At 44.7% G+C, this 72,089-nt stretch overlaps 1 protein-coding gene across 1 annotated transcript; it reads left to right on the forward strand.

The window, feature by feature from the left end:
* Positions 1–14,979: 14,979 nt before the first annotated feature.
* WDR18 (WD repeat domain 18) lies at positions 14,980–43,819 on the forward strand. The gene is made up of 10 exons (XM_077475655.1): positions 14,980–15,223; positions 15,307–15,417; positions 21,163–21,296; positions 23,595–23,736; positions 26,958–27,101; positions 27,181–27,239; positions 38,883–39,007; positions 40,396–40,562; positions 42,398–42,466; positions 42,559–43,819. Exons 1-10 carry the CDS (start codon positions 15,014–15,016, stop codon positions 42,682–42,684), a joined length of 1,287 nt encoding a protein of 428 aa, XP_077331781.1. The 5' UTR covers positions 14,980–15,013; the 3' UTR covers positions 42,685–43,819.
* Positions 43,820–72,089: the final 28,270 nt, after the last annotated feature.

The following is a 72,089-nucleotide window of genomic DNA, read 5'->3' on the forward strand; positions in this document are numbered from 1 at the left end:
CCCCTCTTCCCTATCATTCTCGGCATGCCCTGGCTAAGGGCACACAACCCCCAGATTGACTGGTCCACTGGGGAATTAAAATTCCTCTCACCTTACTGTCTCCAGCACTGCTTGTCGGGAACCGACCAGGCCTCCTCCTCGTTGCTCTGCCTGGAAGTTGACGCAGAAACCCGTCGAGCTGTACCTCCTGCCTACCATGACTTCCTGGATGTGTTTAGTAAAAAGGGTGCAGAGACCTTACCTCCTCACAGGCCATATGATTGTCCTATAGAATTACTTCCAGGGGCAGAAATTCCCTTTGGGAGAATTTTCCCACTATCAGAGACTGAGTTGGTGGCTTTGAAGACTTACTTGGATGATAATCTAAGGAAGGGATTTATACGTCCCTCTACTTCACCTGCGGGTGCGGGAATCTTTTTCGTGGAGAAAAAGGACCAAACTTTGCTCCCCTGCGTTGACTACCGGGCCCTTAACAAGATAACTATTAAGAATCGTTATCCTTTACCACTTGTGCCGGAACTCTTCCAAAGACTGGGGTCTGCAGCAGTATTTTTGAAGCTGGATCTTCGGGGGGCCTACAATCTGGTCCCCATCCGTGATGGCGACGAGTGGAAGACTGCCTTCCGTACTCGCTTCGGGCATTTTGAGTACCTGGTCATGCCCTTTGGTTTATGTAACGCCCCCGCCACATTCCAGCACTTCATCAACGACATCTTCAGAGACTACCTAGACCTGTTCGTCATTACCTATCTAGACGACATCCTGATCTTCTCCTCCTCCCTGGCAGAACACTGGGAACACGTCAGGAAAGTACTATCCCGACTCCGACTTCACGGGCTATATGCCAAACCGGAGAAATGTACTTTCGAACAACAAAGCATTCAATTTCTGGGGCTGGTAATTTCCGTAGACGGCATCGAGATGGACCCTCAGAAGATCTCCGCCATCCGTGATTGGCCGGCTCCCACTGACAGAAAAGGGGTCCAGCGGTTCATCGGATTTGCGAATTTTTATAGGAAATTTATTAAAGGATTTTCTACTATTATAGCCCCCATCACGAGACTGACTAGGCAGGGCCTGAAGTTCCAATGGTCCCCAGAGGCTCAGGAAGCTTTCTCCATTCTGAAGAACTTGTTTGTGTCGGCCTCTATTCTCAAGCATCCTGACCCGACCCGGCCTTATATTCTAGAGGTCGATGCCTCTGAGATTGCGGTTGGGGCGGTTCTATCTCAGAGACATGGGCTTAGGTCCCGTCTGCACCCAGTCGCATTCTTTTCCCGCAAGCTATCCGAAGCAGAGGCGAATTACGACGTCGGAGACCGGGAGCTATTAGCCATCAAAGTGGCCCTCGAAGAATGGCGCTATCTACTGGAGGGGGCCACACACCTAATCCTTATTTACACAGATCATAAAAATCTGGAATATTTGAAGTCCGCCAAGAGGTTGAGGCCACGTCAGGCCAGATGGGCTCTTTTCTTCTCCCGGTTTTCATTCCATATAACCTAGCGCCCGGGGTCAAAGAATACCAAACCGGACGCCCTGTCCCGAATGTTCAACGAGCCCGAGACTTCTCCCCATCCAGATACCATTCTGACCTCAGGGAACTTTCTTCTCCTTCAAGCAGATCTGCTGTCTCTGATCAAGCAGGCTTCCGCTGGTGCTGCTCCACCACCTAACGTCACGCTTCTGGCCAAAGACGAACTTCTCTGGTATGAAGACAAAATTTTTGTTCCCCGGGAGACCCGGGTGCCAGTCCTCAGTTCATGCCATGATCACCCGCTGGCCGGCCATTTCGGAGCCCTTAAGACCATCGAACTGGTTCAGCGAACCTTTTGGTGGCCCCAGTTGAAGTCTGACTGTAAAAAGTACGTGGAGGCATGTGTCACCTGCATCCGGAACAAAGGCAACAAGTCCAGGGCCTGGGGTCTGATGAAACCATTACCTGTCCCAGAGAGGCCTTGGCGGATGATATTGATGGACTTTATCGTGGAGCTACCACCATCAGAAGGCTACTCCACAATCTTTGTGGTAGTGGACAGGCTAACCAAGATGGCCCACTTCTTGCCAGTGAAGGGCACCCCCTCCGCTGCGGAAACAGCCGAGGTATTTATTAAAGAAATAGTGAGGCTACATGGCGTTCCTGCAAATATTACTTCTGATCGGGGAGTGCAATTTACGTCCAAGTTCTGGAGAGCACTTTGTAGGGCCCTGAAGATCGATCTTTGTCTTTCATCTGCTTACCACCCACAGACCAATGGGCAAACGGAACGGACGAATCAGACGCTGGAGCAGTATCTGCGCTGCTTCTCGTCATTTTCTCAGGACGACTGGGCTCCTTTGCTCCCGTTAGCAGAATTTGCTTACAACAACTCCATCCACTCTGCCACAAGTCAGTCCCCGTTCTTTGCTAACTACGGCTTCCATCCCTCATTTCTGTCCAATGACCTGCCAGAAAGCCCGGTACCAGCGGTTCAGGATAGTATTGACTTTTTCAGCTCCAATAACAGACTGCTGCAGGAGACCATGACAAGAACCCAGAGATATAACAAAGAGGTTTTTGACAGGAAGAGAAGGGGGGAGCTTGAACTCAAAGTCGGGGACCAAGTTTGGCTCTCCACGTTGAACCTAAAGATGGCCTGTCCTACTAAGAAGTTGGGGCCAAGGTTTGTGGGTCCCTTCCCAATCGCGAAGAAGATAAATGACGTGGCGTTCGAGCTGAAACTGCCAGAATCATTCCGGATTCACCCCGTATTTCATGTAGCCTTGCTCAAACCAGCCGTCCCAGATCCCTTTGACAGCCGGAGGGTTGTTCCACCTGAACCTGTGATCATCGACGGTGAAGTCGAGTACGAGGTGGAATCTATCCTGGACTGTAGGCGTAGGCGTAATCAAGTTCAATTCTTGGTGAAGTGGAAGGGGTACGGACCCGAAGAAAATTCTTGGGAACCTGAATCTAACATTCACGCCAGAAGACTGATTCTCGCCTTTGAGAGGGCCCATCCGGGTAAAATGGCTCAGTTGGGCATCCGGAGGCTGCCCCTTGGGGGGGGGCAATGTCATGGTCGTCCCCGAAATCCAGCGGCCCATGGAAGACCTATTCACAGAATCCCTTCGTTGAGCTCTAATAGGTTTCCCTGGGCGCGCGTTGGCGCGAACGGACACACGCGGGTGCGAGCAGGTACGAATGGGCGCACGCGGGTGCGCGAGGTTGCGAACGTGCGCACGCGGGTGCGCGGAGTCACGAACGGCTGCACGGTTTCACGTGGGCGCGCGCGGGCACGCCGTGTGACCGTTCTTGGCGCCCAGAGGGCTTCTTAAGGAATCCGTTCTAGTGCCCCGGTGCTGTCCAGTCTACAGCGTTCCTGTGACTTACCTCTGCTGACCTGATTGTTCCTGCTCTGTTCTACCCGGCCTGTTCCTGATTACTCCTGCTTGCTGCCAGCCTTGACCCTCGGACTGTCTGACCACGCTTCTGCCTTCTCCTTTGTACTTCTGCTGCCTGCCCGTTGACGACCCGGCCTGTGTTTGACCCTGCTGTTCTGCCAGTTGATCCAGTCTGCCATCTGAGGCCGCTGCTGCCTGTTGCCTGCCTGCCAGCTGCTCCAGTCTGCCATCTGTGACCGCTGCTGTCTGCTGCCTGCCTGCCAGCCGCTCCAGTCTGCCATCTGTGACCGCTGCTGCCTGTTGCCTGCCTGCCAGCCGCTCCAGTACGATCACCTGTACCCGCTGCCAGCCGCTGACTGCTCACCAGCTGTTCCAGAACCACCTGCTTGCACCCGCCTCTGTCTGACGCCAGCTCCAGGGCCAAACCTACCATCACCTGCTTGGAACTTGTGCCCTCTGACCTCTAGAGTCCCTGTTCCCACTCTCAGGGAATTTCGAGCCAGAGGCTTACGAGAGGCCGCTCCCTGCACTCCGGGCTCCTTCCACCAGATACGTGACACAGGCACTTGTGCCCCTCTGTGCTCCCGAGGCCCTGTCATCACTACCAGGGTCTCCCGAGTCAGAGGTCTACGAGAAGCCGCTCCCTGCATTCCGGGCTCTGCCTTAAGGTACGTGACAGTATCGGGCAGCCATGTCTGAGCCCACGCAGGGAGATTCTGCTATGGATGATTTATGCCGTCATCTTGCTGGACTTACTCAGGCTGTTAAATCCCTACAAAAGGGCTATTCCCGGTTGGAAGAGCGTGTCCAGGTCTTATCTACTACAGGCCCTACCGTGCCGGGAACTTCTTTTGCACCATCAGTGGTTATGATGCCCCCTGAGCCTAAGGTCCCAACTCCGGAGAGGTTTTCGGGAAATCGCAGCAAGTATAGAGCTTTCCGCAATGCCTGTGAACTATTTTTTGCACTTCAACCCAGAACTTTCTCCCTTGAATCCACTAAGGTGGGTTTTGTCATCTCCCTCTTATTGGGTGAGCCCCAGGTATGGGCCCACCGCCTCTTGGAGCAAAAGGATACATGCCTTAACAACCTGAATACTTTCTTCCAAGCAATGGGTTTGCTCTATGAGGATCCACAACAAGTGGCCACTGCGGAAGCTGCGTTATATTCTCTTCAGCAAGGCCGTAGAGCGGCAGAGGACTATGCGTCCGAATTCCGGCGCTGGAGTTCCGATACTACCTGGAACGATGCCGCTCTACGTTATCAGTTTCGCATGGGACTCTCCGAACCTTTAAAAGATGAATTGGCCCGGGTTGGTATCCCAGCAACACTTGAAGCCCTTATTAATCTGTCCATCCAGATTGACAGACGTCTGAAAGAACGGAGAGCAGAACGCACTGCCGGGCCTTCCCGACCAGTCTGGATGTTACCCCGTGTTCCCAACCCTCCTGCACATCCCGCTGCTGACACTCCTGAACCCATGCAACTGGGTTTACTTAGACCAACTCTCACTACCGAAGAACGACAACGCCGGCAGCTCAACAATCTGTGTCTTTACTGTGGGGAGCCCGGCCACTACGTGAGATCCTGTCCTGCCAAACTCCGTAAGCACTCTTCTCTGTCTACTCCTGTTTTACCTGCTGTGCCTAGTAATGCTACTCCCCTGGCTGTTCCCGTTTCTCTTCAGCTTCCAGGAGGGAACATTCAAGTCACCGCGATAATTGATTCCGGAGCATGTAGTGGGTTCATGGACTTGTCGTTTGCCCGAAAATTCCAAGTGCCCTTATGGCCCAGGGCGAAGGGATTGACTGTACACCTTGCCGATGGATCGGCTATCAAATCTGGGCCGGTGACACAAGAGACGCTTCCTTTGACTGCCACTATTTCCGGTAACCATCAGGAACAACTCTGCCTGGACGTTATTGAATCTCCCCTTTTCCCTATTATACTGGGCATGCCCTGGCTTCGGGCACACAACCCGCAAATTGACTGGTCCACCGGAAACATTAACTTTTCCTCTCCCTATTGCCGTCAGCACTGTCTCCAAGAAGCAATTAAGGTCTCGCCCCATTTAATATGTTTGGAAATCGATGTCGAGACTCGCCAGTGTGTTCCTGAGGCCTACCATAGTTTCTTGGACGTGTTCAGCAAGAAGGGGGCGGAGACACTTCCCCCTCATAGACCTTATGATTGCCCGATTGAGGTCCTCCCTGGAGCCGAAATCCCTTTCGGGAGGATTTTTCCTTTAACTGAAGTGGAATTGGAAACTCTCAGGACTTACATTGATGACAATCTGAAAAAGGGGTTCATACGCCCTTCTACTTCCCCAGCAGGGGCAGGAATCTTTTTTGTAGAAAAGAAGGACCATTCTCTGCGCCCTTGTGTCGACTATCGGGACTTAAATAAAGTTACAGTCAAAAACCGGTACCCATTGCCTTTGGTGCCCGAATTATTTCAGCGCCTCGGATCAGCCACTATCTTCACAAAACTGGATCTTTGCGGAGCCTATAATTTGGTCCGTATCCGAAGCGGGGACGAATGGAAGACTGCCTTCCGCACCCGCTTCGGACACTTTGAATATCTCGTAATGCCCTTTGGGCTATGCAACGCTCCTGCGACTTTCCAGCATTTTGTGAATGATATTTTCAGAGACTATCTCGACCTGTTTGTCATAGTATACCTGGACGACATTTTGATCTTCTCCCCCCTCTCTGCCCGTTCACAGGGAACACGCTAAAAAAGTTCTTACTCGGCTTCGTCAACCCGGCTTGTACGCAAAACCTGAGAAGTGCGAGTTCGAACGTCGCAGCATTAAGTTTCTGGGGCTGATCATTTCGGTGGATGGAATCAAGATGGATCCGCAAAAAGTTTCCGCCATCCTGGACTGGCCAGCTCCTACTGATAAGAGAGGAGTTCAACGTTTTGTGGGGTTTGCAAATTTTTATCGCAAGTTCATCAAGGGTTTCTCTACGATCATCGCCCCGATCACAAGATTAACCAGACAGGGTATCAAGTTTCAGTGGACTCCGGAGGCTCAGGCTGCGTTCACCTCCCTTAAAGAACAGTTTGTGTCAGCATCTGTCTTGAAGCACCCTAATTCTGCGCTACCCTACATCCTCGAGGTGGATGCGTCCGAAATTGCAGTGGGGGCAGTTCTCTCTCAGAGACAGGGCCCCAAGGCCTTATTGCATCTGGTGGCGTTCTTCTTGCGCAAGTTGTCTGAAGCGGAGAGAAATTATGACGTCGGGGACAGGGAGCTACTCGCTATCAAAGCTGCACTTGAGGAATGGCGCTATCTGCTGGAGGGAGCAGCTCATCCCATTCTGGTATACACTGATCACAAGAACTTAGAGTACTTGCAGACTGCTAAGAGGCTGAAGCCGCGTCAGGCCAGATGGGCACTTTTCTTTACAAGATTTTCCTTTCATATTACTTATAGGCCCGGATCAAAAAACACCAAACCCGACGCGCTGTCCCGGATGTTCAGCGAACCCGAAGTCCTTCAATCAACAGATACCATCCTTGCACCCGGAAACTTCCTTATGCTCCAGGAAGATCTTTTGTCCCAACTCAAGCAGGCTTCATCATCGGCTTCGCACCCATCAAACACCACCCTACACTCCAGCAATGATTTGTTATGGCACGAAAATAAGATCTACGTGCCCCAACAACTACGGGTTGCTGTTCTCAAATCTTGCCACGACCACAAGTTGGCCTGCCACTTTGGGGTACACAAGACCGCCGAACTCCTCCAACGCACCTTCTGGTGGCCTCAGCTGCTAAGAGATTGCAAGCTTTACGTAGAATCATGCATCACCTGTACCCAGAACAAGGGTAGCAAGACCAAAGCCTGGGGCTTGCTGAAACCACTCCCTATTCCGGAGAGACCTTGGAGAATGATTTCCATAGACTTTATTGTGGAATTACCACCGTCAGAAGGCCATACCACTATCTTTGTGGTGGTTGACAGATTCTCCAAGATGGCTCACTTTCTGTCCATGAAGGGTACACCTTCTGCCCCTGAGACCGCAAGGATCTTCATCAAGGAAATAGTAAGGCTCCACGGTATACCTGCAAACATTGTGTCTGATCGTGGGGTGCAATTTACATCGAAGTTTTGGAGAGCTTTGTGTGAGTCCCTGAAGACTGACCTTTCGTTCTCTTCTGCCTACCATCCCCAGACCAATGGCCAGACTGAACGAACAAACCAGACCCTCGAGCAATATTTGCGATGTTATTCTTCTTTTTCGCAAGACGATTGGGTATCCCTTTTTCCACTTGCCGAGTTCGCCTACAATAACTCATTCTGCTGATCATTCTGCAACAAATCAATCTCCCTTTTTTGCGAACTATGGTTTTCACCCTCTGTTCTTATCAACCAACATTCCTGAATGTACGGTTCCGGCGGCTGAAGAAACTTTGAACTTTTTCTGCACTAATAACAAGCTGCTTCAAGAGACGATGGCAAGGACCCAGAAGCGCAACAAGGCGGTTTTTGACAAAAAGAGGAGAGGGGAGCTCGATCTAAAACCCAGGGATTTAGTTTGGCTGTCTACCCTGAATTTGAAATTGGCATGTCCATCCAGAAAACTGGGCCCAAGATTTGTGGGTCCCTTCCCAGTAACCAGCAAAATTAATAATGTGGCTTATGAACTGAAACTACCGGAATCGCTTCGTATCCATCCAGTGTTTCATGTGGCCCTTCTAAAACCCTCAATACAGGATCCCTTCACTGATCGGAACGTTGGTCCCCCTGAACCTGTGCTTATTAATGGTGAGGAGGAATTTGAGGTTGAAGCGATTTTAGATTGCAGAAAGAGACGCAACCAAGTCCAATATCTGGTGAAATGGAAGGGGTATGGGCCAGAAGAAAACTCCTGGGAACCAGAGACTGGTATCCACGCTAAGAGGCTGGTTCTGGCCTTCAAAAGATCTCACCCAGGTAAGATGTCCCAGTTGGGCATCCCGAGGCTGCCCATTGGAGGGGGGCAATGTCAGGAAGATCCTTCTTACAGGCATCCGAGCGGCGTAAGTCGCAGAAGATCTCCTGTGCGGTTTGAAGAGCGTTACCGCGGTCGGCGGTGCGCGTGTTTGACGCAATTGGCGCCAATAGCGCTATTTAAAGTGGATCTTTGCTTCACTGCCTTGCTGCCCGATCAACAGCGTTCCAGTGTATCCTGGTATCCTGTATCTGAACCTGAATCTGAATCCGTATCCTGATCCGTATTGAACCCGGCTTGTTCCCGACTCCGCTGTTTGCTGCCTGCCCCCGACTTTGGCTTTGTACCCGACTACTCTTCTGGATTCCGTTTCTGTACCTGATCTGCTCGCCTGTGCCTGACCTGGACTGTTATACCATCCTTTATCTGTCAGTTGCCTGTCTTACCGCTGCTGTACTACAGGACACCTCCCAGTCCACCACCGTATCCGGCTGTTGTTCCCTCTGTGCCCTGTTGCCTCCTACCTTTTGCTGCGGACTACTGGACTCTTCCCACTTCCCGCTGTATCCAGTTTGCACCAGCATTGGCTGCCGGACTACAGAACTCCTCCCGCTGTTCGCTGTACCCTGCGACCACTTGCATCCCATTGCCGGACTACAGTAATCCTTCTGCTGTCTGCTGAACCTCACCATTGCCTACATTCCGCTGCTGGACTACAGGACACCTCCACCATCAACCATCCAGTCAGGCACTTATGCCCCTCTGTGCTCCGGAGGCCCTGTCATCACTACCAGGGTCTCCCGAGTCAGAGGTCTACGAGAAGCCGCTCCCTGCATTCCGGGCTCTGCCTTAAGGTATGTGACAGGTGTTTAAGTGCCCAGTAAGCAAGTGGTTAAACACCCTTCCTGCCCAGACCAATTTTCAGCTTTCGGTGCTCTCACACTTTGAATGACAATTACTCAGTCATGCAACACTGTACCCAAATGAATTTTTTGTCCTTTTTTCCCACAAATAGAGCTTTCTTTTGGTGGTATTTGATCACCTCTGGGGTTTTTATTTTTTGCGCTATTAATGAAAAAAGACAGAAAATTTTGAAAAAAAACGCATATTTCTTTGTTTCTGTGACAAAATTATGCAAATTATTAATTTTTCTTCATAAATTTTGGCCACAATTTATACTGCTACATATCTTTGGTAAAAATAACCCAAATTAGTGGATATTATTTGGTCTTTGTGAAAGTTAGAGAGTCTACAAGCTGTGGTGTGAATCATACAAAATTGATCACATCTGATGTACTGGTGGCCTATCTCACTTCTTGTGACCCGAACAAGCCAGGAAAGTACAAATACCCCCCAAATGACCCCTTTTTGGAAAGTAGACATTCCAAGGTATTTAGTAAGAGGCATGGTGAGCTTTTTGATGTTGTCATTTTTTTCCCACAATTCTTTGCAAAATTAAGATTTTTCATTTTTTTTATTTTTTTCCACAAAATTGTCATTGTAATAGGTTATTTCTCTCACGTGGCACGTGTATAACACAAATGACACCCCCAGAAAAAATCTGCTACTCCAGAGTATTACGATACCACATGTGTGGGACTTTTTCACAGCCTGGCCACATAGAGAGGCCCAACATGCAGGGAGCGCCATCATGTGTTCTAAGAGCATAAATTACACATCTAACTGATACAGTCATGCATCCCTAAAAAGATCTTACAATAAAGTAAAGGAAAAAGATAGAACTGCCCTTCTCTTTTCCAACAAAACGTCAAACACTGCAGATACAGTTCGCATCGTTACTCAACACTCAAATCAACATAAAAACTTTCAGGCTATTGTTCAAAAATTCTGGCCTCTATTACAGGCTGATCCCACTATACATCAATATATAAGTGACTCTCCAGCAATTACTTTTAAGAGATCTCGATCTCTCAAGGATCGCCTAGTTAGAAGCCATTTTATTGACAGTCTATCATCCCCGAGACCAACACAATTAGGCACATATTTATGTGGTAACTGTGAAATGTGCCCATGTATTAATAATTCAGGGAAAGTTAAACTGCCTAATGGCAGCTGTTTTTTTCCTAAATTTTATGTCACGTGTTCCACCCCAGGCATTGTATATTTAGCGCAATGCCGCTGCGGAGGCTTCTACATTAGTAAGACTAAACGAGTGTTTTCAATACGCATTAAAGATCATATCAAACCCATTTTAAATAAAAAAATAGTCTCGGCCATTAGTAGACATATTGGAATCTATCACTCTTTTGATCCAAATTGGATCCGTTTCTCTGCTTTGGCACATATACCTTTGAATTCACAGGGTGGTTCTGTAGATAAATTCCTTCTGCAGACTAAAGCCAAGCGGATCTTTACCCTGAAGGCTACCCAGCACCCTGGATTTAATGAAAATATTAGCTACAGATCATTCTTATAATTATATCAGGGCACCTACTTTTCTGACCTAATGGCCTCTACAATTCCCACTGCTCTTTCCGCTGATGATTATCTGGGATGCTGTTGTGGGGGGGGCTAGGGCCTTTTTGGGGATCGGTTTTTTTTTGTTTTTCTTTTTCAAATATCTATGTTTATACTTAAGTAATCTTCAAATTCAATAATATGTTTATACAGGTTGAACTGAAATACATCTTTATATAATTAAACCTGTCTATATTGATTATATTGTATTATAATGTATGTATATCGGTCCTAATATGTATGATCAATGTTCGCAGATCATGGGTTTTTTTGTCCTGGGATCTCTGCAGACGTCCGTGATCTTGAGTTCACAATGCGGCATCCCATAAGCTTGCTTTCATCGCTTTTTGGGAATTCATTCTCAATTACACTGCACCTGCACCATTCGGGCTTGACCTTTGATCCCCTGGCCACATTTTGTTTGGAGGGCATACGGACACCCAGGGTGGTCTCGATGTTCATACCTCGGGGGTGCCCGTCATGGTCTAGGCTTCACATGTAATCCCATATTTGGGACTTGTGTTCACCTGCTACTCCGGCCCCTCTACATTCGTCTCGGCTCTCCGCTATAGCGGAGATCCGACACGATTATTCCGCCACTGTCAGCTTTCGTCAGCCAATCCTGGGCGGTCCATAATCTTCGTTAGCCCAGCGGTATTATGGGAATTGTAGTTGCTGGCTCGGCGCAGTGAATTCGGCACATGCGCTGTGCTTGTCCCATAGTGTCCGCATCGAGCCGGTGACGTCAGACGCCGGCTCGATGGATGGGGGACTTATAAGCAGCGCAATACCTTTCCTTGACAGTATGCTTGATCATACCATCGGCTGCACGATGGAGCTCTTTTTTCTCTCCAGCTCTTAGGTAATTGATACTTTGTATCTCTATATTGATACTTATATTTTATTCATTTCTTCAAACCCTTCTGATTCGATCTTAATCTCATATTTGTCCCTAGGAAAAGAAACCATTCCTGCTTTTTCCAGCCGTACCAGGCTATTTGCTTCTCTGGCCATAACTTGCCCTTATAACATGCTCAGCTGGCTTGATAGGGATAACCGGCATAACATTTCTCCTTACATTCACCATTAAAGGTATAAGGCAATTATTTTATATTATATTATACATACCGTATATACTCGAGTATAAGCCGAGATTTTCAGCCTCTTTTTTGAGGCTGAAAGTGCCCCCCTCGGCTTATACTCGAGTCATCGCCGTCTGTCTGCCCGAACAGCGTGTCGAGCAGACAGACAGCGGCCATTCTAACTTTCAAAAGCCGCGCCTCCCTGTCTGTGATAGGCGGAACACAATTTCCCAGCAGTCTGTGTTTCGCCTATCACGGACATCCGCTCATCCTCATACTACGGACGAGGATAAGAGGATGTCCGTGATAGGCGGAACACAGACTGCTGGGAAATTGTGTTCCGCCTATCACAGACAGGGAGGCGCGGCATTTGAACAGGGGAATGGGCGCCGACGAAGAGCGGTGATCCTGGGACGGGACCGGACGGAGGCTCGGCTCGGGACGGGACGGGACCGGACGGAGTCTCGGGACGGGACGGGACCGGACGGAGTCTCGGGACGGGACGGGACCGGACGGAGGCTCGGGACGGGACGGGACCGGACGGAGGCTCGGGACCGGACGGAGGCTCGGGACACAGGTAGGCTGGACACACAAGGCCACACACACACACACACACACACACACACACACACACACACACACACACACACACACGGATGGACACACAGGGATGGATGGATGGACACACACACAGGGATGGATGGATGGATGGACACACACACACACAGGGATGGATGGATGGATGGACACACACACACACAGGGATGGATGGATGGATGGACACACACACACACAGGGATGGATGGACACACACACACACAGGGATGGATGGATGGATGGACACACAGGGATGGACAGGCATATCTCACCCTCGGCTTATACACGAGTCAATAGGTTTCCCAGTTTTTTGGGGGTAAATTGGGGGCCTCGGCTTATACTCGGGTCGGCCTATACTCGAGTATATACGGTACCTCTTTGTTCTCAAGTATATTATAGATTTATGTTAAATCCTTATCCATAGTTAATATTCTCACTATATTTATATACAAAGCTTTTTGTTTAAGAGTATCGGTTGATATGATATAAATTAACCTTTTGAGGCTTCTGCCCCCCTTTCCTCATAAAAAAGAGGTTATTGTCTCAATCACCTGAGTGTAGCTTTTATGCTAGTAAATCTACTTCTTTTAATCACTCATAGTTCATTTTGTTTATCCATTTTAGTGCTGACTTACCCCCATCTGTGTCCTCCGAGAGGCCGAGGGGGCCTTGTGTTTGGCCTGTAGAGTGCAGTTTGTTCCATCTGTTTGTGGATCCCGAGTACTTTGTGTCTTGGGTGGCTGTGGGTAAGCGCCGCATATAATTGATCTACATATTTGCTTGATCGATATATATATATATATATATATATATATATATATATATATATATATAGTTTTCTATTTACTGGTATTGTAATATATTTTTTTAATAGGCATTTGTCTTTTGTATAGTCTAAATATTTCTTTCTTTTTCTTTCAATATGAAATCTGATGTTAGTTGCACGTTTCCCCTGCAATTATCCTATCAACATCCACCATTGGGATCCCTCCAGTCAATTAATTACGCGCATACAACTGTTTGTACAATTTTTGTATATCACTCTAATATTTTTAAATGTATATTAATAAATTAATATGAATTTTTAGTCTATTTTGCGTATAATATTGTTATAATTTGTACCATTAAAAAAAATCCCCCCTGCCTTATTCTTTATCTCTTTATAAATACACATCTAACTTGTTGACTACATATTACACTTTTGAAGGCCCTGGAGCACCAGGACAATGACACGTGGCACTAATGACAGATGGAACTGATACATAGCAATGATGACAGATGGCACTGATACGTGACACTGATGACAAATGGCACTGATACGTGGCAATGATGACACGTGGCACAGATGACACTAATATGTGGCACTGATGACACGTGGCACTGATGACAGATGGCACTAATACGTGGCACCGATGACGCGTGACACTGATGACAGATGGCACTGATAAGTAGCATTGATGACACGTGGCACTGACAACAGATAGCACGTGACACTGACAGGTGGCACTGATGACAGATGGCACTGGGGACAGATAGCACTAACAGGTGGCACTGGGGGCAGGTAGCACTGGGGAAGGATGGCACTTTTTTTAATTTTCCCACTTATGGCCGCTGCAGCCGTTCATCTCTCCCCTCTCACACGCTGTCTGTGAGAGGAGGGAGAGCGGCGCTGAGAGATGATCTCATATGTTTACACACGCCGATCGTGCTGTAAACGGCCGCTGACAGCGATCTGTGTTTGCCTGTCTCCGGGGGACACGGCAAACACAGAACTTCCCCAATGCGAGCCCGCGGCGGCGGCACACATTGCGGAAGTAAACACCAGGCCATCCAGGGTCGGCCTCCCGGACGAAAACGCCTGCTCTATAGCCGTCATTCGGCTATAGGGCGGGCAGGAAGAGGTTAAACAAACGCAGACATCTCATGAAGTTAAATTGCAGACCGCATAGTAGTGAACTGCCTCTGGGAAAATGTACTGCACACAATACGTGTTCGCATCTTGCCTTGGCCACATGGTGAGACTGTGCTAATGTCGCCACCTGATCCGTTTAAACCCAAATGCATATGAATTACACAGGTTCTGAGGCAAATTTAATGCAGATAAGTTACCAAGTGTGTATATTACCACCTTAATCAGCCACAGAGCCTGTGTAATCATTATGTGTTCAGTTTTATAGGGATGAGGTGGCGACCCTAGAACTGCGCCTGAATAATCGCCTGATGCAGTATCACTAGATCTGCTGTAAATAGATATGCTCTAGATTAAAGTCACCCGATTTTTCTTGGGCTTAACTGATGACCCTGTGTGAAAGGACCTTCATTGAAGCGTCAAATCCATAATGCACCCCTAAATTGTAGTCCCTGACATCCATCTCCTCGTAGTTGATATTACTGTGAGTATCTCTATACCCAAAAAGCAGAGCCGAGTTACAAGCCCAGCCCGCCGCGACCTCGCAGCACATCACTACCTCACATGCGAAGCCAAGGGGGCCGGCCGACTGCAGAGCACGTGATCTAGGAGCCCGGGCAAACATGGCGGCGCCCTTAGAGCTGGTGCTGAGCACTGATGCAGCCGGCCAAGTAGCCAATTGTTCAGTATGGGATCCTCAGACAGGCGCTGTACTGCTCACCTACCGGGGAGGGAACAGTACACCACACGCTCTGGAGCTGCTCGGCGGACAATACCTCCTTGGAGGACAGCTGGGGAAAAACTACATCAACGTGTGGGAGCTGCAGAGAAAGGCGAGTGAGACGTACCTAGGGATGTGTATGTACACTCATATGTTATGGGGGCTTCTTATCAATCCTCTTTCTACCCCTCATAGGACCAGCTGCAGCAGAAGATAGTGTGCCCGGGCCCAGTCACCTGCCTAGCTGCCTCTCCTAGTGGACTGTACTTGGTGGCGGGGATTGGGGAGAGTATCTACTTGTGGGAGGTAAGTCAAAGTAAACATTGCTGAGATGTGATCTCAATCAGTGTTCTAAAGATGAGCTTCAGACTCACACTCTTAGGACTCGTTTACACTTTTAGGGGGGCTGTAAAAACAAGCAGCAGTTTTTTTTTTTTTTTTACCACCCCCCTTAAAGGAGAAGCATGGCCAAAGTAGGGTTGCACTTATACCATGTGTTTTCAACGGCAAGTACCAGTACCAATGCTTTCGGTCAAGTACTGATACTTTGCGGTGCGATTTGCACAAGTGCAAAATGAACAGGCGCAATTTTCACTGCCATTTGAACAGGAATGCAGTACTATTTCTGTCCAAATCGCATGCAATTCGCCTCCCCCCCCCCCCCCCCCCCTCCTGTGTATGTGAACCCAGTATAGAAAGGGAAATGCCAGTTAGTGGGCGGTTTATTTAAAAATGTTATAATTCACAAAAGTCCATATCGAATCCAAATTCTACAGTGTGTCCCCGCCCCACCGATTTATAGAAAACCACGGCTGCTGGAGGTGCTCACAAGGCTGGAAGAGAAGTTCCGGGACCCCAGTGGGTATAGGCAAAAGTAATGTCAGCTTGGGGGTGGACCACCTATACATCTCCAGCCCTGTGAGCACCTCCAGCGGCCCTGGTTTTCTATCATCAGTGGGATGGGGACACTATGCGGAGTTGGATTTGAGCAGATATGGACTTTAAAGTAGAACTGCAGTTTACTCACATCATTTGTAATAAAAACATCTTTGCCACTCTGAAGCTTCCTTCCAACCACTTTACATATTATTTTATGTATACTGCGATTCTGTACTTGCCAAATACACTACAGAAATCTCCTTCTGCTAAGTCTGGCTGCATCCATTTTAACTGTGGGCAGCTGAAACTGCTGAATGTTTACTGAATTTACACCTTCAGCTCTGCAGCTCTCATTGGCCCTCCTTATGACTCATCTCTCCCCTCCTGGCAAACTCTGAGAGAGTAAGAAAGAGAGCCGCGCATGATGTCATAAGCCTAGGTTTTTTTTGCTAGATAAGAAACAGGAAGCTGTAAAAGGTATTCACTGGTATAAAAAAATGTTTTGTTATCCAAAGTTAAAACAACAAGAGCAGAAGATTTAATAGATGGAATGATGAAAAAATGACTTTAATGTGAGCTATAACCTCTAATAAACTGCCCACTAGAAGGCGCTTCCCTTTCTATACTGGATTCACAAACACACATGTGGTGGGGGAAATCGCATAGGAATCGCATTCCTGTTCATGCAATTCTTTGCAGTGCTATTTGCGCCTATTCATTTTGTATTTTGTATTGATGCAAATTGCACCACAAAGTACAAGTACTCATGGAAATACTTGGTATTGGTGCACCCCTAGGCCAAAGATTTTTTGGCCCTACTTCTGTTGTGTGTTACAGGAGTGCACCGTGGCCCAGAATTAGCTTTAGCTTGCAGTTGGCTGACATCACAGAGCCACTCCAGGCTCTAGAAAGATCCCAACCATATTGGCAGGATCCACCCCAGATGCCTGATTAACAGCTGGCTCCACCTCTCAGCATGCAGCTGAGAACCCCCTCTCCAGCCTGTTCTGAGGGAGAAGACTGGAGACTGATCTCTGCTCCCAGAAGACAAAAAACTGAGCGCTCAGCAGTCATGTGATCGCCCAGTTCTCAAGCTTAACGCCAGCAGAGTAGCACTGCAGCATCTCAGCGATGTTACAGCATAGAGGGGAGTATGTTTGTTTGTTTCTTTAGTAACCCTAAACCCCTTTAAAGGATAAGTTCATATTTATTTAAAAAAATGCACGTATTTTTGCAGGTTAATTACTTCCCAGCCTATAGCAAAATCATGGGCGAGAAGTGGTTCAGATATCCTGACTGGGCATCATATGTCAGTCTGACACACTGCAGCACCGATCTCAGTAAAGAGCCTCTGACGGAGGCTCTTTACCACGTGATCGACCTTGTTCAATCACGGCTGATCACAGTGTAAACAGGAAGAGCTGTTTATTGGCATTTCCTCACTCGCATCTGACAGGGGGTGGTCTGTGCTGCTTATCAGTGCAGCGCCCCAGCGTATGCCCGCCCAGGACCACCAGGTATGCCACCCTGGACCACCAGACAGATGTTGATTAGTGCTCAGTCAGAAGATGCCAATCAATGCCCATCAGCAATGCCTTCCAGTGCCATCAGTGATGCCCATCAGTGGCACTCATGAGTACCCGTCAGTGCCACTTCATTGGTGCAGCCTCATTGGTGGCCATCAGCGAAGGAGAAAATTTACTTATTTACAAAATTTTATAACAGAAACAAAGAAAAACTTATTTTTTTTTTTCCTCGATTTTTGGTCTTTTTTTTTTATTTTTTTATTTAGCCCAAAAAATAAAAACCTCCCAGAGGTGATCAAATACCACCAAAAGGAAAGCTCTATTTGTGGGAACAAAATGATAAAAAATTAGTTTGGGTACAGTGTAGCAGTGACAGCCCTGAAAGCTGAAAATTGACTTGGGCAGGAAGAGGAAAGTGCCCAGTATTGAAGTGATTAAAATATGCATGTTTATTTTTTTTTTTTCTTTCCAGAGCCAGCAGATCAGATTGCGGTGAGGAGGGAACATAACGCCTCCCAACCATCTGTCAAATGGCCTCTGAAAAGTGTTCTACTGCAAATCAGAAAGTGACACTTTTTTTTTTTTTTTTATACTCCTGTGGGTTGCAGGCCAGGTTATGCCTACCTCTTTGTGTACATGAGCTGCAGGGTTGGAATGATCCAGCTCATCAGATTAAAAAAAGAACTAGAATTCGGCTAGACATGAGTTTGGAGGATGCTTGAAGCTGAACTTTACCCATAAATAATGTTCTTTAGCAAGTAACCTACAATCAAGAGTACTAATTATGCTACCAAAATTAGTGTGTGCTGTAAATTTCCTCCATCATTGCCCCTGTCTGTTCTTACTGGAGGCTCTATAGCGTTATAAATAGTGCCTGCAGTCCACCCTCAAACTGCTGCTCCTTTGATGCGCTGGCAGGACGTCGGGAAAAGTCCTGCCAGCAGCTTCTTAGGAGCGGTGTGTTTACCGCTCCTCCAACGCTGCTCCCCATTGAAATGAATGGGGCAGCGCTATATTACTTTCGGCAAAACGCTGCTATTGCGGGCGGTTTTAACCCTTTCTCGGCCGCTAGCAGGGGGTAAAAGCTCTCTGCTAGCGGCCGAAAATGTGCTGTAAAACACCGCTAAAAAATAGCCGCGTTTTACCGCCAACGCTATAGGCTCTGCGGTGTGAAAGGGGTCTTACTGAATTTTAAACAGCATAGATACTTTTTTTGTTTTCTCCATAACTATACCTGCAAAAGGGGCCAGGCTGATTTAGCAGGATCGAATTTTCTGACTAAAGTTCAATTTTTAGACTCATCTTTACCTAAGTTCAGTTTCATATGAAATGGAAAACTGACAAATATCACAAGTTCAGCATTTCTTTGCTTTTAACATTTAAGTTTGGAATGAATGGAATTTCCTAAATGAAAACCACATACTGTTTTAATTTAATGTTTCCATCCTGCTTCTTCAAACATTTTATTTCTTTTTTTGTTTTGCAAAATGCAGATATGTTGTGTTTTTTATTTATTTTTATATTATCAGGTTATTTCTCACACACAGCATATGCATACAACAAATTCTGTTACTCTTCCCAAGTATGGCGATACCACATGTGTGAGACTTTTACACAGCCTGGCCACATACAGAGCACCAACATTGAAGTGGCACCTTCAGACGTTCTAGGAGCAAAAATGACACATCTCATTTCTCAACCACCTATTACAATTTTGAAGGCCCTGGAGTACCAGGACAATGGAATTGCCCACAAAACGACCCCATTTTGGAAATTGTTTTTTTTTTTTTTACACAGTTGTCCATTTATAAGATATTTCTAACACCTATCATGTATATAGCAAAAATTACACCCCAAAAGACATTCTGCTACTCTTCCCTAGTATGGCGATACCACATGTGTGAGACTTTTACACAGCCTGTTCACATACAGAGGTCGAACATTGAAGTAGTACCTTCAGGTGTTCTACGAGCGTAAATTACACATCATTTCATGTGTAAGAGTAGAAGAATGTATTTTGGGGTGTAATTTGTTGTATGCATATGCTGTGTGTGAGAAATAACCTGATAATATGACAATTTTGTACATTTTTTTTTATAAAAATCTTAATTTGCAAAGAATTTTGGGGAAAAAATGACAACTTAAAAAAACTCAACATGCTACTTACTTAATACCTTGGAATGTCTACTTTCTAAAAAGGGGTCATTTGGGGGGTATTTGTACTTTCCTGACTTGTTAGGCCCCTTTCATATGGACGATCCATTCAGGTCCGCCTGTCAGTTTTTCAGGCAGACCTGGACAGATGCTCCATAGAGCTCTATGGAGCGTCGGATGTCAGCGGTGACATGTCCACTGACATCCAAGCCGATCCGAAAAAGTGTGACGGAGGAAAAAGCTATTTTTCCATCCATCATCGGATCGGGTGACGATGGACGCTGCAGTCCGTCACCCGATCTCCCATAGGGGAGAGCGGCACTGTGACAGGTCCGTCCCTGCACAGTGTGCAGAGACGAACCTGTCATCTTCCTGCTCAGCGGAGATGGCTCCGGCGATCCCCACTGAGCACGCGGATATCCACGAGGCGGATCAGCCCTGATCCGCCCCGTGTGAAAGGACCCTTAGTGTCTCAAGAAATGAGATACACCCGATGTACTGAAGGCCTGATCAGATGTGATACAATTTCAGTGATTGGCACCATAGTTTGTAGACTCTAACTTTCACAAAGACCAAATATACATTGTGGGTTATTTTTACCAAAGATATGTAGCAGTATAAATTTTGTCCAAAATTTATGAAGACAAATTACTAATTGGCAAAATTTTATGACAGAAACAAAGAAAAGGGCATTTTTTTTTTTCCCCACAAAATTTAAGTTATTTTTTGTTTTTTTGTTTATAGCACAAAAAATAAAAAAACCCACTAGTGATTAAATACCACTAAAAGAAAGCTCTATTTGTGTGGAAAAAAGGACGCACGTTTCATATGGGTATAGTGTTGCATCACTGAGTAATCATCATTCAAACTGTGAGAGCGCTGAAAATTTGGTCTGGACAGGAAGGGGGTGTAAGTGCACCGTATTGAGGTGATTAAAGGCATTTAGGAAATTATACTCCTGTATTCTGCATTCCTGGTTTTTTGAGCCAATGAGGAGAGTGGGGACAGGGTCGAGCCACGGCTCTATGTGTCTCATGGATGCATAGAGCAGCAGCTCGGGAGCCAGCAAACTGCTTTCTCTGGGGGCACTGCTCAAGGGGGAAGGAGCCAGGAGCGCCGGAGGTGTACACGAAAAGAAGGATCGAAGCTACTCTGTGCAAAACCACTGCACAGAGCAGGCAAGCATAACATGTTTGTTTAAAAAAAAAAAAAAAAAAAAAAAAAAAAAAGCTTTAATATCGCTTTATGCCATAGACACCCAGGGGCCTAGCAGAAATGGCATACTTATTTTTTTAATTACAGGTATCCTTTAATGTTATGCATAATTTAAATGTAAATGGGAAATATATAAGTGCTTTTCAGTGAAATGTAAAGATTCACACTTTTATCTCATAAATAATTGTTATTTTTAAATAATTTTGTTAATGTTGTGTACTTTGTCACTTTTTAATTCAGACTGTTTTCTTCTTTACGTTTCCACTGTGGTATCTAGGTTTGTACAGGAAATCTTCTTGCCATTCTCAATAGTCATTACCAGGATCTGACCTGTCTCGCGTTCACAGATGACGGCAGCCATTTTGTGTCTGGTGCAAAGGATAGCCTGGTCCTGGTGTGGAACCTTTTCACGTAAGGGATTTGTAGTTTTATTCATATGCGTTTTTGAATGGTCTGCTCAACATATAGACATCATTTTGCTTTTGACTGAGTGTGAGGAATGTCAAAATAGATCTGTAGTGCAGATATATGTAATGAGGTTAGGTTCCGGATAGATGGTTAGGTGGAAAAGGGGTTGCCAAAAACAAAATTCTAACCACATGGTGATCCAAAGTCAGTTAACAACTTTGCCAATGGAAAAGCATCTAACAAAAATCTGTGTAGAAAATGACATGCAGTACAGTCCTTTAGATGGGCTACTACAAAGAACCATAGGCGATGGCCACTTGGTGATCATGTTGATGTTCAAGACTCTATCTTAACCACTTGCCACCCAAGCCAATTCTGGCATTTCTCCTACATGTAAAAATCATAATTTGTTTTGATAGAAAATTACTCAGAACCCTCAAACATAATAAATATTATAATAATCTCAGAGACCCTAGGGAATAAAATGGCGGTCGTTGCCACTTTTAATGTCACGCTATATTTGCACAGCAATTCTTCAAATGTAATTTTTGTGTTTTTTGGGGGATACCTCACGTGGTTTAAACACTGTTTACCCATGCGGGTGTGACGTATATATGCATTCACTTCTGTGTGCGGGCACAAGGGGATGGAACCCATTAAAACGTGTTTTTGGTTTTTATTTTTATTTATTTTTTTACTTATTTTTAATCACTTTTATTCCTATTACGAGGAATGGAAACATCCCTTGTAATAGGGCATGACAGGTCCTCTTTACGCAAAGATCTGAGGTCTAGAAGTCCTCGCTACTTTCCTCTATGCTAGAATGGCAGAGATGGGGAAAAAAAATGGTCTCAGGCATTCCTGCAAAAAAAAAAAATTGGCAGCGATTTACATCTGCCAGTGCTGGAAGTTAGTGTAGGAAATCCCCAACTGAAGAAAAAGATATCTGGATAATGCCTGTAGCTGCAAGCATCAATTATCCAGATATCCCCACTCAAAGTAAATAACATCATATGACATCTACCCAGGGGAAGCGCTTAAGAACTGATTACCACACATGAAGTCTCTGCCATTCATATTCAACATTGCAGCTATTCTCAGGTTAGGTAAAGACCACCTTGATCTTCCACAACACTAATGGAACAATGTTCTAAGGACTGAAGGGACAAACGTTCAACCTACTGGTAAATGCATACAGCATTATGACTATGTTTGTAGAAAGCACAACACTGTGCAAGCACCTCTTCCAGACTGTATAAAGTTGTAGGCCTCCTGTACTCTCTTGGGGGCCTAAACAGTTGGGAAGCTTAACACTCAGTGAATTTCTTCTGGTTAGATTTCCCTTCTTCCTATTCTGAAGATGCAATAGACAGTGAGACAATCTCTACAAAGTGAGGGAAATTTACCATTATAAGCAGATGTCACCAGGACAGCACCAACATTGAAAGATTTGCCTTTTAACTCTTATTTGCTAAAAACTAAAATTTTGGATCACTTTATGTTCTGTTAAGTCACAGAACAAATGCGGAGTGTGAATCTACAAAGCAGGGACAGAGATAGGAATAACAGCATATCATGGGAACTAATCCTGGAACACTATATTCAAAACCTAAAGGATAAGTTCACCCTTAAAAAAATAAATGCACACATTTTTGCAGGTAAAAAAAGTGAATTTACTAATTTTCTTCTTTTTTTTTTATTTTTTTTATTTAGGAGCTTGGAAAACATTGCACCAGTGATCATCAGATCACTGATGCCATGAGGCATACTGTCAGTGTAAGCCGTCTGCTCATACACCCCGTACGGGCAAGCAGATACACTGACGGGAAGAATCAAACTACAACAGCACCTTGGTAGATCTTGAACTACAAGCCACCAGTCGCAAAGGCTATCAGGTTCATTCATTGACGGAGTTCTGCGAATGAATGACACGACTGTGTGGCAGAGACCCACACAGCTGCGTTATTTTCAAAAAGTGACAGCTGGTATGGAGAACTTCTCCCCATACTGCTGTCACAGGGAAAGCTCAGATTGCTGAGCTGCTGCAGGCGCGGGAACATGCTACATCTTCCACCCTAAAACGGGCGGAAGATCTAACCTGTTTTTCAAAAGCTGAACTCCTCCTTTAAAAAATGGCTATACATAAACTTTATTTCTAAATTTAAATCTGTAGCCTGAAATTCTGTGGTTATCTAACTGCCAAACAAAATAATGAACACAATGATTGTTTCTAACAAGATTGTCAATAGTTCCTGGTTTATTTCAAACTAATTGAAAAATTATTAAAATTCTCTTATTCAGTGTATTGCAGGCTGAAGGGTCTCGAGGGCCTGAACCCAGACATATGTGGACCCAACACACACTGCCCATCACAGATGTACAGTGTGGTTCTGGAGGCCCTCAAGCTCGGGCGGTTACTTCGTCTTTGGACCAGACTGTTAAGGTAATTGTAGTCATATAGACTACATTTCTGACTAACTCTGGATATTAAGTTGCTGATTGAGGAAAGAACATGGACTCGCCTGTTCAGTGAGCTGCTTGCTTCCTCAACAGTCTTGATCAAGCTGTATTACTTTTACTGCATTGTAGAAATTCCACCTGGTGATCTGGGCAGTAACACACCTCCTATATTAAAATACTCCAACTCTGACAGTGCTGCTGTCCGAGGGCGTCATATTGCGGCAGGTCTGCACGAACTGTCGTAGCTATACGTTGGTCCCTTTAAGTGGGATAGCAGGAGCGCGCCGCTGGAGGCAGGGGTGCCGATGCTTGTGACCAGCGGTCGCGAAGAGCGCCGGGCAGGAGAAGCAGAACAGGGACATGTATGACCCATAGGGAGACAAGCCAGGTAGTGAGGGGAAATCCCTTCAAAGTGATCAAGCCCCAGGGTCGCCAGAACTAATGTCCCCATTAAAATATTTCCCCTCTATCCTTGTTCTGGTGTCAACCCAAAATTTGGGGATTTTCTTTCACTTTTGATAGGGTTAATATCCTGAACGGGTCATAGGAAGCAATAGTAACTACCGTATTTGCCGGTGTATAAGGTGACCCGGCATATAGACGACCCCCTAATCTTACAAAAAAAAAAACGCTTTTAAAACTGTACTTACCGTATAAGACGACCCGGCTTTCGAGGCTTCATATTTCTTCCTTCTTCCTGCATTTGCTGGAGCCAATCACGGCGAGCGATGTATTCTATTAATTAATACAAAGCCTGCTTGGATTGGCAGAGGCTGTATCATCATCAGCCCGCGCCTCTCTGACTCTCCAAGCCAATCCGAGCAGGCTACAGAGTAGCCTGCTCGGATTGGCAGACGTCGTTACTCCAATCCGAGCAGGCTTTGTATTCATTTGAATACATCGCTCACCAGGATTGGCTCAGCGGTATATACTGTATGTAGCCGAAGCTACATACAGTATTGCCGAACACCAAGCAGCCATCCGAGGGGCTGACCCGGCGTATAACACGACCCCTGCTTTTTGGCCAATTTTTTTACATGTAAAAGGTCGTCTTATACGCCGGAAAATACGGTAATAGGTGTTCTAATCCATTTCACTCTATCCAAAATAAAAGTTTAACTCTCAAACACTGTAATGTAGAAGTGAAAAAATTAAACATTTTATTGCAAATTCATGTTCATTCTCTTATTCTTTTATTTTTCATAATCTAGTTAATACCTTGGAACATTAGCTACTGATTGTTTGCAGCGCCGTTTTTAAGGCAGGGCAAAAGGGGCAGCTGCCCGGGGCCCAAAGCAGCTGCCTCATGCTTGCCAACTATCCATTTTAAATTTCCTTGTCTCTTGCTGTGTCCTGATATCTGTGTGAAGTGTTGCTACTAATGCTGCCCATCTCTGCCCTATTGTGTAAAGATGACTCACCTGCAAACCCTGTGTTTACATATAAATAACCAGCATTTATATGTAAATAGCAGCAGCTTTCATATGGAAATGGCTGCATAGACATGTAAATAAAGGCAGCATCCATATGTATAGCATGCCCCTGGAGTGAGGAGATGATGTGCTGTAACCTAGCAACGAATCAGTGAGCAGTAATCTCTAGAAACCAGTCAGTGAGAGGTAATGATACATGTTACCTCTGGCAACCAATCGCAATAGCTGCCTGATCTGCATTGGGGGGGGGGGCCCAAGAAAAGTTTTGCCCAGGGTCCAATCAATATTAAAGATGGCCCTGATTGTTTGCATTGCCAGAACATGCCTGATTTTCAGTCTAGCCAACAGACTTCACTTAAGTTGCCCATAGACATAAGTTGACCGTTATCCATTCTGACCAGTTGTTCAGATCATGTAATTTATGCTACCATCACATATTTTTCTGTAGATTTATGAGGAAAGGTTTGTGAAAAGTAGAATTTTCAGATTTTCGCATTAATGGCTCCTCAAGTCAAAATTGATCAAATTGCACTCTTTACAACGTTGTAGTAAGTGTGCAAAAAAGGAAACCTGTAGACCGCAACCTGTTGGGTTCATGTGGAAAATCTAAAATATTAATATGCAATATTTAATATTGCCTAGAATGAAACATTGTAGACTTTTTTTTAAACGTTAGCCCTCAACATAATATAAAGAATGAAACTTGGTGTTAAAGAGAATGTATATATTATTTTTTTTTCTTTTAAGTCACTGTGTTTCCTACTGGAAATGTTTACATTTCTCATTAATTTTACAGTTCTGGAATGCTAGCATGAATAATAACATTGTAATGGCTATTTCAACCACTTGACCTCCAGAAGGTTTTACTAACAATTGCGCGGTCGTGCGACGTTGTACCCTAACAATGTCCTTTTTTTTTTTTTTCCCCCCCTACAAATAGAACTTTCTTTTGGTGGTATTTGATCACCTCTGCGGATTTTATTTTTGCTATAAACAAAAAAAGCGAACATTTTTAGCTATAATAAATATCCCAGAAAAACAAATTTCTTCCTCGGTTTAATTTTGACTGTTTACAGTGATTTTACTATAATTACATAAACTAGTGGAATTTGGGCTGTTTTGTAACTAATGTGTTAGGCTCCATTCACACCTAGGCATTTGGAATTGGCACGATTCCAAATCGCGGCCAAACACGGGAAACATTTGCGATGCCATTACTCCTTAATGGCACCCAATCGCGCTGCCATTTTGCCATGCGACAAACAGTGGAAACAAAATTGGGGCACGCGTGTCACCCAAATGAAGTTCCAGAACTTTTTTGGGTGACACACGATTTTGTTTTTCTGCAACAATCTCGGAAAAATATCACTGCGATTGGAGTGCCATTAAGAAGTAATGGCATCGCAAACTCATTTGCCCACGGTTTGGAACCGCAGGGCTATTCCGTCCGTGATTCAAATCGCCTAGGTCTGAATGGAGCCTTAGACTCCATTCACACCTACGCCTTCAGCAGAAATTACACCCAAAACATGGATAGCAGATGCATGTTTTGTCCTGTGACCACACAAGGCTCACTGCCCAAAAAAGGGGCAGAAGCTACTTTGGTGTGTTTTGCCGCATGTAGGGCAGCCCTATGCAGTCACTTGACAGACGTGCCCTAAGCTTGTTGTGCAGGTGTGAATGGGCTTCACGGTTAAGAAACTAACATTTTTCACAGTCCTTCCCTTAACTAATGCATCTGCTCTAAGAAACCCTATAATTTTTATTTCAGTTGTGGGACATTGCCTCAGGGGAACTTTTGATGTCTGTCCTCTTTGATGTCAGAATCATGTCAGTAACATTTGACCCAGCCGAATATCACTTATTTTGTGGTGGTAGTGATGGCTCGATATTCCAGGTGGATCTTTGTGCATGGGTAAGTGCCCTTTCTAGAATTTTGAAGAGTGACCTAACCAGGGTTTCCAAACAGTGAAATGCCCATTTTGTTTCTGCAGCCAGTGCAGCGGGAGAAGACCTTCAATGCTGAGCAAGAAAAGGTGTTTAGAGGACACAGGTAGGAAGTCTGCTAAAACAATGAATTGCTTCACCTTTTTGTTGACTGTTTCTATCCATACTTATTCTGTCTTTATATACTATCTGCCTTTTGTGTTTGTAGTCTTGTTAAACTTCAGATTAAAGATTGCCTACTACTGTATCCTTACAGCAGTAATGATGGTTAACAGACTTCCCTATGTTGGAAATGACCCGTCAATGACCAGATCATCTAACGAAAACTGGAAATAAGTTAATGGATCACTCTGTTTACCTGGAGGTTTAAAAAAAAAAAAATCAGTTTTACTAGGATTAACATTGTGCTTTAAATGTCATATTTTAAGCATACAAAAAAAATCATCTTAAGGGCTCATCTACACTTGCTTCGAACTTCAACACACATTATAAAGCACCTACTGCTTCTTTGATGCTTCGGCGATGCTTTTTTGAAGCTTGGCACGGGATGCGCGCCGGGGAGTTTCAGATCAGAAGTGTGCCGTCAAATCGAGGGGCTTGAGAGTTCATGACCCATGGCTCCATACTCTTAGAAATTTGTCATGCGTATCTAAAAGGATGGCAGTCAATTTTTTGTTTACCATGACATCATTCATACGGTTCTTTACTTCTTCAAAACTAAGTGCGGGGATTTCCAGACCTTTGTGCGATGGTCAGTTTAGTTGCAGTAAAGAGACTTTGGGCTAATTGCCACTCTGGGCGTAATAATTGGATATCATTTTTGAAGTGAAATAAAGCAATCAGGTTGTGTGAACAGGACTGTCAAGTTACCATTTTATTTAGTAACAGGTGCTTTGATTGGCATTTAAAAGCATGTCCAATGCCACATTTTGAAGCAAGTGTAAACCAGCCCTTTATATTTTCTCTTGTTGTGGAGACACGGAGGGATTTCTGTCCTTGGATTTATTTTTATTTTTTATTTATTTTTTTACCACTAGTTTACCGTATATACTCGAGTATAGGTCGATCCGAATATAAGCCGAGGCCCCTAATTTACCACAAAAAAATGGGAAAACGTATTGACTCGTGTATAAGCCGAGGGTGAGACATGCCTGTCCATCCCTGTGTGTCCGTCCATCCCTGTGTGTCCGTCCATCCCTGTGTCCTGTGCCTTTGTCCTTCTTCTGCAGCGATCTGCATGTAAAAACATGCCAGGATCGCCGCACCTCTTCTCGTCTGTGACAGACGGCGGCCATTCCACTGTTCAAAAGCCACGCCTCCGTCTGTGATAGGCGGAACACTCAATTTCCCAGCAGTCAGTGTTCCGCCTATCACGGACATCCTCTCATCCTCGTCCGTAGTATGAGGATGAGTGGATGTCCGTGATAGGCGGACCACTGACTGCTGGAAATTGAGTGTTCTACCTATCACAGACAGGGAGGCGCGGCTTTTGAATAGTGGAATGGCCGCCGTCTGTCTGCACGACACGCTGATCGTGTAGGCAGACGGCGGTGACTCGAGTATAAGCCGAGGGGGCACTTTCAGCCCTAAAAAAGGGGCTGAAAATCTCGGCTTATACTCGAGTATATACGGTAGTTACATTTTATTTCATGATCTTGTTTGTTTTTTTTCACTGCAGAAACATTTGGGATCAAAGTATAACTAAAGCCAAACTACTTCTTCGCTTCCTTCTTCGCTTCCTTCTTCGCTTTCTTCTTCGCTTCCTTCTTCGCTTCCTTCTTCGCTTCCTTCTTCGCTTCCTTCTTCGCTTCCTTCTTCGCTTCCTTCTTTACTTTCACTTTCTTTCTCCCTCCTCTTTCTTCCCCTTTCTCCCTCCTCTTTCTTCCCCTTTCTCCCTCCTCTTTCTTCCTCCCCCATCCTATTTGTCCTGTTTACCATTGCCTTATTAAGTGAGAGTAAAATTTTATAATCCAAATTTTGGATTGTCCCCAGAAAAGTAACAGAGGGGAAATTTCAAAAATGGAAACTAGTTCTTGGGACAACCAGGGATTCCCTCACTTTGGGTGAAGGGGGGGGGGATTTCTTCCATGGGACAGAAACAAAAAAGTGATCTAACTCTACCTTATGCTATCCAAAATGGGAAAGAAAAATTTTTTGCCTTTAGTTCTACTTTAAATTGGACTTGCTGCCAACAGTAAACAAATAGGTTGGCACTTACATTAAAATAATAAGCAAAAAGAGCAAATTAAGGGGGATTTGTACAAGCGCACAGATGTTTTTAAATATGTCAAAAGTAATGTAATTCACATCGGTTACATGTGCATTCTACATACATGGTGATGGGAGTACCAAGCAGATGGGATAGCAGAGCCCAGAAAACATGGTGGAGGTGTGCACTACCAGGGTTCTGTGGAAGCAATTGGGTGGTTGTATAGCCACTGGATCCCTTCTACCTGACAGGAAAATGTTGGCTTGTAAGATTTATATGCCCCCTGGCTACTGTAGCAGTGTGCGTAAAACTTGCTGCTGCTAACATATAACAAACGAAAGACCAGGGGTTATTTACCCCCCCTCCTCCTTCTTCTTTTTTTTTTTTTTTCTCTACCTGTCCTCCACAGATGGAAAGTTTTTCCATAGGCTGTCAACATTTTGAATAGTCTTCCACAAAACCTAGGTAAAGCCAGCTCCATGTATTGCCTCAAAAGACTGGATGTGTTTCTTTATTTTGCCTTCCTATCATTCAACTGCTAGTTTAGGGTTTTTATAATGCAAGTGTTTTTTTTTTTTTTTTTTTTTTTTTTTTTACTCCCAGTTTTATCAATCATCCAGTTTTCTAAATATAATGGATGTACATGTCATTGCTTTGTAGTTATATTGTGGGAGATATTTAGTTAGATTCATTGACAGGTGCCTTGAATACTGGCTTCTATTTGACTTGCTTCAAGCAGGTTTTGCATCCCTATAGAGATTAGAGATTTTTTTTCTCACTTTTAGGAAGTGAAGAATCTGCCCACTTTTAGTTCCTCTTTAGGCACTTGCCCGACCATACTATAGCTGAATATCGGCTACAACGCAGCCAGCCAGTTCTGAGTTGGGGGGGGTCATAAGATGTCCCCTCGTGATCGTGTCTGCTGTGGTTCGGGGCAGCGTGCTCCTGTGATCCTGAGAGTAAAACTAATTGATATATTTCAAGCATTTATTTCTTTTCATTTTGATGACTATGGCTTACAGCTAGTGAAAACACAAATTCAGAACATTTTGAATATTGCATTAGATCAAGAAAAAGATGAATACAGAAATGTTGGCTTACTAAAAAGTATGTCCATGTACAGTATAGTATGCACTCAACACTTGGTCGGGGCTCCTTTTGCATGAATTACTGCATTAATGCGGTGTGGCATGGAGGCGATCAGCCTTGGCACTGCTGGGGTGTTATGGAAGCCCAGGTTGCTTTGATAGCGGCCTTCAGCTCGCCTGCATTGTTGGGTCTGGTGTCATCTTTTTCTTGGTCATGCTCCTAGGTCAAGTGAGTTTACTAGCCAATCAAGCACAGTGATACCCTGATCATTAAACCAGATATTGGTACTTTTTGGCAGTATGGACAGGTGTCAAGTCTTGCTGGAAAATGAAATCGGCATCTCCATAAAGCTGGTCAGCAGAGGGAAGCATGAAGTGCTCTGGAATTTCCTGGTAGGGGGCTGCGCCGACTTTGAACTTGATGAAGTGGACCTAGCAGATGACATAGCTCCCCAGATCATCACTGACTGTGGAAACTTCACACCGGACCTCATGCAACATGGATTCTATGCCTCTCCACTCTTCCTCCTGACTTGGGGGATCTTGATTTTCAAATGAAATGCAAAGTTTTCCACAATCCATGATGATTTTGAGAGCCATGTCATCTGCTGGTGTTGGTCTGTTTTATGAAGTCCAAAGTCAGCACAGCCCTCTACCAGGAATTTCTAGAGCACTGGGCATTAGGGCATCCCAATGTGCTTATCTCTCACTTACCCAGTTCATAGCAGCTTTAAATCTGCACCTTTTAGTTAAAAATGTAAAAACAAATGCTTTCTGAGTCCATCACTACCTGTATCGTGTGACAATCGAGGAAACCTCATATCCCTTAATGCACCGCCTTACGGCATCACAGAGGAGGGTGTGTTTTACCTCTATGGACCACACTTTCCTCATTACTATGCCACCTGTGTTTTTTTTTTTTTTTGTTTTTTTTTTTTTTGTTTTTTTTTTTCACTCTTTCCTACTTGTATCTCCTTAGATCTGTCATCTATGTAGTGCATGGGCCTGCCTAATCTTATACAATGCCTTGAAAAAGTATTCATACCCCTTGAAATTTTCCACATAAATGTATCATATGTGATAGACCAACACAAAGTGGCACACAATTGTGAAGTGGATAGAAAACGATAAATGGAAAGTGTGCATTTGTATTCAGCCCCCTTGAGTCAATACTTTATAGAACCACTTTTCGCTGCAATTCTTTTTTGGTTATGTCTCTACCAGCTTTTCACACGTAGAGTGAAATTTTTGCCCATTCTTCTTTGCAAAATAGCTCAAGCTCTTCCAGATTGGATGGAGAGCATCTGTGAACAGCAATTTTCAAGTCTTGCCACAGGTTCTCAATTGAATTTAGGTCTAATGATTGCATTGTAGCTCTGGCTGCATGTTTAGGGTCAGTGTCCTGTTGGAAGGTGAGCCCCAATCTCAAGTCTTTTGCAGACTCTAACAGGTTTTCTTCTAAGATTGCCCTGTATTTGGCTCAATCCATCTTCCCATTAAAGCAGACCTCCACCTTCAAGTGGAAGTTCCGCTCATCTGAACCCTCCCCCACTCCAGTGCCACAATTGGCACCTTTCAGGGGGGAGGGGGGTGCAGATACCTGTATAATCCAGGTATCTGCACCCACTTCCGGGAATAGTTAGCCGCAGATGATTGCTGAACTTTTCAAATATTTATTTATAAAAAAAAAAAAATGAAAACCATTTGATTTTCCTTCCACTTAACAATTATGTTCCATTTTGTGTTGATCCATCACATAAAATCCCAATGAAATACCGTATTGGCGTATAACACGCACTTTTTCTCCTTTAAAAGCAGGGGAAAATCGCGGGTGCGTGTTATACGCAGATCCCCCACAATTCTGAGCCTCTGGGCGGCTTTTTAGCCGCCTTCGGCTCTTCTTGGCTTTCAGCCATCCTCGGTGGCTTTCAGCTGTTGGCGGCCAAAGACAGCAGCAGGCCGCCGAGATACACAGGACATCCGGCTCTGTATCTTGGCGGCATTTAAAAATAAATAAAAAACTGGTGGACGAGGCTGCAGATGGACAATGATAAGGCTGCATTGATGGGCATTTAAATGTAAGTTAGGGGTGCATGTTATACGCCGATAAATGCGGTACATTTGTTTTGGCATAGTGTATGGCCAGCTTCATAGAAGTACATGGAAGGGATTGGGTGGGGTAGGAGCGCAAGTGCAGGGTGTGTGTTAATGAGGTTAGCTGCTGAAGTACTTTTTGTTTTCACATCCCAAAGTTGCTGTTGGATAGCAACAAGTAATTGAGTTTCCTATAGAACAAACTGAAGGGTGATGGTAAGGCCTGGCCTAGATTATGTAGAGCGCTTTTTTTCTAAGTGGTATACATTCCTCAGAGAACAGGCAGTTGTCTAGGTTGGGATTTTTCTGCCCACCACTACCAGACCCACCAGATAAGACTAGCTCCAGATGTGTGAAAAATAAGAAGCCTGTTGTTCAAAAACATAAGTGGCTACAATGTGGGAACTAATTTACAACAAAAAAAATTTGGTGTGATGAGCTATTCTATCCACGCACACCCTAAGTCCTAAAATATAACTTGTTTCCAAGAGTAAAGGGTTTTTTTTTGTTTTGTTTTTTGTAAACCCTTACAAGCCACTATAATGAGGCTTACCTGTAGCTACCCCGGATATCTCCTAAACCTGCTTGGTTTAGGAGATATCCCTGTATCAGCATGTGCCAACATCATCGGCACGTGCGCACTGAAGCAATGGTACGTTTGTGACGTTGCTTCAGCTAGTGTGCCATTATCGGCGGCTCCCACGTGCATGCACAGGAGTGGCGTCATTGCGGCTCCGGCCAATCACAGCATTGGAGCCTGTGATAGCCGGAAGTAACTCCGGGAGCAATGTTGCCGGCCAGAGCTGTGCACGGAGACCACTACGGGGGCTTCAATCTAAGGCGAGTATCTCATAATTAGCTAGTATGCTTTGCATACTAGCTCATTATGCCTTTGTCTTGAAGGTTGTGTGTGTGTTTTTTTTTTTTCTCCATTGTGGGTTTACAACCACTTTATTTCACATCTAATGTCATTTTTTTTTTCTTTTCCCTAACGGCAAGAGCACAGAGACCCATCTAGGAGGATCTTTTGAAAGAGGACTCGATCGCAAATAGATCTGCTACTGATGTATACTACAGAGGATAATGCTGTATATTATAATCACGCTCAAAATGAAGGGACATGATATCTATTGTGCTAGTTGGGTTAAATATTCTTTCAGAGCTGTGATTGGCTATCAAGAGACAATTGCTGTAATCTGTTTCTGTTTACTATAGACTCACTTTGCAAATCCAGGTAAAAGTAGATGTGCTACTACTCAGCTCCTATTAGTCACTCTTCTTCTAAGCCCACTCAACTTGTATAATATATCAATTGCTCTATTCTGAGCTGTATATACTACTGAGAATATTTCAACAGCATACTCCTATTACTAAGGACACTTGGGGGGGGCTAAATTGATGCTAATTTTAGCAACACTTTTCGACTGCTAGCGGGGAGCTTTTAACCCCTACTTTGCCGGAGCTTTGACAGCGCTGGTCATTGATTTCAATGGCGGGGCTGGTTTAGAGTGCTAAATAAAGCGCTCACACACCACCCCAGAATGCTGCTTGCAGGACTTTTTTTTCTCGCTACCTGCACCTGTAAAACGCCACCAGTGTGAAAGTGGCCAAAATGTAGATGTATCAAATTTTCTATTGGTCTAAATGGCAATGCTGCCAAAGCATCACCTCCCTATTTTCAAGCCTCACTAATATATCAATCCCCGATTAATACAAAAGTACTCAATTTAAATCCAAATGCCTAACATGTTTCACTTTCTAAAGTTAGGCTTCATCAGGAGTGACACTGTATAAGTGAAATAATTAAAATGTGCATCAAATATGCCACATGACTTATGACATCTCACCACTTTTTTATACTCTAATACAGGGGTCTCAAACTGGCGGCCCTCCAGCTGTTGAGAAACTACAAGTCCCGTCGTGCCTCTGCCTGTGGGAGCCATGCTTATAACTGTCAGCCTTGCAAAGCCTCATGGGACTTGTAGTTTTGCAACAGCTGGAGGGCCGCCAGTTTGGGACCCCTGGTTTAATAAATGCTCAGTGGCGCCATCATGCTGCATCATTATGGCACTCGCATGATGTCATTGATCATTGCCGCAGCTACAGCCCTGCATTCACAGTGCCCTCTTCTGTCTGTTTTACTAACTGATTATGATTTTTTAAAGAATGCTTTTATCCTATCATCATCCAGGGCCCTTTATTATCACAAGCTGACAATGCTATTCTACATTCACTATTTGTCATGTATAACGGGCAGTCTACCATACACAAAACTCATCTTTTATATTCTTTACTACAACGAAATCAATGAAGTTGTTAGTGTATGGAAACATTCAGGTGTTGTCTGGTATCATCCATATGAGTATGTATGCAAAATCATATGTAAAGGTCCTGGGAATGGATAAACATAATGCATAAATCATCTTGGCTCCCCATTTCATTTGCTTTCACACAGTACTAGTGGTGTGAGCAGATATACGTGTGGGGTAAAGTATTGATGGGCTTCTTCCCCCCCCCCCCCCCTCCCTTTTTTTTTTTTTTTTTTTTATGGTGAAGAGTAATTTTATATGCCCTCCACCTTCACAAAAGCTGTACATGGAAAAATAAATCATCTTGGCCATGCACAAATGGCAAAAAAGTAAAGCCTTGCTTCACGCCATGAGGTGCCCTTAAGCCCAACTAAAGGAAAAAAACAATCCACGTTGCCTCTGTTTCACATTATGCACTACACAGAATTTTAAATAATCTGGTTTGCTGCCATGCTTTGACTAGATATGCCTAGCAACAGGTCTTTAGCACCAAATAATTTACATGTTCTAAGACCCATCACCTAAACTTGTGGAAAGTATTGCCTATGTAAGCACGGGCAACTGGCAATCTAAATCGCTGTACCAGAGCCACAATTGTAGAAGGATTGAATTGTCGGTTTCCTGCTGTTTTAGGGTTAGTGAATTCCTTCACTGTTGGTACATATGTACAGACTTTACAGTAACCACAGCAATATGATCCCTTAATGGAGTTTAAGCCCTTTCATTATATATATATATATATATATATATACCCAATGAAGTGACTGGCCTTTAGGTGATAAACAGAGATGAAACAGATCCTCCTACATAAGCTATATTTGTTCATCTGCAGTCTTCTCTTTACGTCCATTCAAAGTTCAGAATTTATAAAGCTTGTCTGAGCTGTCAGAAAACGGGGTGGAGAATTGCACATTGCAAGAGCTCAGGGAGGAGAGCTGATTGGAGGGAAGGAACACACCCCCTTCATACAGGGACAGAGTTGAGGCTGTCTAGGAGACTTTGTTGCTGAGAAGCACAATGCCAAAAGAATCTGGTGAGGGACACTGAGCAGAGAGCAATGTATGCAGAACTGAAGCAGGGATAGCGGCACAGGAGCACTTTTACATTGGAGCACCTTTATTTTGAAGCACTTTAAGCACAATGACACTTTGCAAGACAGATATATAATTATCCATATATTTTTTTTTTTTGTGTTTAATTTTTTTTTGGACTGTATTGGGACATTTGTTTTGTGGATTTATTTATACAAAGTATTTTTTTCCATTCAAGGTATACATTGTTTGTGGCAGCATGATGGGGATTGAATAGCGCAGTGAATAGTAATTTACAGTTCTAACAATTACCTATGGTTCTTAGCTTGGGTATTTGATGAGCAGCTGGCAGTCCCAGATTAACATTCACGCTCATGAAGTGACAGCAGCGCTGTGGTTAAGTTATCACTGGTTGACTTGTATGTATGTATGTATGTATATTTTTTTTTTTATCTAAGTGATGATAACCAAGCACTTTTATCAGAATAAAGCTTTGTACACACTGGCTGACTATTGGGCAGCATTGGCTGGTTCAGTGGAAACCGGCTGACTTCTGTCGAAGGGGCATGACTGAAAAAGGTCTGCCGATCGGCAGCCCAACACCGCTTTCAGCCAATGGGTTAAACAAAAAAAAAAAACTACCAGTGTGTACCAGTCTTAAAACGGGTGTCCCATGAAATTTTTTTTTTTTTTTTTTTGTCAGCAGCTACAAATACTGCAGCTGCTGAATTTTAAAATAAGGACACTCGCCTGTCCCAGAGTGCAAGGTTGTCGGCGGCCGAAGCCGAACTGTCCCTCGGTCCTTGGATGCTGCCGCCGCCATCTTTGGTAAAGGAATCGGGGATATAAATCCTTGCGGCTTCACTTCCCGGGTCCCTACTGCGCATGCGTGAGTCACGCAGCGCAATCCGAATGGTCCCAGCAGACAGCGGGACACAACGAAGCATAAACTCCCATGGGAGTCTATGCCTGGAAGTGGCTGCAAATACCAGGTATCTGCACCCCCCCCCCCCCCCACCGAAAGGTGCCAAATGTGACACCGGAGGGGGGAGCGTTTCGAAAAGCGGAGGTTACACTCAATTTTTTTTGAACCTCCACTTTAAGTGACTTTCTATAAAGCCCCATTCACACTTGTGTGACTTGAAAGTCGCTAGACTTTGCCACGACTTGAAGCAATACCTGTGTAATCTTGAGGCCTATGGACCTCAAGTCGCATCAAATTCAGATCAAAGTGACAGGGACTACTTTGAAGTTGCACAGATGTGAACGATACCCAAAGTATTGAGCAAAGGCTGTGAATAATTGTGTACATTATTTTTTTTTGTTTGTTTGAAATCTTTGCAAATTTATTAAAAATGACAAATTTCTTTCACGTTGTCATTATGGGGTATTGTTTGTAGAATTTTGAGGAAATTAATTCATTTTGGAAAAAGGCTGTAACCTAATGTGTAAAAAGTAAATTGCTGTGAATACTTTCCAGATGCACTGTAAAAGCTATCGACTGTTTAATCTCTAAAAATATTGGAGAAACTATTATACTGCATATAAAAGCCATATTGAGATTACATTGCATTGTGATCTTCTCAAAAATGGTTAATAAGCTGGTACTTTACATCAAAATACCGATACTGTTGACTCATTTTTATAATTTTAATGTTAAAGGATGCTATCAAAGATGCACTGCATACTAGCACATTATGAAATGCTTCCCATTGAATGAAGCCCTCCAGTGGTGCACTGTCACCGCTAACTGGGCTTCCACCTTCACCCCGTCTTCCCTACGGGTTTGCAGGCTCTGGCAGCTTGAATGGAGGAGCTGTGATGGCGTCACTCCCACGCATATGTTCAGACGCCACAGCACAGCGATCTGAAGGAACAGCACGGATATGCTGTTCTTCAGAGCGCATGCGCTGGTTACCGGGTGCCAAAAGGGTGAATAACTCCTAAACGGTGCATGTTTGGAAGAAATTCATTTTACCTACAGGTAAGCTTTATTATAAGCATACCTGTAGATAAAAATCACAACAGCGGACTTTACTACCGCTTTTAAAGTATATCTTAACCCAAGAACAACACTTTTTTTTATTTTTTTCGGATTACCTGTTCAGTTAGATTTGGTGGCTGTATTGGTTTTCCTTTTTCAGGCCAAATTATTTTTTGCAAATACAGAAATCTTAATTATTTTGTAACTTCCTGCGTACTGAACTGAAATCTCAGTGGCTATCTGCTTTTCCAGCTATGCTCTGTGGACTACACCTTATCCCTATGTAATGGAGATGAGGAGAGAGAGTTGTGTTTTTTTTTTTTTTTGTTTGTTTGTCTTTTCTACTGCAAGTGGGTGTTGTCACCCTAGGACAGATAGTGGTAGTGGCAGTATAATCTGGTGAAAATTAACAGTTTACCAGTCCTTTGGTCTGAAGGCTGCATTATAGCACATTTTATGTTTTTGGGTTTAATGCTGTAATTGCATAAAAAAAAAAAAAAACTTGCTGAAACTGTAAACTCCTGCCAAGGTCAAAGCATGTTGGGTGGTTGAAATGTGAGAAACTTTCTGAAAGTATATAGTTTCCAGATTTAGTTTGCTTGCTAGATGAGTGTGTAATATTTTTGATGTTACTGTGTTTGTGATCAGCTTTTGGATGCAAAGAGATTTTCCAGTGTATATGATAAGTCATTTTTTTTTATTTTAAGAGCACGTCTGCGAGACCCAAATGTTTTATTCTTAAACATGTTATGTTGATCTTCTAGGGCAGGGATAAGCAATTAGCGGATCTCCATGTTGCAAAACTACAAGTCCCATCATGCCTCTGGGTGTCATGCTTGTGGCTGTCAGTCTTGCTATACCTCATGGCACTTGTAGTTCTGCAACAGCTGGTGGTCCACTAATTGCATATCTCTGTTCTAGGGCTTTTGTAAGGCCACCCCTATGTAAACTAAATAGCAGGCTTAGGTAAATACGTGTTCATTAATTATAGACAGTGTAAAAAATAAAGGACCCTTCTTAATCTCTGTTCACAGGGACCAGATAACGTGCCTTTCTGTTTCACTGGATGGGAGTATGCTGGTATCGGGTTCTCATGATGAAACAGTCTGTGTTTGGGACGTACAAAGCAAGCAGTGTCTGCGTACAGTCAACCACAGAGGTATTGTCAGTTTGTGTTTAGGATTATAGTTCAACATTGCCCAATACTTTAAACCAAAAATGTAATATATTGCAGCTTACCAGTCATTAGATGTGATGGCTCTGCATTCGTTTTTTTTTTATTTTTTGGGCTTTTTCCCTCCCTTTTTTTTTTTTTCACCTGCTGATCTGGGAAGTAACACCCCATCTGTATTAGAGAGCTTACACTCTGGATAAATGAGCATAGAAGAACAGAAGCACTATCAGTCTGGGAGGGAAGTATTAAATGTACCGTCAGATTTAATGGTTTTGCTCCCAGGCTAGTTCTGGCATTTTTGTCATACATGTAAAAATGTGCATTTTTTTATTTTTTTTGCTAGAAAACTACTTGGAACCCCCAAACATTATATATTTTTGACAGCAGAGGCCCTGGAGAATAAAGTGGTGGTTGTGGCAATTTTATGTTAAATGATATTTGCACAGCCATTTTTAAAACTGACTTAACCACTTGCCACCTGCCATATGACGTCGGCAAAGTGATTGTGTTATCCATATGACGTCTTTCAGGATAACCAGCCGCTGCACGCCCCCGGGGTGCGCATCACTGCGATCGTTGTTGCGGTGTGTCAGACTCTTTACCACGTGATCAGACGCATCCAATCATGGCTCATCACAGTGTAAACAGGAAGAGCCGTTGATCGGCTTTTCCTTACTCGCCTCTGTCGGACTAGAGGAGAGCCAATCGACTGCTCCTCTGACGGTGGGGGGCGGGGCTGTGCTGCATGTTTGTCGGAATGCGATATCAGCCATACTATCGGTATGACTCAAATTGCATGTGATTTGCAGTGCGGTGTGAAGCGCATGCAGTCTCGCAGAGTGCAGAAGTGTGAACCAGAATAAGGCTCCGTTCACGTTCAACGTTTTGGGAATTGCTGTGATTCTGCCCATGATCGCAAGTCTTTTGCCTCGGTTATCGCACGCAATCATGGCAAACTGCAACACGCAAAGCTTGCCGCCCAAAAAAGAACAGGAGCTTATTTTGGTTGACAAGCTTCACACATTCTGGTTTTCTGCACGATTTATCGTGACATTTTGCAGTTGAATTTGAGGTCACAGGAAGAATCACAGCAATTCTGCCCAAGATCCCAAATTGCCAAATCTGAATGGAATCTTAACAAAAGTTAATCATTGTAAGCGTCCCTGTCATTGGTAAATGGTTGGTCTCATCCCTCGACACGAATACAGTCTGCAAGAATTTGTTCTTTTGAAAGACCACATACTTGCCAGATCACTAGGTGCAAAAAGAGAGTGGGCCTAAAACAGAGCAATGAGTGATTTGGTAAACTGCAACGTGTTTGCTTTTGGGTTTAATACTACTTTAAAGATCTAAATTGTTTTCAATATCCCCAGGTCCAGTAACCAATGCCTTCATCATACCTGCACCTGGCAACATGCTTCGAGCAGACAGTAAGCCTAACTTTCCCCTGCCTCGATTCAGCAAACATTTTCAGGGAGCTGAGGGCTCTGATGGGCCTGAGAGTGATGGAATTATTCTTCGACTTGGGAAACATCAACATGTGAGTATTGTGGATTTGTTTACTGACTCTTTTTGTTATTACCAGTAAAAGTACAAGTTGTTATAGCTTTCCCATTCTCTGAATGAAGCAAATGTTAGATGTGTGTTTAGAAGCAACACATGCTTGAACTGAACACAGGTTGAATAAATGGAGCGGTGAGGGAAGGAGGGGGTGTTAGGAGTTCCCAGGTGTAATGTGGAAGGGGCATGTTTTGGCTGACATTTTGGAGGAATATAGGGGTGAGTGCACAAACTGTCTCATAACTAGCCTGTGGTACAGTATACTTCATTATCAACCAGCAGCAGATATCATAGGGAACATGATGATGGGGTGTGTATGGGTTGCAGAAGAGAGTGAAGAAAACATCCTACTTGGACTGCTGGCTGTAGGTGGGATGGTATAGGTGACACTTTGACACAGATAACGTTGTGGTGGTTGTACATGATTAAACAAAGCAACTACAGTGGAATCTTGAATTACGAGCATAATCCATTTTAGGAGAATGCTTGTAATCCAAAGCACTCGCATATCAAAGCGAGTTTCCCCATAGAAGTCAATGGAAACTAAGATAATTTGTTCTGCTTTGACTTGTATTGCATGCAATACCGCATGTGGCCAGAGGTGGGGGGGGTGCCGGAGAGCCTCAGAATTGCTCGGGGACAGCTTGGCTAAACTTGGAAAAACTTGGAGTATTCATGCACTAAAATACACACCCTTTAGCATTTAGTAAATGTATGTGCAAAGACTATTAAATACTTACTAACTAGACTGCAGTCTAAAGCCTTGTACACATGGTATGATTGTTGGCCAACTGAGCGTCTGATTTTTGTCAAGAGGGCATGTGCCAGGATCTTGAGCGCCACCCTTTGGGCCCCTTCTGCTAATTTCGTGTTTGAGCGTTGATTCCAAAGTTTCAACTTTTGTATGATGGATTTATGTACTGACTATATGAAAATCTGATGTCAAACCGTTGTGTACCGAAAATTTACTAGCCTGTCACCCAACATTTGTTGACCAAAAGTTGGACAACAATTGTCAAAAGGAGCATACTAATGGTAAGATTGTAGGACAATAGACAATCCCCTGCCAACAATTGTACTGCGTGTACGAGGCATTAAGCAAAAATTGTCCCACTAACATGTCTGCCTTGCAGACACATGGGCAGGGCTACGGTCAAAGTAAGGCTAGGACAGGTAGGACTATATTACTAGATAAAAATAGAAGCTGCGGCCATCCAATTGTCAGGTTAGAGGATCTCTTCTATTGTTTGGTGCTATACTTCAATCTATCATAACTAAAAAAAAAAAAAAAAAATGCAAAGGTAATTAAAACAGACGCGACAGGGACTAATTTTGTGGGGAAAGGTAGGTTTTGTTTTTTTTTCATTTTGTATGGTGGTTGTTTTTATAAAGATTTGATAATTATTTAGGGCATACTCTGTGTGATGCTTGTTTCACTATTCCACCTTCATTACTTCCTGGAGATATGTTCATTTCAAATGTCTAACTGAAAAGTTAAATGAGGAAAGCTTACAAAACGGAGGATTCGCCCCAGAATAATATCTCTACCCTTGATTGGATAAGCACACTTAAGATGAGATTTAGGCAACATGATTTGACAGTGTTTTTGACTTTTCTTACAAGGTGTCAGATTTGGGGCTTTTTTGTGTTATTAAAGTTGCACAAAAAAATGTATTCTCTGCTGAAACTAGTGGCCCCTAGAATTGTACTCTTAAGGCTTACCGCATTCATGTTCATTTAAAGCTAAAAATAACATTTTGGCTAAATTGTGCTTTTATCAAGAAAATACTTCAGTGCCCTTCCTTCTCATTGTAGGGATCAGAAGACACTTACCAGCAGAGGGCAGATCATCTTCACCAACTCCTTGGTGAAAGTGAAGGAAAGGTGAGATCTTTAGTAATATCGGGAAGTTAGCCAATTATTGTGCGTTAGTGATTTGTCTCTATTTTGGCTTCATCATTTCTCTCTCACTTCAGAATCTTTCAGGTCTTGTTGAGCAGCTTCGAGCGCGAACAGCAGAACTGGACGAGGAGCTGAGTATGGTTCGAAAGATAAACAAAGATCTCTTTGACTTTTCAGCTAGCATTCTTACCAAGCCATGAAGCTTGGTGCAAAAAGTACACTAAAAAACTTTTTTTTTTTTTGTCTTTTTGAGTAAACCATTAGTTCATATCAAAATAGATGTTCTGCAGCTTTAGACTAGCTGTAAAAAAGTGGTTCTGTGATCAAAGGTGCAAGATTATCTGTTTTAAATTGGATAAAATAGATGATGTGGCAAAAGTCAAATTGGCAAGATTGTTTTGGTTACTGCTTACTGAAAATTGTTCATATAGCAGGATGTACTCTTCTTCTTTTTTTTTTTTTTTTTTCTAAGGGAGCTGGTTTACATGTCACAGGTATCCTCCGCAATGATATAAATGTATCAATTGATTGTGTTTGTCATAACCAAGAGCAACCAATAAGGTCTCGTTCACCATACCCAATTGGGCTGGCAAACCAAACACCTTGTGGTGTGTTGCAATGCTATTCATTTTAAATGGCACCCCAGTGCATTTGCAGAGCACACCTGTGCATTGAATTGAGTTGCAGCACATGCCACCCAAACAAAATCGAGTGTGAACAGGTCAAACTCCTTGTTTGCTGATCTGAGTACAACTGAATTACGCCCCAGTTCACACTGCCACGTCTTCAGTTATGTGACTTTAACTCCGAATCCCAGCGCGACTTTGGCATGACTTGCATGCAACTTCTTTAACAAAAATCAATGCAAGTCGAACCAAAAGTAGCACAGGAGCCTTTTTCTAAGTCGGAGGGACTCAAGTCTCTGAATGGGGTGCGACTTCTGATGTGACAAGTCCTGCAAAGTCTGAGAGCATGTCGCATCAGTGTGAACCGGGCTTGAAACCTATTTGGTTCCCAGTAGTCAATGCTCATTGGATTGTTACTCTTTTTATATTGCCTGCCAAAACAAACATTTGCAGCATAGTGTATTCTGTTTGTTTTTACATGAATTTGTATCCTTAGTAAAAGGCATTGAGCAATGGATGTGCTGGACATGTGTGGTGTATTTTAGCACATTATTAAATATAATGCTGCCTTCCTCATGATAAACACCCTGTGGATGTATAGCACAGAATACATTAGGAAACAGTATTTTAACCAAAAGTATAAATTGTGTACACAATAACATCTGTTTTCTATCATTATGTAATAAAGAATTTTTGTTTGTTTTTTAAATGATCTCGTGTGTGTGTGTGTGTGTGTGTGTGTGTGTTTTTTTTTTTTTTTTTAAGAACAACAAGTTTATTGGTGGTCAGGAACAACAGGGCATACAGCAAAGAATGTACAGAGGGTAACAAGGCAATCAAATCACATTCACATATGGTATACATACATGCATACATTATTGCTTCGTTGGTCATACTGCATACAAGACCACCCTGGCACCCCACCCCCTAGACCCCCTCAGGCAAACGCTGAGAGGGCCAGAGGAGCAGGGCCGTCCGGGAGACAACACTCTGAGACAATTTAGGCCAAAGTGATACTACCAGTATCTCCACCCCGCTCCCCCATCCCCGCCACCCAACGGTCAGCTCCCCAAGTAAACTGAGACTGCGGTTAATAGATAGTTCCCATACCATGAATACAAGCAGGTCACTTAATGTAGTCCGTTAAGTTAACTCCGCACAGGTGTCCGGGCTAGCGAGCCACCTGTCCCATATCCTGGTAGACTTGTTGGGGCAACCCCTATGTGCGTAAATAACCTTCTTCAGAGGCAGCGATAAATTCACCTCGGCTATCCATGCTCTAATCGTGAGAGGCGTTGTATGTAGCCACAGCCTTGCGAGCAGTTTCCTAGCACTAAACAGGGTCTCGTGGAGAAAAAGGTATGACAGCGAGTGTTCTGTGTATCGGTCAGAAGCCCGAGTAGACAGATTTTAGGGTCAACTTGTAGGGGAGAACCCATGTGGTCATGTAGGAACTGAATGATGCGTAGCCAATAGGCCTGAACGTCCGGGCATGCCCAGATTAAGTGATAAAATGTACACGGGTGATCCCCGCAGCGCGGGCACCCCGGGTCCTGTGATGTGCGGTATTTGCTAATTCTTATCGGCGTGAGGTATGCCTTGTGTATAATCTAAAGTTGGGTCAGCCGATCTGACAACCTAGGGGAAGCCAGCCTAACATTGGTAAGAATGTCCTCCCCAGTCTTCAGTGTCCAGTGGGCCTACCTCCTCTTCCCATCTGTTTAGCTACCTCCGCAATCCCGGTCACCGTACGCGTTCTAAGGAGAGTATATATGGTGGATATTAGCTTGGCGGGATCCTCCCCCACTATAACACCCACCAGGGGCAGCTCTTGGCAGTTGGGGAACCCATCTGAACTGGGCCCGAAGGGCATGCGAGAGCTGTACAGAACGAAAAGCCATGTGCGAGGTTATTCCGTATTCCGCCTGTAACGCATGGAAACTGCGGACTCCCATCGGGGTGACAACCTGATATAGGTACACCACGCCCCTAGAAGCCCACAGACTTACTCCCGGTATCGATCTGAGCTCCCCCAGTTGGGGATTGTGCCACAGTGGGGTGTGGGAGTGTACCCTATCGGCCCCGACCATCCCCTGAGCAATATCTCATATATGCCTTTGTTGGTCCAGTAGGGGAGTACCACCTCTCCTCCTCCCGCCACTCTACCTTCCCCGAAACAAAACCTGAAGGGGGGCATGTGCATGGCTGCGAGACTTTCCGCAGGTCAGCGTTTGATACCTAGGGCCATCCGACTTAAGCAGGTGGTAGAAATGGGATAGCTGGGCTGCGATATAATACGAGCGTATGTCGGGGAGCGCCGCACCTCCCTGATCCGTGGGGTTTGATCTCTAATGTGCTTTACTGAAAAACTGTTCAATATACGTTAAGATTTGCAAATTTTTCAAATATTGTCGTAATGCCTGTATTCACTACAGACCTGTTTAATGCTCCCTGGGCATTCATGGAATATTAACATAAATCCAATCACTAAGATCCCATGCAATATTTAACACTTTATTGTAATTTCAAAGGCTAATTTCAATCTTTCTCAAGTCATCTTCCAGGACGGCACACCTGAGATGAGAGGCTCCTCCCTACAGGAAACACAATCGACAGCTGTTTTAAGTCCCCACTCTTCCCCTTGATCCTCAGTTTTTGATTGTGTTTCTCCCTACACAGCGAAACTGTTTGTTTTTTTTTCCAAATTACCTGAAGCCCGGGGCTGGTGGTCTCCCCCTGGGAGCCGGACCACAAGCTTGGGAAGCCTCTGGGTCTGCTAGGATATTCTTGTCCTTCCTGGGGGGTTCCCCTATCTTTTCCTCAGGGGGGGCAGCAGAAATTGGAAGAGCCCCCCTGAGAGCTGAAGGACCCTGGGTACAGTGGTGTACCCAGAACTTCAGGGGCCATTATCCTGTCTCCCCTCCTTACCTGTACAGGTGGCTGTTCAGAGGAGGGTGCTGGCCATCGGTTCTTTCCAGGGGGATCTTGTCCCCGACTCCTGGGTCCCCGGTAGCTCGCGTGGGCTGCCGGAGAGGGCGTGGCAACAAGCACTCGCGTCATTTTCAAACTTCGGGAAAATGGCAGCGGTGTTCTTACCCAGGAGGGAAGGCTGAGAGCCAGTAGGAGCAGGCGCCCACATCCTCCTTTCGCTAGAGTGAGGAGGCACCAGTTTACTACGGTGGATGTCTGCCTTAACCACCTCAGATGGGAATGAGGAACGGAAGGCATTGCCCCCCCCCATGTATATAGACTGACTGGTACAGTGCAGGACACAGCCTAACCTGGCACCTCCTTATGGGGACAGCAGTGGGGGGGGGCACTTTGGCGGCTATCCTCCTTGCGTGTGGACCATAAGGATGGAAAAGCAAGCCCGCTGGCTGTGGCAAAAAGAGGAAGACAATGGTGAGTACTTTCCTTTTGCCGTGGGAATTTTAGCTGCAAAATCCCCAATTCCAGCCAGAGGGTTTCTGGGCATTTGAGATCTCCCCTGGGGTCTGGATTCAAATAGCCCTTAAGCTTCTGCTAAAAACACCAGCTGCAGCTCCCTCTTACATCAGAGACGCTGTATGGTGGACAGGTGGTGCAGAGGAACGAGTGTGCCTAAATCACCTCAGATGGGAAAGAGGTAGGTAGGCCATTGCTCCCCCTTCCCTGTGTATATACTGACTGGTGCAGTGCAGAACCTGGGGTCGGAAAACAAATAGCCCAGATGCCACTGCTAAAACCACCAGCCACAGCTCCCTCTTACAGCAGAGACACTGTGGTTATCACAGCAGTAGGTTGCCAGCCTCTCCCTACATGCCCAGTTTTGGTACATTAGTAGGGATGAATATAGCGTACAGAGGGGACCTGGTAGATACAAAGTTACGAACAGGCCAGGTATACCACTGAACAAGTTATTAATTGGGCAGTGGTTGGTGGATTCAGAAGCTCCCCTGGTCAGCAGGTGCACTAGGTTACCGGCCCTATTAGCCCAGCTGCTAGGAATCTGAAGTTGCTTCATGATGCTTAAAAGCTGACCTAACATTCAAGGAGGGCAGGGACCAAGCTTCTGTGTGGCACAGTAGGGGTTCCCTTGTGACAGATCCTCTTTTTGGGGGTTGCTTGCTATAGGTAACTTTCATAAGCTCCAACCTCCCACTCCACCTTTACACTGTGGTTATATTATAGTGTAGGAGGTAAGAAGAAACTTTTTTTGTTTTGGGCTACAATCCACTCAGTGGCAGATCTAAAGGCGATTCACCATAGATCGCTTCCTACATCCTTTTAATTGAGGATCTTCTGTGCTAACCTATGCAAGAGCTACATAATTGCTTGTTTGAAGCCTGCAAGTAGCTATTTACCCCCAGGCTAAATTGGTAACCACCTCTTCTACAGGCTGTCTTAAATTGGTCTCTAGGGCTGGGCTCATTGAGACTTTAGTTGCTAATCAGCACCACCTGGGTATGAGCTGGCTGGCGTTTGCTCAGTCTATGGAGGTAAGGTAGGACAACAACTACTAATAGTAGGGTGTCCAACCATTTTAGGATTTGTTCCTTCACTGGTGGTGAAGGTTTAGTATCTACAGCCCAGGCTATGCCTATGAAATAAATTGCCTGTTGGTTATTTCATAAAGGGATAGACCATGACTCCTCATTGGCTGCACACCAGTAGACCTCAGTAGTGAAGGTTTGTCCTTGCTGGGATGTTTTTGTGGCACAGCAGAAATACACATTGAGATTTGTGACATCTCTGCTCATAAGGGCTATATTGCTGTACATTAGAAATGTACTGCACTGAAGCTTGTTTGCTGTCCTTTATATCCTAAAGGTACTGCTTTGTTTGGCTACAGATCCGAAAAATACAACAGTGAAGGTGGTCTGTACTTTCTGGTTTTGTGCTGCACAGCAGAAATGCACATCATTGAGTCTGGTGACATCTCTGCTCATAATGGTTATATTGCTGCACATCAGACATACACAAGATTGAGGTCTGTCTGTGGGGCTTTGTGTCCTGTTTTACTGCCTTGTTGGTTACTTATCAGGCAGCAGTGAAGTCTGATGGTCCTGATTTGCGTGGCATTGTGCTGATTCAGACAGTGCTATTAACGGCAATGGCTGCCGAGTTTAAACATGCGATTTGACATGTTGAGTTGCATGACAAATCATTTCAATATGGATGTGCTATCTCTATTCAGAGTGTTTTATTGTTGCACATCAGACATATACAGCATTAAGGTCTGTGAGGTTTTGTGTCCTGTATTACTGCCTTATCAGAAAGGCAGCAGTGAAAATTGATGGTTCGCATTTGTTGGGCTACATAGCAGAAATACAAATTGAACCCCTGCCAGGTGTAGTACATATACTGCCTTTGGTAATCCGTGTAGCACCAAAAAGTGGTGTCGTGCCGATTTTAGCTATGCGATTTGACATGTTGAGTCGCAAGGCCAAATCGCTTCAATATGGATGTGCTATCTCTATTCAGAATTGTTATATTGTTGCACATCAGACATATACAAGATTGAAGGTTGTCTGTCCTTTATGTCTTGCATATACTGCCTTATTGGCTGCATATCAGAAAGGACACAGCAGTGAAGATTGCTTGTCTTTTTCTGATTTTGTTTTTGCTGCTCAGCTGAGACACATTGAGGATGGTGGCATCTCTGCTCAGTATTGGTATATTGCTACACATCAGACATACACAAAGATTGAATGTTTGTGTCCTGTATGTCCTATATTTACTGCCTTATCATTTTTATATCAGGTACAGCAGTGAGCAGTTTTTTTTCATTGATCTACCTTTCTGCATCTTAGGGATACACAGCAGGGGTTTGTTGGCTGCAATCCTCCAGGGAGTCACAGCATTGGGGACCCCTTACTTGTTCGACCTGAAAATTGCTATTTTTTTCCCTGCGACCTGTGTAATCTTGAGGTCTGTGGATCCAGGAATCAGGGACTGCTGGAGTCGCACAGACGCAAATGGTACCCATTGGAAGCCATAGTGTATGACTTCTCATGCGTCTTGCAGTCCCAAGTCGCAGGTTGGGTCGCACGCTTGTGGGAACTCTAAACTTATCTGTCCCTTCTGATTGAGGTTTTGCTACACAGCAGGAATACTCATCATGGAGTTGTTTTATTTTGCAGCAGACCAGAAAGATTGCAGCTGTAAAGGCTGTCTGTCTTTTTCCTCAGTGTCTGCTTTTATGTTGTTGCACAACAGAAATACTCAAGATTGAAGCTTGTTGGTGCTTTCTGTTTCAGAAAAACACAATGCTGCAGGTTGCTTGTGTCCTTTCTCAGTGTTGGTTCTATCTGAACTACACTACAGAAGTGCATGACAAAGGATTGTCTTGTGTTCCATATTTTACCCTGTGGCATAGCAGAAATGCACAACACGGGAGTTGGTGTTCATATTGATCTTATAACTGTATTTGGTGGTTTGTCAGAAATACACAACATAGAAGTTTGGGTCTTTCTGTCTTTATATTTATAGCCTTGTTTTGCTGTACATAGGTAAAACACAACAGTAAAGGGGGTTCCTGTCCTTTCTGTATTTATATATCAGTTATGACCTAGCTAGCTGCACTAAAGAAATACTCAGCATTTAGGGTTTGCTTGTGTCTTAATGTTTTTACGTCTTGGCAGCACATCAGAAAACCAGACTGTGAGGACTGTTTGTCTACATTGAGGTTCAGATTTGGGTCTCTTCCCATATTTGATATATGGGTTTAGCTAGTCACACTCGGGTACACATTGTTGTCTATGCTTGTGTCCAGTCTGTCTAAATCTATTGTGCCATGCCCACAATCTATGATCATTTTATTTGTGATATTAATAATACATGTATCACCTTTTTGTATTTCAGCCTTCTTTTCCATGGAGGGGCCAGGAGTTCGGGCTGCAGATGCCACATGTCAGAAAACCTTGACCACTTACATTCAGGGATGCCAGAACCATTTCCTAGGTTTGAAGCCCTGTAGGGTTATGGGACACTGGAGGAAGGGGATAATGAATCGCCCTGTTTAGTAAGAACTTGGAGAGTTCTGTTCAGAGAAGTATTAGAGCCTGAGGATGAAGTATAAAGATGTATACCCAATCGAATAGGTTTTGGCTCGGTGCATGGCCTTCATTTCGCCCTTTTAGCAAAACTAGACATAGCAATATGGGTAGTCTACTCCTGCTAGGGACTTTAATCTCCTGAAGTAGGCTCTCAGGCGTAAGTAAAGACATAGATTGGGCATGCCTTAAACCCAGGGTTCAAGCTTCTGTTAATCTATTTCCCTTAAGTAGGCTTCCCTTTAGTCTTTTTCTGACATAAAGATAAAAAGGAACAAAAATAAAAAAAATTGTCTGTCGGGGGCCCCCCCCCCCCTTTTTTTGCAGTTTTATTTCCCTGAACAGGGTAGTGTTAAGACAGGCCCTCTTATTGATTAATGTAGTGTCCTTGTCTTACACAGGTCTCTTATTTATCTTTTTAGTTGTTCTAAGTAGCACCTACAGGCACAATAGGCCATGGTTGTTAGATGTGTGAGATAGGCAACATTGTTAACCTACAAGTTTAACATGTTTTCTGATTCCATCTTTAAGAGCCCATTTCACCTAGATACTGCATCCGAAGCGGAAAAGGCAGGGACATCTGGGGAGCAGACCTGCAGATCAGCCGTATGATCCAGCTAAGATGCCTTCATCAAGCATATGAGCATATGGAATGGAGGTAAATCTCACTGCAGAACCAAGGTTCACCAAGAGGGTCTTGCAGTGGCCCCACCCTAAGGTAGGCCTGAGGTACTTGTTTATCCTCTCAGGTGTGCCGTCCTGGAAGATGACTTGAGAAAGGTACCAATTACTTACTGGTAACTGTCTTTCTGGGAAATCTTCCAGGACGGCAGGCCTACTTCCCGCCCGTTGGAGGAGGAAAATTCTAGAACACTAGAAGGTGAGTACCTATGAGGAATGATTTCCCTTGTGAACCTGGTTCAGGAGTTACTTCTCTACAAACTGAGGATCAAGGGGAAGGGTGGGGACTTAAAACAGCTGTCGATTGTGTTTCCTGTAGAGAGGAGCCTCTCATCTCTCAGGTGTGCCGTCCTGGAAGATTTCCCAGAAAGACAGTTACCGGTAAGGAACTGGTACCTTTTTTAAATATACAGCTTTTTCTATGATAATACTGCCTTGCGGGTCCTTGTTCAGGCACTTGCTGTTAGTTACAACTGTCTCCCATTTGGGATCTTGAGTTTGCCACCCTGTCACATTGAGCCCCTGATGGAGGCGTCAGTGCTGACACACATTGCACAAGCATTCTCCACCATGGTCAGGAAGCTGGTTTAGAATAGTATAAGATGTGCAGTTGATGTTTTAGAAATTGGCAGCCCTGAGATACAAAGGACGAAAACAACATTATTAAAAAGAAAAAAAAAAAATACACAGCAATGTTCTAGGTACAATTTTACACACACTATAATATAAAAGCCATTAATTTCCGCGCTTTCGATTTCAAAAACTCCACTAGGTGGAGCTGGTAGTATGTAATGTGGAAAGATGGGTAAGTGACACTACCAACTGATGTAATAAAAATAATGTATAGTGCTTCACATCTTAAATTCCTATGTATACTCAATGTGAAATAGATTGATAAAAATCAAATGCAAATATTCATATAAAAAAGTGTAATGTACTTAGTAGTGCAAAAAAAAAATGCAAAACGTGACCATCAAATAATTCCAATAATCAAGCTGAAATAAATTCACGTGGTTAAAAATATATATGCTCTGGTGTAAGTAATTCACAGTCCAAAAGTGGCAAAAATAGTGTCTCTGCGATGTAACTTCCAAAGTGACTTGTGCCTGGATCAAAAACGGCTTAAGTGCAAAATAGGTGAATTCCACTCGTGCTTCCCTCTCTGTTCCACACTCACTGGGGGTAAAGCGCATTCAAGCAGAGTTGTCTAGTCCTGGTGCAAATGAAGTTGCCTCCTCCCATGGTGGTTTGGATCATAAGGGGCATTAGCATAAGGATGGATGGAAAAGATTGATACTCATAGCTTAATTCAATACATTTTAGTTTTTATTCAATCAAAGCAAAAATATCTTTAAAACATGCACAGAACGGGTGGATCTCAGGTTATAGGGATCAGACACACTTCGTTGTAATTGAGACAAACTGCGATGTTCCACTGCATGTTCTGCCTGTGTACTGTACAGTCGGCTGGTGCCAGCAGACATAGCGTTCGCAGTACCTGCTGCTGGGCTCATGCTGTGTGTGATCACAACAGGAGCTGGTCGCCGGTGGCACCTGTGCATGCTCTAGACCCAAAAGGGTCAGATCACATACTAGTTACGTGGCCACCCTGCCACAGTATCGTGTGTGGTCGGGAAGTGGTTAAAAACTGATCACACTAAGCAGGACGGCACACTGTGGTCAGTTCTCTAGCTGTGCTGGGAACTTTGGGTACTCTCCAATGATCAGACTTGTCCTGACACCCCTGCTGCACAGCCATTGACTGGGAAGCTCAGTGTGCTGCTTTTGCTCCCCCAAATCTTAAAACTAAAGAACTGTTTTTTGTTTTTCTCGAACACTTCAGTTTTTTTTTTGTGGTGGTTTTTTTTTTTTTTTTTTTAGCAAAAAATAAATAAACGGCAGTGATTAAATACCACCTAACGAAATCTCTATTTGTGGGGAAAAATCTTTTTTTGGGTAGAGTGTTGCATGACCTTGCAATTGTCATTGAAAGAGGGACAGTGCTGAAAGTTGGCCTGGACAGGAAGAGGGTTTAAGTGCCCAGTAAGCAAATGGTTAAACTCAAGTAGGTTATTTTACAAGATGATCGTTTACAAACCCTTTAATACTCGTCATGTCTAGAGGGAGATGAATAGGATGAAATTCTTATTTCTTTTTTTTTTTTTCCTCACTTTCCTCACTTCCCTGGCAACCAGTGCTGTAGTTTGCTCTCTGAGCAGCTCCTGCTGGTCCTGCTTGTCTGCAATGATCTTGGAGAGGGGATGGCCACACAACCAAGCATAGTATATTTAAGTACAGTTGTATAGGAGAGCTTTTGAGATTTAAAATCAATGGTTTCATTTATTTTATTTATTTTTTTTTTTTTTTTCCTAGACCTGTGCTGCGTTGCACTGTCTACAGATCCTGGGAAAAAAAATTAATTGGTTGTGGAGATCAGACCGAGCATGGACTATTACTGCATGTATCCAATACATGTATGGTCACTTTAAGTTGCATTGTAGGAGCTTGTTCACATGGCTTTACAAACCTTACCATGTCAGTATCAAAAATGCTGACAGACAACAGAGCACAATAGGACAGCATATATGACTTGGAGGAACTACATTTATTCAGTCAGCTACGGTATTTGTAGCTGCTCACTTTTCTTTTAAACTAAACAGGTACTCCTCAGTCCAGGAGTCCAGTACTGTCTTCACCCGGGCTGGTTCTACACCGGTCTTGGAATCCCTGGCACCGCCATTGTGGCTGTAAGAAACTGGCTCCCACTGCACATTCACGAAGTACATTTTTATGTTTTTTAATACATAGTCAGTTTGAAAAAGGACACAAGTCCATCTAGTTCAAACCAATCCTATACCCACAGTTGAGCCAGATGAAGGTGAAAAACCCCAGCAAAGCATGATCCAATTTGCTATAGCAGGGGAAAAAAAAATCCTTCCTGATAAGAGGCCGTAAAAGGCAGTTGGATTTTCCTTGTTTTGACTTTACCTATAAATGTTAGTACCCAGTTATATTGTGTACATTTCAGGAAAGAATACAGGTGTGTTATTTTCTTTATTTTCAATCTACTGAGCTGGCCAGAACCACCTCTTGAAGGAGTCTATTCCACAGCTTACTGTGAAGAAACCTTTCCATATTTGGAGATGAAATCTCTTTTCCTCTAGACATAAATAGTGCCCCCTTGTCCTCTGAGATTACCTTAAAGTGAATAACTCAACACCAAGTTCACTATATGTACCACCTATGTATTTTATACATGTTGATCATATCCCCTCTTAACCTCCTTTTCCCAAGAGCATAAATTCAGTTCCTCTAATCTTTCCTTATAGCTGAGCTGCTCCATGCCTCTTATCAGTTTGGTTGCCCTTTTCTGCACTTTCTCCAGTTCCCTGATATCCTTTTAGAACTGGTGCCCAAAACTGAACTGCATATTCCAGATGATGTCTTGCTAATATCTCTCTGGAATCCATACCGCTCCTTATACAAGAAAGGACTTTGCTCACTTTGGACACCACAGCTTGGAATTGCATGCTATTAAGCTTATGATCTACCAAAACCCCAAGATCATTCTCCACATGGTCGGAATTTCCGACAACAAGCTCTGATCGCATATTTGCTGTCAAAGTCTGACTGTGTGTACGTGGCATTAGTCTTTCAGAGCAACTCTCATCCTTGGACAATTTGCTCTTTTTAAAGTTGTGTTTTATATTTCTTTTATGTGTTTGTTGCTTACAGTTAACATGAAATTAAATCATGTTATGGTCACTGCTACCCAGATGTTCTTTTATATGAATATTGGTCATAAATTCTGCATGGTTTGAGATTACCAGGTCTAGCAGAGCATCATTCCTGATCAGGGCCTCGATAAACTTGACCATAAAATTGTCTTGTTTATAGGTTGATACATTTTTGCCCTTGCCTATTCCAGGAGTGCGTTTCCTCTAGTCCATTTCCAAGTAGTTAAAATTCCCCATCACTGTTGCAGCCCTTTCTATCTGTGCAAGCAGTTGAGTCTCCACCAAACGCCAATGATAACCCTTGTAGTATGTACACCCATGTACTTTTACACCCATAATGCTTCAGACACATCACACTCTCCAACTAGGTCCTCTTTCATTCTCGCTTTGAGATCACTTCTCACAGAGACAGACACCACCTCTGTTTTTAAACTGACATTCATGGATGGGCTACATTTTTTATCTAATTTCACAGCACATGAATGGATGTTTCCAACTTACACTTTAGGCACCCATGATTTGGTCAAACATACTACTTGCATAAATATATGAGAGGAGTTTAAATTCTGACCACAAGGGGGATCGCTTTCATTTTCTAAAAGGTGACTGATAGCGCTAGTTATGTAGTTCAATTAAAATCGCACAATATAAAAGTAATGCTTTTTTAAGAAAACCTGTACAGAGAGAACTGCAGCATTACTGACCTGAAAAATCTAGCTGTCTTTCGTTTCAGTATTTTTTAATTGACCTAATGCAGATTGGGAAAGTTTTAGGTCAGTGAATCAAATTAATGAAGTCATAAATGACTGTGGCAGTCAGATAACTAGCATTTTCTTCCGAGGAGGCCCAGCCCAATCCAAAGAGACACCCAATCCAGCAAAGAGACATCCAAATCCAAGTGTGATAGGTGGGGGAGAGTGTACAGTGTGTAACAGGTGGGGGGCCAGGGTGACAGGTGGTGGGGGGGCAGTGTGATAGGTGCAGAACTTCACTCACTGTGTTGGCTGTTAGTGCCAGCTTCTCAAGAGGCAGGCATGTTGCATGGAATCCTATGTCGGCAATAAACAGCCTGCCAGAGCATCCAATCATGGAGTGGTATGCTTGTGGATCCATGGCCAAGTGTGTTGTTCTGTCCCGGGGCTCAAGTGAGCATGGAGTAGAAGCAGGAGGGCGACGCCGTACATATGGTCACCTGTTAAGTGTTCTTGCCCGGGGCGGGACAGCCGTTATTGGGAAGGTATTCTCACGCTTCCCTCGCTCCTCCCTTTCAGTAAACCGTGAGAAAAGACCCGGAAAGTGAAGGCAGACTGGAGGGGGAGTGGAGCGTCTACGAACATGCCGCTCTCTGTGTGAGTGGAGCTGATGTCGCCGGCCGTGCTAGTATGCTGTCACTATGCGCGCCCTCTGCATGCTGGACTACGGAGAATGAGGCACTAACAAGCTCCCGGCAAAAAGTAGGGAAACCAGCAGTCCTGGCTGCGCCCTAGGCAGTTTCCTAGTCTACCTAGTGGTAGCACCGGCCCTCCATACTCTCTAAGTACAGATTTTCTATGGATACAATTAGTCAAGTATCAGAATTTGTGTTGAAATCGGCCTGCTGTAATGCCCTTTTTAACAGCACTGCACCAGACCAGAATAGGGAGGCCAGCAGTAGAAATACAACTCTTCTGAAGTGGATGTGCTAACAGGTGAGAAGAACAAAATAAGAAGAGTAATTATTCAGTCTGCTGCTGCCCCTGATCTGTTCAGCTGTCAGCAGAGAGAGTGTTTCCCTGAGCAAGCTGTGATGCTGTCATAGTCCAGGGCCTGGCATAGGTGTCTGCCTTGCAATACTGTAAATGCTGTAGAAAGTCACTAGCACTCTTTAGGCCCCATTCACACCTGAGGGTTTTGTAGCTTGAAGCCTGAAGCTACAAAACGCTGGAGGGGAAAAAAAAAAATCTATTATTCTCGGTGGAGATGGTTCACATCTCCACTCAAGTTGGCCTGAAGCCGTATGCCTGAAGCTCAAACAAGTTTTGAACATTTTTTGTCGCTTGAATTGCGCGGATTTGGGCGTTTTTCTTCTTTTTCAATTGGTGACCTTTTGCCCTGCACAAAATTGCCGTAAAATTGCGCGATTTTCTGCCTGAAAACGCTATGCTCAGGTGTGAATGGGGCCTTACTGTGAGACTTGAGGCCTGTACACACGGTCAGAAAATCTGAAGTTAAATTTGTCAGATGAACGATCTGCTGATTTTTCTAATTGTTAGTATGCTGCTTTTGACAGTCGATTATGAATTTTCATCAAGACCAGGCATGATCAGAAATGAAAGAACACATAAAAAAACAATTCAACACATTACGTCACTTCTGATGTTGAATTCTGTCATCCGAAAATTTTCTGATGGTTAGTACCCTCTTCACTTTCAATTTGAGACTAGTATCCAACAAAAAACTGACAAATTCATCCAATAATCTAATAGTGTGTACAAGGCTTTAGTGTTACTAAACCCAGGACCCTGCATTCATTATATTTGGTATCACACAGAACATGGAAATGTGAATATTTTAGTAAATATAAACTGCTAAATAACTTTTTTCATTAGCAGTATATAGCAGTGTTGTGACTTCTATCAGTGTCTGGTTAAAGCTTGTAGGAGGAGGTTTCATACTGCATTGAGCTGTCCTATCAGGATGCTGAACCCCTGACCCTCTGTCTGGACAGTGCTGATTGGCCCTATGCTTATCACATACACCCTCCCAAGAAAGCACCCTGATGCCATAGACTCTATCTGATCAGGACCTGTTTTGGAGTCAGTGGAAGAAGAGGAGGATACAGGATCAAACAGCATTTTTACACAATGCAGAGGATTAACCCCTTAGGTTCCATGGTGAGTATAACAAGCATGATTTACTGAATATATAGAATGATTTTACTGTTGTGGGTTTAGTAACACTTTAAAGCAAAGCATCTTTGGATAGTAAAACATTTTTTTTTCTGCCAATAAATACCTTATAAAGCCCACTTCCTGTTTCTTGGCTGGTAAAAAGCCCAGGCTTATGGGGTCATGCACAGCTCTCTCTCTCTCTCTCTCATAAGAGTTTGCCAGGAAGGGAGGGGGATGAGGGAGCAATAGTTATAAGAGGGCCTACGAGAGTTGGAGGTGTGCCTCTGTGTAAATCCAGGAAGTGAACAGAGCTAAAATGGATGCAGCAAGGCTTAATGGAGGGAGATTTCTGAAGCATATTTGGCAAATACAGAATCACAGTATATATAAAATAATATGTAAAGTGGTTGGAGGAAAGCTTCAGAATAACAACCATGTTTTTATTACAAATCATGTGAGCAGACTGCAGTTCCTCTAAGGTTTCTCAAAAAATGAGCATGATCTTGACCACTATTGGCACTGTCCAGAGACTTGAAACAATTTGCATATACTCGGTTTGGTGCTTTATATAAATTGTACAAAACACCCTAAGGCTCGTTCACCTAGACTCCTCACGAAGCTGAAAGCATTTTAGGTGGCCTTTTAACCACTTGAAGGCCAAGCCTTTTCTAGCACTTAGTTAAAATCGGTACTTTTTGCTAGAAAATGACTCAGAATCCCCAAACATTATATATACAGTATCTCACAAAAGTGAGTGCACCCCTCACATTTTTGTAAATATTTTATTATAACTTTTCATGTGACAACACTGAAGAAATTACACTATGCTACAATGTAAAGTAGTGAGTGTACAACTTGTATAACAGTGTATTTTTGCTGTCCCCTCAAAATAACTCAATACCCAGCCATTAACCACTTCAATACCGGGCACTTAAACACCTTCCTGCCCAGACCAATTTTGAGCTTTCAGCGCTGTCGCACTTTGAATGACAATTGCGCGGTCATGCTACACTGTACCCAAATGAAATTTGTATCATTTTTTCCCACAAATAGAGCTTTCATTTGGTGGTATTTGATCACCTCTACGGTTTTTATTTTTTGCTAAACAAATAAAAAAATACCGAAAATTTTGAAAAAAAAAAGTTTTTTTTTGTTTCAGTTTCAAAACTTTGCAAATAAGTAAGTTTTCTCCTTCACTGATGGGCACTGATGGGGCTACACTGATGAGCAATGATAAGGCGGCACTGATGGGCACCGATGAGGTGGCACCAATGAAGTGGCACTGATGAGGTGGCATTGATGGACACCTATATGTGGCACTGATAGGCGGCACTGATAGGTGGCACGGATGGGCATGGATAAGTGGCACAGGTGGGCATGGGTTAGGCGGCATGGGTAGGCGGCACAGGTGGGCATGGGTAGGCGGCACAGGTGGGCATGGGTAGGCACTGATAGGCGGCACAGATGGGAACTGATAGGCGGCATTGTATTATAATATATTGCACTAATGGATGCCAATCAGTGCCAATCAATAATGCATGCCAATCAGTGATGCCCATTGTGGGCACTGATTGGCATCCATTATGGGCACTGATTGGCATCCATTGTGGCACTGACTAGAATCCCTGGTGGTCTAGGGTGGCATACCTTGTCCTTGGCATCCCTGGTGGCGTCCCTGGTGGTCCAGTGTGGGCATCCTCGGGGGGGCTGTGCTGATAATCGATCAGCACAGACCCCCCCCTGTCAGAGGAGCAGCCGATCGGCTCTCCTCTATTCGCGTCTGATAGACGCGAGTGAGGAAAAGCCGATCACCGGCTTTTCCTATTTACACTGTGATCAGCCGTGATTGGACACGGCTGATCACGTGGTAAAGAGTCTCCGTCGGAGACTCTTTACCGAGATCGTAGTTGCCGGGTGTCAGACTGACACCCCGCAACAACGATCGCCGCAAAACGCGCCCCCGGGGGCGCGCAGCGGCTCATAATCCTGATCACGTCATATGACGTCCGGTCAGGATTATGAAACCACTTTGCCGCCGTCCATTTGCTATAGGGCGGGCGGCAAGTGGTTAAAGTGTTTGTTAACCCAAAAACAAAATGCATATTACACAACGCTTGTGCTGTGTAATCCGCCCCCCTCTAAACTGTTAAAAAAAAACTAAACATACCACTTCCTGTATGCCCTCTCTAAACAGACCACGATAACCAGGGCTGCTCCACCCTGATCACAGTGGTCAAAGTGCCTCCCTCTGTGATAGGCTGCCTGCTCTGCTCTCTCCCCCCTCCTTCCTGCCTGTCACCCCCCCTCTGTGTCTATCTCCGACCTGGCCCCACCCCTCACTGCCGCTGTTCTTGTAAACAAAATTTCCAAAATTTTCACTGCCACCCTCTGTATTAGAAGCTCGCATAGCACACTATGTCATTTGTTTTCAAAAACAAGTGCTGTAAAAAACCTAATTTGAGCTGTCTACAGGCCGCTCACGTGACTCACGGCCGCTTTACAGCTATGATACATGGCTTCTGCAGAGGAGACGAGCGGCCACGTGATCTCCCCGGCTGACATCAGAGGGAGATTGTGGCCCCTCCCTCAGAAGCATAGTATTGGAGCTGCAAAGCGGCCGCGAGTGATGTATCCGGCCTGAAGACAGCTTAAGTTAAGTATTTACAGCACTCGTTTTTGAAAACGTATGGCATAGTGTGCTATGGTAGCCTCTAATAGAGGGGCTGGCATAGACTTGTATAGATGGGTTAACAACCACTTTAATGTCTAAACCGCTGGCAACAAAAGTCAGTACACCCCTAAGTAAAAATGTCCAAATTGTGCCCAATTATCCATTTTCCCTCCCTTGTGTCATGTGACTCGTTAGTGTTACAAGGTCTCAGGTGTGAATGGGGGAGCATTTGTGTTAAATTTGGTGTTATCACTCTCACTCTCTCATACTGGTCACTGGAAGTTCAACATGGCACATCATGGCAAAGCACTCTCTGAGGATCTGAAAAAAATAATTATTGCTCTACATAAAGATGGCCTAGGCTATAAGAAGATTGCCAAGACCCTGAAACTGAGCTGCAGTATGGTGGCCAAGACCATACAGCGGTTTAACAGGGCAGGTTCCACTCAGAACAGGCCTCACCACAGTCGACCAAAGAAGCTGAGTGCACGTTCTCAGTGTCATATCCAGAGGTTGTCTTTGGGAAATAGATGTATGAGTGCTGTCAGCATAGCCGAAAAGGTTGATGGGGTGGGGGGGGAGGGGTGATAAGCCTGTCAGTGTTCAGACCATATGCCACACGCTGCATCAAATTTGTCACCGTCACTGTCATCCCAGAAGGAAGCCTCTTCTAAAGATGATGCACAAGAAAGCCTGCAAACAGTTTGCTGAAGGCAAGCAGGCTAAGGACAATGGAGTACTGGAACCATGTCCTGTGGTCTGATGAGACCAGGATAAACTTATTAGGTTCAGATTGTGTCAAGTGTTTGTGTCAGCAGCCAGGTGAGGAGTACAAAGACAAGTTTGTCTTGCCTATAGTCAAGCATGATGGTGGGAGTGGTGGTGGGGAGCTACAGTTCATTGAGGGAACCATGAATGCCAACATGTACTGTGACATACTGAAGCAGAGCATGATCCCCTCCCTTCGAAGACTGGACCACAGGGCAGTATTCCAATATAATGACCCCAAACACACCTCCAAGATAACCACTGCCTTGCTAAAGAAGGTGAGGCTAAAGGTGATGGACTGGCCAAGCATGTCTCCAGACCTAAATCCCATTGAGCATCTGCGGGGCATCCTCAAACAGAAGGTGGAGGAAAGCAAGGTCTTTAACATCCACCAGCTCCGTCATGTCGTCATGAAGGAGTGGAAGAAAACTCCAGTGGCAACCTGTGAAGCTCTGGTGAACTCTATGCCCAAGAGGGATAAGGCAGTGCTGGAAAATAATGGTGGCCACTAGGGATGAGCTTCGTGTTCGCGTCGAACATACGTTCGACTCGAACATCGGCTGTTCGCCCGTTCGGCGAATTCCGAACGTTATGGCCCGTTCGCGCCAAATTCGTGTGGCGCTCACGGCCCACAATGCACTGCGTCATCGCAGTGCATTGCTGGCTCATGATTGGCCAAGCATGCACTGTGACCCCGCATGCTTGGCCAATCACAGCGCCAGCAGCGAGGAGAGCCATGATTGGCCACAGGCAGGATGCCTGTGGCCAATCATAGCTCAGGCTGTGTAGTACACGCCCCACACTATATAAGGCCGCCAGCGCGGCGGCCTAGTGTAGTGTGTTGGCGTCTGAAGCAGTTAGTGGGTGTTCTGTGTACCTTCAACACAGTACACACCGATCGTTATCGGCCTATTTTCGATCTTGCTCTTCTGTAGTGGTTGTTGTCTGCTTGCCCTGACCGCAGTATACACCGCTATATTCACCTCACCTATATAGCTAGTGATCTATCTTTTATAATAGAGCTTGCAGTCAGTAGTGTTAGGAGCTTGTGCGTGCTCTGTACCCAGTACACACCGCTATATCCACCTACATAGCCCTTCTCTATTTGAGCCCACTTGCCATCTGCAGGAGTTATTGGAAGTTGTGTGTGCCTCCAGCACAGCACAGTATACATCTGTATATACCCCTTTATCTCTGGTGTTCTATAAAAAGGGCATCTGCAGGAGTTAGTGTTTTTTTTGTGCCTCCAGCACAATATACACCTGTATCTACCCTTTATTGCTGTTCTCTAATAGAGGCATCTGCAGGGCTTAGTGGGTGTTGTATGACTCAATTACAGTATACCCCTTTATCTCTGGTGTTCTATAATAAAGGCATCTGCAGGAGTTAGTGGGTGTTGTGTGACTCCAGCACAATATACACCTGTATCTACCGTTTATTGCTGTTCTCTAATAGAGCCATCTGCAGGGCTTAGTGGGTGTTGTGTGACTCCATTACACTGCTGTTTTACCCAACTCCCTTCAGGCCATTACCATGTCTGGAAGGCCAGCAAGGAGAGGCAGACAGGCGCGAGCCGATAAAAGAGGGAAAGCAGGCTCTGTGTCTAGAGACAACAGTGCTGGTCGTGGACGCGGTGCATTGTCATCAGCACGTGGCCATGGGACACACTTGTCCTTTTCGGCAGCTGGACATGTTAAACCGCAACATGCCAACGACTTGGTAGAGTGGATGACCAAGCCCTCTTCATCCTCCTCATCCTCTCTCACCCAGTCTCAGGGTACTAGCAAAGCAGCTGCCAACGCATCGTCTTCCCTCCTCTCAATGTCATCATCAGTGACTCCTTCCCTAGACACAGCACGTCCTCCTGAGGAGTCTCCTGAACTCTTTGAGCACAGTGTTGGGTACATGCTCCAGGAGGATGCCCAGTGTTTTGTGGGCTCTGATGATGACACTCAGCTAGAGGAAGGTAGTAGCGTGAGCGCAGAGACAGGGGATGCTCAAGAAGGACAGCAATCTGGCAGTCATGTTCCACAAGCTGCAGCATACTGCCAGGTTTGCTCCAGCGATGAAGAGGGAGGGGATGATGAGGGCACTGACTCCACGTGGGTGCCTGGTAGGAGAGAGGAGGAGGAGGCACATGTCCAACGAGGCAGGATGCCCTCCGGGGGCCAGCTTAGGGGCAGCACACCGACTGAATCACACCGCAGAGCTCCGCCTGTGCAGGGCGCTGCCTCTGCGCGTTATTCTAAAAGTTCTTTGGTGTGGGCCTTTTTTGAGACGAGTGCATCAGATCGCACCGCTGCTATTTGCAACATATGTCTCAAGCGTATCTCGCGTGGCCAAAAAATCAGCCGCTTGGGCACCACATGCTTGACCAGACATATGTTGACCTGCCATGCAGCTCGTTGGCAAGCGTACCTCAAAGACCCACACCAAAGAACAAAGCGGACCTCTCCTTGCTCCTCATCAGCTGGCATCTCCAACCTCACTAGACCTTCAGTCCTCTCTGAAACCTGCTCTGAGAGGAATGAAGGTGTAGAATTAGGTGTGTCACAGCCAAGTGCTTCCGGGAACTCTGCTAGCGGTACACCCACGTCCGATTATAGCAGGCAAATGTCCCTGCCACAGCTGCTGGACCGGCGAAAGAAGTTCACACCCAGCCATCCACATGCCCAGTGGTTGAATGCTAGCTTGGCTAAATTGCTAGCACTTCAACTGCTGCCTTTTCAGTTGGTAGACTCGGCCCCCTTCCGTGAGTTTGTACAATGTGCGGTTCCTCAGTGGCAGGTCCCCAAACGCCACTTTTTCTCACGGAAGGCGATTACGGCTCTCTACCGGCATGTGGAAGGCAATGTCCTTGCCTCGCTGGACAGGGCGGTCAGCGGTAAGGTGCATATTACCGCTGACTCATGGTCCAGCAGGCATGGACAGGGACGTTACCTGTCTTTCACGGCCCATTGGGTCACTCTTCTGGCAGCTGGGAAGGATGCAGGACAAGGTGCAGTAGTATTGGAGGTTGTTCCGCCACCACGCCTCCAAAATGCTACTATTGGTTGTGACACACCTCTCTCTTCCACCCCCTCCTCTTCTTCTTCCTCCATGGCCTCTTCCAGTGCTCTGTCCTCAGAACCAGCGGTGCTCCGTAGGTCGTTCCAGGGGCTACGCAAGTACGCAGGCAAAATTATGCCATGCCATGCTTGCGCTGGTTTGTTTGGGGGACAGGAGCCACACTGGGGCGGATGTTTTGTCAGCTCTGCAGGGGCAGGCCAAGAGGTGGTTGACGCCACGCCAGCTTAAGCCAGGAATGGTGGTTTGTGACAATGGCACCAACCTCCTCTCCGCCCTCCAACAGGGACAACTAACCCATGTGCCCTGTGTAGCTCACGTCCTTAACCTGGTGGTGCAGCGGTTCTTGGGCAGGTACCCCGGCTTACAGGATGTACTGAAGCAGGCCAGGAAAGTCTGTGTGCATTTCCGCCGATCATTTAATGCCTGTGCTCGGCTGGCTGAGCTCCAAAAGGAGTTGAACCTGCCCGAGAACCGCCTTATATGTGACATGCCCACCAGGTGGAACTCAACGTTGGCCATGCTGCAGCGGCTGCACACACAGCAGAGGGCCATCAATGAGTACCTGTGCGACTACGGCACCAGGACAGGGTCAGGGGAGCTCGGTTTTTTCTCACCACGCCAGTGGGGCATGATCAGGGATGCATGCACTGTCCTGTCACCGTTTGAGGAGGCCACAAGGATGGTGAGCAGTGACAGTGCATGCATCAGTGACACTGTACCTCTTGTCCACCTCTTGGAGCATACACTGCGTGGAATAATGGACAGGGCACTTGAGGCAGAACAGAGGCAGGAAGAGGAGGACTTCCTTGCCTCTCAAGGCCCCCTTTATCCAGACAGTGTTCCTGCTGTGCCACCCATCACACAGGAAGAGGATGAGGAGGAGGAAGAGGAGGAGGAGGATGATTGTGTCAGCATGGAGGTGGAGGCTGGCACTCAGCATCAGCAGCATCCATCTTGTAGGGATGATTTACAGTCCCAAGAAACACGTGGACTTGTACGTGGCTGGGAGGAGGTAGCTGCGGATCATGTTGCCCTTAGTGACCCAGAGGACTCCGGACCGAATGCCTCAGCTAACCTACGCTGCATGGCCTCCCTGATCCTGCAAAGCCTGCGGAAGGATCCTCGTATTCTTCGGATCAAGGAGAGGGACCATTACTGGCTGGCCACTCTCCTTGATCCACAGTACAAGGGTAAGGTTGCCGACCTTATCTTGCCATTGCAGAGGGAGCAGAGGATGAGACATCTCCGGGAGGCCTTGCAGAAAGGTCTGTGCAATGCGTTCCCAGAGACTGGGAGGTTACAAACTCCTGGTCCTGGACAACGTGTTGCTGAGGCATCGGTCAGAAGGAGCGGTGGAGAAGGTGGCCGTCTGACTGATGCTTTCAGACAATTTTTTAGTCCGCAGCCCCAAGGTATGATCGGTTCCAGCACCCATCGCCAGCGTCTGATGTACATGGTGCAGGAATACCTAGGGGCAAGGTCAGACTTGGACACCTTTCCCACCGAAAATCCTCTGGCTTACTGGGTCTTGAGGATGGATCACTGGCCAGAGCTTGCACAGTATGCAATTGAGCTACTGGCCTGTCCTGCATCCAGCGTTCTTTCGGAACGCACCTTCAGTGCTGCTGGTGGCTTTTTACCGATCACAGGGTGCGCCTGTCCACCGAATCAGTTGATCGACTGACCTTCATCAAGATGAATCAGTCTTGGATCACCCACAGCTACCAAGCACCTGAAGCTGATGTAACCGAATAATTTTTTTTTAAATATCACATCCCTTCAAGACTGCCTATGCTGATGCTGAGTGACTGTCCTGTTATGTTGATTGTCTATCCTCTTCCTCCTCCGCTGATATGTTGGAAGAACATTTCTGGTTCTGGGTGATGCCATTAGCCCAATTTTTCTGCCCCTGTTTAACAGGGGTGTTTAAGTACAATTTTTGATGCAATGCTTTGCAGCAGGGCTAATTCCTGCAATAAAACTAGAGTATATGGGAGAGGTTGCAGTGTGGTGGCACCAGCACCAGTGCCTAAGGCCCAATTTTTCTGCCCCTGTTTAACAGGGACATGTAATTACAATTCTTGATATAATATTTCACAGGAGGGCCCGTTCCTGTGCCCACCCAGAGTAACTGTGAGGACTTATAATGTTGTGGCACCAGCACCACAACCACCAAAGGTCAATTTTTCTACCACTGTTCAACAATGGCATGTAATTACAATTCTTGATATAATCGTTCACAGCAGGGCGCTCCAGCACCCAGCAAGAGTCACTTTGAGGGCTTACAATGTTGTGGCAAAACCAACACCTTGTTCCGCCATTTCTGCAGAGCATATAGGGCAGGCCCCTACTTTCAAACATCCAACTTACAAGCATCTCCTACTTGCAAATGGAAGGAGACAACAGCAAGTGAGATGAAAAAAGATGAACGACAAAACAAATTATACAGGGGTAATAACCCTTCCCTATGTTTTCCAAAAAGCTTAAAAATAGTTTTTTTGACTGGAGCTACACTTTAAAAATGTACCAGTTGAAAATTACAGATTCAACTTAACACAACAAACCTACACAGTCCCTGTCTTGTTTGCACCGCCTGTATACTGCTGAGTATATAGGGCCTGGGGGCCACACGCATTTCCTTTTTTTAATATGGGTACAGGGTTCCCCTTGATATGCGTACAAGACCCAAAGGGGCTGGTAATAGGCAGGGAGGGCTACCCATGCCATTTTTCTCAATGGTTTTCAACCATATTGCAGGAACCAGATATAACATTAAAACCTCAAGCAGTTTTCAATGATGTTATTTCTGTTTAATGTCATTTTGTGCAGGGACTGTTCTAAACACGGGAAACACGTGGCGCTTCACAGGCATACTACAGACACCCCCCAGGCACCATAGTTAAGGGAATATTTCACTTTTTTTTTTCACTTTAATCATCATTAAAATCAGTGCTCCCGCCAAAACGGCCATTTTAAAAAACATTTTAGGCATTGACCCATGTCCCCTGGGGCAAGAGCCAGGCCCCCAAACCCTTTTTAGGACAGTATCTTGCATATTAGCCGTTAAAATTAGCACTTTTAATTTCGAACGTTCGAGTCCCATAGACGTCAATGGGGTTCTAAAGTTCGTTCGAATTTGGGGTCCGTTCGAAAGTTCTGGTGCGAACCGAACCGGGGGGTGTTCGGCTCATCCCTAGTGGCCACACAAAATATTGACACTTTGGGCCCAATTTGGACATTTTCACTTAGGGGTGTACTCACTTTTGTTGCCAGTGGTTTAGACTTTAATGGCTGTGTGTTGAGTTATTTTGAGCGCACAGAAAATTGACACTGTTATACAAGCTGTATACTCACTACTTTACATTGTAGCAAAGTGTCATTTCTTCAGTGTTGTCACATGAAAAGATATATTAAAATATTTTCAATTTTTTTATATATATATATATATATATATATATATATATATATATATATATATATATATATATATATATATATATCGCTACACAGACCCTAGAGAATAAAATGGTGATTGTTGCAATTTTTGTCACACGGTATTTGGGAAAAAGTACAGTTTAATGAATAAAAAAAAATGTCCTAATTTTTTTGTAAAATATATGAAAGATAATGTTGTGCCGAGTAAATAGATACCTATCACGGTTTAAAATTGCACACGCGTGTGGAATAGTGACCAACTATGGAACGGGCTACCCATTTAAAGTTACAGATCAGGTCTAGCACTAGAATTATTACTTTCGCTCTAATGTTTGTGGCGATACCTTACATGTGTGTAGCAAAAAACTTTACTTATGCGTGCACGTCTTATGTATGCATGAATTTCTGCATGCAGTAATGGAGGGATGGAGGTGCTTTACATTTTCTTTTCTTTTTTTTACATTGCAATCACAGAGGGATGGAGGTGCTTTACATTTTGTTTTCTTTTTTTTTTTTTTCTTTTTTACATTGTCACATAAATTTTATTTTTAGCTCTTGATTGGATAGATTGATAGCAGCACAGCCATTGGCTCCTGCTGCTGTCAAATCCAATGACTCGGGGGGGGCTGGCCGAGTCCAGCATTCATGTCTATGGATGCAAATGCTGGACTCTGGAGTGCGCCCGCAATCTAACCCCCCAGGAGAGTGCTTCTCCTAGGGGGTTATCTGAAGTGAGGAGAAGCCGCGAGAGCCGCCGGGGGACCCCAGAAGTTGAGAATTGGGCCACTCTGTGCAAAACTAGCTGCACAGTGGAGGCAAGTATGACATGTATGTTATTTAACCACTTCCCGACCAGCGCACGACGATGTACGTCGACAGAATGGCACGGGCAGGCATATTGGCGTACATGTACATCCAATATTCGATGCCGCCCTGCCATCGGGAGCGCGCCGCCGGCGGCGCGCTCCCGCGCTGGTCGGGACCCCCGTGAGTCCGGTCGCGGGACCCGCGGACTCGATCGCCGCGGGCATCCCCGCGATCGTCTCATAGAGCGGCCGAATGGAGGAAATGCTATATAAACAACATTTTTCCATTCTGCCTAGCAACTAGTGACGCTGATCTCTGCTCCATGTGATTGGAGCAGAGATCAGTGTACACTAAATGAAAGCCCAACCCCCCCACAGTTAGTAACACACCCCTAGGAACACTTAACCCCTACACTGCGACCCACTGGTTAACCCTTTCACTGCCAGTGTCATTTACACAGGAATCACTGCATTTATATAGCAGTGATTACTGTATAAATGACAATGGTCCCAAAAATGTGTCAAAAATGTCCGATGGGTCCCCGACAATGTCGCAGTCACAATAAAAATCGCAGATCGCCGCCATTACTAGTAAAAAGAAATAATAAAAAATTAAATTAAAATAAATTAAATAAAAATGCTATAAAACTATCCCTATGTTGTAAACGCTATAACTTTTGCGCAAACCAATCAATAATCGCTTATTGCGATTTTTTTACCAAAAATATGTAGAAGAATACGTATCGGCCTAAATTGAAGGAAAAAAATGTTTTTTATATATTTTTGGGGGATATTTATTATAACAAAAAGTAAAAAATAATGCGTTTTTTTCAAAATTGTCGCTCTATTTTTGTTTATAGCGCAAAAAATAAAAACCGCAGGGGTGATCAAATACCACCAAAAGAAAGCTCTATTTGTGGGAAAAAAAAAGACGTCAATTTTGTTTGGGAGCCACGTCGCACGACCGCGCAATTGTCAGTTAAAGCAACGCAGTGCCGAATCGCAAAAAGTGGTCTGGTCTTTGACCAGCAAATTGGTCCGGTCTGAAAGTGGTTAAGAAAAAAAAAAAAAAAAACAAGCCTTTACAATCACTTTAAAAATTGAAAGTCAGCAGCCACAAAACTATAGCTGCTGACCTTTAATACACTTGCCGCTGCTATGGGCTCTTGCCAAGGGTCCAGCAATATCCTCATCTGGGCTGGTTCGCTGGCAATTTAACTGTGGGCAGCCAGCTATAATTCCTATTGGGTTCACAGCCAGCTGATCACTGCTATTGGGTTCACAGCCAGCTGATCACTGCACATCCATGAGCCGCACTGTTCTTTGTGAATAATCCCGCTGCCTTCTGGGACCTGTTACAAATCCCAGAAGGTTGTGGGCAAGGGGTAGGAGAACCTCCGCTTGGATTGCCTAGGCGATCTGAGCAAAAATGGGAACAGTTACCTGTCAAAGCTAGATACCCACTCAACACCCACTCGGCCCCCCCTCCCCTTTGGGTGAAGTTTTTTAAAAAAAATTTGAGGACTTGTCAAAAACTTGTTTTATGTCTTTACTCACTTTTTACACATTTTTGGTGAATATGGGAGATTCCTGATTCCATTAAACCCCCACAACTACTGGCCAGGGTTGTGAGGAAAAGGTGCTTTGAGGGGGAGAGGATGTAGAGCTCCTGCCCCAAAGCCCCCTATTTTGAGGGCATGTGGCCTGGTATGATTCAGAAGGGGGGGGAGGGTTGGGTTCGCTTGCCCCCTCCCTTTCCTGGCCTTCTGGGCTGCATGCTCTGATAAGGGTCTGGTATGGAGTTTAGGGGGGACCCCATGCCTTTTTCTTTTCTGTCGTGGGGATACCCTTAAAGCCCAAACCAGACCTGAAATGCTTGGTATGGATTGGAGGGAAGGGGGTCCATGCTGTTTATTGTCAGAATTTTCATTGCCAGCATTCTTTTGTTTACATTTCAGCTGTCAGTGGGGAAGCCCGCTGACAGCTGATGAGTCATCGGTCAGCCCGCTCCTTAAAACGGAAGTAAACCCACGCACAAAACCCACGCACGTACCGGAAATGTAACACATTGGTTGTGCTCTCAAACAAATTGTCAAACCATCCAATAGCTGGTGTCATAACTGATCACATGTGCAGCATTATGGTAGTTGTAGATTGAACAGAGGCAAAGATGGCAGATTACTTTGCTGAAACCAATAAGGGTGTTTACTTACCCTTTAACAACCAGCTATTCTTCACACAGAATTCAAATTGGCCGATCATTTTTCGACGGATCCAAATTCAAGTTGCTCCAAAAATTTGGAATTTGTTACTATTTCATTCGGAGATTTGGATACATCCGAATCTCCGAATAAGCCAAAATTTGTCTGAATTTATATTCGGACTGAAATGAATTGCGCATGTCTATCTATGAGTAATGCCGCGTACACACGGTCGAACTGTTTGACATACTTAGTCCGTCATACAATCCAACGTACAATCCGGCGTACTTTCCACTGAACGGACTTGACCACACACGGATACCCAAACAGTCCGACGAAAGCTTGCGCGATGACGTACAGCACGTACGACGGGACTAGAAATAGGAAGTCCAAGACACAGCAAAGCCCTGTAAATCCTTTCTTTGCATGCGCCATTCTTAATCCGTCGGACTAGCATACTGACGACCGTATTGTCCGCTGAAACCAAAGTACGACGGACAGATTTTTGGAAAAACCGAAATTCTTAGTACTCCGGACTGCACGCTGAAAAAGTCCGCTGAAGCCCACACACGAGCGGATTGTCCGCTGAAATGTGTTTCAACGGACTAAGTACGTCAAACAGTTCGACCGTGTGTACGCGGCATAAGAAGCAAAGAAGCCCTTTCTTGACTGTGGTTAAAGTGGTTGTAAAGTGTATTTTTTCCAAAATACTGTGTGACATAAAATATTGCCACCATTTTTATTTTCTAGAGTCTCTAATTAAAAATATATATATAATGTTTGGGGGTTCTAAGTAATTTTCTAGGAACAAAAAATAGATTTTTACATGTATATGAGAAGTGTCAGAATTGGCCCGGTATTGAGGTATTTAACCGCTTTCTGACCGCACCATAGCTGAATGATGGCTATGGCGTGACTCGATAACTCTGGGAGGGCGTACATTGACGTCCTCCCAGAATCGCGCTCCCGTGCGCCCCCTGGTGTGCGCACCCACGAATATCCATGGCTGCCATCTATCCCCATCCATAATCAGCAATACTCAGCCATCCATCCTCATCCATCCATGCTCATTCATCCATCCATGCTCATCCATCCATCCATGCATACTCAGCAATATTCCTCTATCCATCCATACTTAGCAATACTCATCCACGCTCAGCCATCCATCCATACTCAGCAGTGCTCACACATCAATCCATGCTCAGCCATTCCATCCACCCCCAGCCGTACTCAGCCGCACTCAGCTCCCTGCATGTTTTGCATCTCTGCATGTGGCCACACTGTGTAAAAGTCTCACACAAGTGGTTTTGCCTTACTCAGGAGTAGCACAATGTATTTTGGGGTGTAATTTGTGCTTTGAACATTCTGTGCATGTGAGAAACAATCTGCTAATGTAACAATTTTTTTAAAGAAAAAAAAGAAATAAAAATCTTGATTTTGCAAAGAATTGTGGGAAAAAAATTGAACTTAAAAAAACTCACCATGCCTCTTACTAAATCCCTATGAATGTCTACTTTCCAAAAAGGAGTCATTTAGGGGGTATTTGTACTTTCCTGGCTTGTTAGGGTCTCAAGAAATGGAATAGGCCATCAGTACATCAGGTGTGATCAATTTTCAGAGATTGGCACCATAGCTTGTGGACTCTATTATAACTTTCACAAAGACCAAATAATATACACTGATTTTGGTTATTTTTTACCAAAGATA

This window comes from Lithobates pipiens, unplaced genomic scaffold (genome assembly GCF_037356315.1).
Source record: "Lithobates pipiens isolate NorthernLeopardFrog02 unplaced genomic scaffold, aLitPip1_a1.2 Scaffold_13, whole genome shotgun sequence".
Lineage (NCBI taxonomy): Eukaryota > Metazoa > Chordata > Amphibia > Anura > Ranidae > Lithobates > Lithobates pipiens.

Excerpts from the sequence above, each read along its gene's own strand:
- WDR18 (XM_077475655.1), top strand. The coding sequence starts at position 15,014 with ATGGCGGCGCCCTTAGAGCTGGTGCTGAGCACTGATGCAGCCGGCCAA. Across the intron at positions 15,224-15,306 it reads TGTGGGAGCTGCAGAGAAAG|GACCAGCTGCAGCAGAAGAT; the intron begins GCGAGTGAGACG and ends TACCCCTCATAG. Across the intron at positions 27,240-38,882 it reads AAGGTGTTTAGAGGACACAG|GGACCAGATAACGTGCCTTT; the intron begins GTAGGAAGTCTG and ends CTCTGTTCACAG.